The 70,981-nt window shown below is 44.3% G+C and overlaps 3 protein-coding genes across 5 annotated transcripts in view; all 3 read left to right on the plus strand.

Moving 5' to 3' along the window:
* The first annotated feature begins 8,998 nt into the window (after nt 1-8,998).
* LOC130513405 (uncharacterized) lies at nt 8,999-26,614 on the plus strand. 3 transcript variants are annotated; one of them, XM_057012114.1, is made up of 16 exons: nt 8,999-11,117; nt 12,151-12,252; nt 12,523-12,635; nt 12,736-14,560; nt 16,060-16,161; nt 16,432-16,544; nt 16,645-18,469; nt 20,144-20,311; nt 20,422-20,595; nt 20,726-20,899; nt 20,978-21,151; nt 22,915-23,088; nt 23,295-23,468; nt 23,912-24,085; nt 24,618-24,825; nt 25,074-26,614. In XM_057012114.1, the coding sequence occupies exons 1-15, from the start codon at nt 10,060-10,062 to the stop codon at nt 24,796-24,798; spliced, it is 6,531 nt and encodes a 2,176-aa protein (XP_056868094.1). In that variant the 5' UTR covers nt 8,999-10,059; the 3' UTR covers nt 24,799-24,825; nt 25,074-26,614. The 3 variants fall into 3 exon arrangements, with proteins under 3 accessions (XP_056868094.1, XP_056868093.1, XP_056868095.1); XM_057012113.1 differs by having other exon boundaries at nt 24,618-26,614; XM_057012115.1 differs by lacking the exons at nt 22,915-23,088; nt 23,295-23,468; nt 23,912-24,085; nt 24,618-24,825; nt 25,074-26,614 and adding an exon at nt 21,440-21,961.
* A 7,084-nt stretch (nt 26,615-33,698) lies between these two features.
* LOC130514264 (cyclic nucleotide-gated cation channel beta-3-like) lies at nt 33,699-35,769 on the plus strand. The gene is made up of 10 exons (XM_057013749.1): nt 33,699-33,902; nt 33,978-34,042; nt 34,111-34,233; nt 34,374-34,515; nt 34,584-34,743; nt 34,824-34,921; nt 34,998-35,081; nt 35,187-35,305; nt 35,407-35,559; nt 35,629-35,769. The coding sequence occupies exons 1-10, from the start codon at nt 33,699-33,701 to the stop codon at nt 35,765-35,767; spliced, it is 1,287 nt and encodes a 428-aa protein (XP_056869729.1). The 3' UTR covers nt 35,768-35,769.
* A 25,542-nt stretch (nt 35,770-61,311) lies between these two features.
* LOC130513406 (uncharacterized) overlaps nt 61,312-70,981 on the plus strand; it is a 328,720-nt gene continuing 319,050 nt past the window's right edge. The window contains exons 1-2 of the mRNA XM_057012116.1: nt 61,312-61,320; nt 64,237-64,338. Coding sequence (XP_056868096.1) covers nt 64,238-64,338 — 101 coding nt within the window. The 5' untranslated portion in view covers nt 61,312-61,320; nt 64,237. The remainder of the gene's footprint in view (nt 61,321-64,236; nt 64,339-70,981) is intronic.

Raw genomic sequence — 70,981 nt, forward strand, 5'->3', positions numbered from 1 at the left:
ATGCCCTCTGCAACCTCGAAGATATAGGGGACTTGCCAGCTGCAAGAGCTACTGTGAAGGTGATTCCACTGGTGGTGACTGCCACCACCAGCAGTACATCTGATGCCTCCTGTGCCTCCGATGACACAGAGATTCTGTCCTCACCAAGCTCAACTTCATCAATGAGACAAGAGCCACGGCCAGAGTTTTTTGATATTCCAAATTTCTCTGTTGATGTGGAATTTAGACTGAGACAAGCCAATCTTGCGTATCTACGAGACAAAACGCACTGGAATCCACCAAAAGACGCGAAGCATGGCATTCTGGAAAAGCTTGCTGAAACAATTTACAAGTTTGATACCTACCCAAGTGTTGAGCGGCTCCAATCTGGGGCACTTGCACTCATCAGTAAACATCTCTGTTGAGGGAGCCAGGTTCACCAGATGGGTGTTCTGGCTGGAAGCATAGTTTGAAATTCAAAATGGGGAACTATGGTGGTAAACTAAAAAGAGCAGGATGTATAGAGGTTGCGATAAATGCTGGGAAAGGAGGAAGACCACAATGGCTTCGAAAGGCTCAAAAGACCCAAAAGGTATGAGGTTAATTACCTACCGGACATTCCTGAGGGGCAGAGTGAGGATAGCCTGGAGGCTGAGAGAAAACTCCTGGTTGAAGAAATGAAAAAAACGGAACCCCAGTGGAGCTGTCATCGCCTCAGAGATGGACCAGACCTTCCCATTGCGGAGAAGAGAGATTGTAGAGGCCGGACCTCCAGTGAAAACTTTGAAGGAGCGGTGGCCCGCTCGGAGAGACAAGTAAGTACTGACATTATAATATCCTCAGAATTCTGACTTTTTCCCAGAACAGATTTTTTTTACGCCTGTATTATTGTTGTTTTTTTTTGTTCAGTGGCTCTAATACTCTTCCCATCTTCTGTAGTTCTGTCATTCTGCCTCGTGACTAAATACAAAATGGCAGTCTGCTAATTACTGTTGTAATAAAATGAAACTAACGGTTGTGAATGTATTTTCCCACACTGGCCCAACCCTATTTACTCACCATGCTTTTTTGCTGTGTGTTGCAGGTGTATCCAGAGTTCAACAGGGAAGTCACCAAGAACCTACAGGGGGACTTATTTGAGGCCCTGGACCGCCACACACCACGCTTGGTCGAGATCTTCAGGGCAAAGAAAGGAAGTGTGGGGCAGACCCTGGCAGGTTGGTGCAGCAAGTTCATGCCGGGGTAAGTCTATGAAAGGCTTTGTCTCTTTATTTCTCATGGTAAGGTGACTTCAAATAGTGATTGCTGTTTTGCTGCTTTATTTATTTTTTTCAAAAATTGTTTTGTGCTGTAGTGTTTGAATGCTGCATTATCTTGAGCTTAATTGTTCATCATCCACTTCTAGAATCCAGATGTGACGGCAATGCGCACCATGGTACTCCGAGGCCTCCCTGTTCTACTTGGTGATGATCCCAGTGACTTCTACAACACCTGCTTTGTAAGTTATATTATGAGCCTCCTAAAGGAGCACACACAGTTATGGGGGGAAGAGAAGAGAAAAAGGGGGAGAGGAAAAGACAAGGAGAGGGGCAGAGCAGAGTAGTAGTAGGAGATGGGGAGATGAGAAGGAGATGAGAAGAGGAGATGAAAGAGAGGAGAAGGAGAGGAGAGGAGAAAGAGATGAAAGAGAGGAGAAGGAGAGGAGAAAGAGAGGGCTGCCTGAACCAGCCCTGACTAAAAGCTCTGTCATAGAGGAAGGCTTTACGCCTCGACTTAAATGTAGAGCGTGTGTCTGCCTCTCTGACCCATGGAGAGAGCTGATTCCACAGTCACTAATCGTCCTAGTATTCCTTTACTGCACGAGGCTGGAAGGCAGTGTCGGCAGGACAGTTGAAATGGTGACAATTTTGAATTGACAATTTACAACATTTCCCTGTTGTAATGTAATGTTTTTGTTTGGTTCCATCACAGGATTGTGACAGTGATGAGACCTGGGCACAAGTATCTGTCGGGGTGCTGACTGTTGTCCCTGAAGATGAGCAACTGGTTCCAAATCAGCTCCACCTTCAGCCAATATCTACTGCCATCATTGTTGAGGGAGCTATTGTAATGGATGATGTCCAGAACCTACCTGAGGCACTTTGCCTTTTGTTTGGATTGTCATACGCTTTACATTTAGACTACCCAACCCCATGAAAAACACTTTCGGCTTCATTCAAAGAGTGATGCTCGGCCTGGGAGAGAGCGAGCTCCCGCCAAAATTGCACAGTCTTGAAACTCTCTTGTTGAGTTAGAATGCAAATGCACGAGTGGATTCAGTTTAAGACAGTCCACTAAATTGTCAGCCCACGGGTTCATCAGCAAGTTAGAGGCTGTAGATGTACGTACATTCATCCACAGGTGAGATCCATTGCCAGTCATTACCCTCTCAGGTTTTTGGACTCATTTAATGAAGCCACTTTGCACTTGATGGCGTTTTTTTTTTTAATACTTTTTATTAAGGAGAAGAATAATTTTCTAAATTACTTTAAAAAAATACTTTTTAGTGATTTTTGAGTAACATTAGTCAGGAATATAGAAGTGCACTTGTCAGCATGTTGGTTCTTGTGGTCTATAAACTGTTAGTTATTACAGTTTTAAAGCTGTGTTTACTGTATTATTGATGGTACAGTACTAAAGCTGTGTTTGTGGATGTCATTAAAGGCAATCTTTAAAAAATAAAAAAAAAACTTTGATATATTTGAACTTTCAACTGTGTTATTACCTTGATTTATTATGTAATTGTAATTCAGATTATTTTAGAAGAGATTGGAGCCTCTTTTTCATTCCTGTATAGATATTTTTGAAGTCTTAGATTGCTGAAGTCGAGTTTGCATGGTTTTAGCAAGTAAGTCAGATTGCTGTTCAAGTAAATATATAACTTAGAAATGCTAAGTCAGTCCAACTTAGATAAGTGTGTTATATGGACTGAAGTGAGTAAATTTAACATGCAATCATTTAGTAGATTAAAATTGTAACTCTAAGTAGTCTTTACTAAGTCAAGAGTATTCTAAACTAAGTTATCAAGTACACTCTACTTGATTGTTTTAGTTGCTTAAACTCATTTCTAAGTGTACTCAACGAAGGAAGTGCGAGTTAGTACACCTTAAAATAACTAGTTCTCTTTACTTGTTTTTTTAAGTGCAATTGGTTTGCATGCTTTTTTTAAGTAATGATAACTAATTGGATTTTACAGTGAGGGAAGGTTTCGAAGAATCTCAGATATTGATGAAGAATTCTGGAAATCATGATGGAGAGATATTTTTCTCATGGCTCAAATTCCACAGCTATTAAGTGATTAAATGGATTTAATGGTGATATTCTGGAGTCGACAATTTCAGGTGAAGTTACACTGGGGAACAATTTGAAAATATCCTGTTGAGGTTTTTATTTTAAATTATTCTGATTAAAAATAAAATTGGCACGCTGATTCCAAAATTACAGTCATTTTCCCCCCAGCCCGTCAAGTTTTGAAAGCTTCTCCTCCAGATAAGCAAATTTCCCCTAATGAGCTGTAGTCAGACTGGCCAGCTGATGACAACTGGATCAGCTCCGTTGGTGCAGTCACAATTAAGAGGTGTGTGCAGCCCCCAAAAGGTCAGAACTGTCAATATCCTATAGGGACACTTTGAACCAGAGGGGATCCTATAGATCAAAAAGTTGACACAGTTTGATTCCGCACCCAAAAACGAACATCTGTCAGACGAACTCCAGTTGTTTCCCAGTATTTCAGTTAAAACGGTGGACCAAATTGTTCTGAAGAGAGGCGCTTGTGCTGAATATGACGCAATCAAAACACAAACACGTGACGTGTCGAGGAAGAAGAAGCGAAAGTGAAAGTTCTCAACTTCGGGCTCCATCTTGACTGACCGAGCCCTGATGGAAAACCTCTAATATTCAGGTAGCATTTGGTTCTTTCACTGCTGTCGTCTCGAATCAATGTTCCGCTGCGAGATGCGGCTTAATAAGCTGCGTGTTCGCAATGAGCGTGCGCGTATTTCGGACGCACATTGCGGCTGGTCGACGGGAATGTTGTGACGGATGATCAAACTTTGTACCGTGTTTCCTCTAACTGCGTTTTCCGCTAACCCTGAGCCAACATTTTAGAGGTTGAGGAAGCACATTTTAATACTCACAATAAGTCGACAATATTATTTGCAGTTAGTGGAAAAATCCACGGAAAGAGGGACACAAACGCGGAAGTTTTAGCCTCAGAAGACAGAAGATGACAGAAGATGATGCTGCATTTGACCGACTTTGATGATGTGATGACGTATTTCTGTTTAGTTTTGAATGCATTCTCATCTTATTTGTTGAATTTAATGTTGAGAACTGACATCTTGAAAGAATTTAGGTTTTCTTGTAAACCATAACCAGATAAAAAAATGATTTCATTTGTATTTGTGTGCGTCCGTCTAATGCCACCACACCTTTTGAAACACCCAGGAGAAACATTTTTTCCACAACTATTTTATATTTAACATGGTGTAAACTTTTAAGATGTCCCAAAACGTTTTTCCAATATATATGTGGCCAGTATGATGTACAGCAGAGGTGTCAAACTCAAATGCCCAGTGGGCCAAAATTTAAACCTAGGACAAAGTCACGGGCCAGCATTGATATTTATTGAAAAAACTCTTCCTCCAGCTATAACAGGGAACTTTATGATATGGACCCAAACTAGTTTTGCTCAACAACTGAACATGGAACAAGCAAAGATTAACACAATACAATATATAATTTATTATTGCACACATGCAAAATTGAAATTCAAATAAAAAAACACATCACGGGCATTCATTGTTTCTCTTTTAAATTTCAACAGCAATATTTTGCTATTGTAAGTGAATGTAATGTAAATGTAAGGCCTTTTCATCTCTTCTACTTTCTGGCACCTTTGAGTCATTTCGAGGTGTTTGTGCTTGTCTTGGTGTTGCGTTTTATAGTGTCATCTGTTGTTGTTCTCCTTGTAATGAACATTGGCTCCACATACAGGACAGACAGGTCCGTCTTTTACACATCTAAACAGATATTCTGCCTCCTACATGTTCAGAAAGGTCCTATTTTCTGCCTCTCTTTTAATCATTTTTCAGAGGGATAGTGCCAGAATTAGCATTAGCATATACTGTATGGTCGCTATGATTACTTTCTCTTTCTTGGTGGTTGGCAAGCCACAAATTGGTGCATTACCACCACCAGCTGATGTGGAGTGTGGATTTTCACACCAAAACACCAGCAGAGCATTCTGGTATTTGTAGTATTAGCACATGCGCTTTAAGTGATAATACCGGCGGGCCAGCTCTAATAGTCAATTGGTATGGCTTACGGGCCAAATATAATTACATTACGGGCCAAATGTGGCCCACAGGCCAGAGTTTAACACCTATGATGTACAGGGTGACATCATATAATAGATTTTTATGTGAATGAGCCGACAATACGCAATTGGACAGACCTCTGCTTGTCTTCATACTGAAAATCATGTTCTTTAATCTTATTTTCTGTGTCAGCAGACTGTTCCTGCTTAACCATTTAGACTCACATTTAAAAATGGGCGAATGTGTGATGGAAGAGGAAGAGCGCGCAAAGTCCGTAGTGTCCATCTGTGTGTCCATGAAGAGTGACCAGTCCAAAGGCTACCCTGAAAACTTCGGTATTGGACCTCAAGGCTCACCTTTAAAGTAAGGTTTTCTGAACCACATAACTCTGCCTTAGAACATTTCACAACCACACAAAACATCATTTTGTAGGTATTAGCCTCTACTATCGTGAAAAATGAAATTCATCAGGTCCTTAAAATGAAACGGTGCACCAACATGTCAGGTGTTCGCTCCCATTAACTCCCATGTTAATTTTAGTGTGGTAAATCTTTTAAAACTGAAAATTGCTTCTGTTTTTAACTGGTCATTTCTCCTACATGGGTTAACATCATCTCACAAAAACTCAGAGGCATATATTTTAAAGTTTCCCAACAATATCCATCATTGCAGAGTGCTCCAGCTCTCCATTTAGATACAGATGGGTAAGACATGGCAGGTCTGTGCAGCTTGTTCTGCCACACTGTTCCACCACATGTCATGAAAATTCATTAAAAAGTCTATTTTTAAGGCTCCTGGTTCTAATAAACCCATAGACAACAATATCAGTCATTTCTAAATGGTTGAAATAAGCTTGAATACGTGTGACCTCTGTGCTATTTAATGATCAGTTTCAGAGACCAGACTACTGTATTTGGAGCATAAATGTAGAACTTTTGTTCTATTCTATGAGTTTATATTCCTGATTTGGTACTTTTATTTTTAACATAAATTCACAATGAAGAAAAGCCACTAAACACTTAGATCAAATACACTTTTCTCCAACTAAACGAGCTTGTTAGACTGTAAATAACTTTATATTTTTTGCTCAGTGTTCATTCAATCTTCAACTGTCAGAGCAAACTGAAAGTAGAAGTGAACGCAGCCTTTCTTAGGTGTTGCTAACGCCCAGTAGACATGTATAACCACTATTCCCATTTTTGACAGGTATCATGAACGGTCTGCTTCCATTGGAGATTCCTCCTGTCCCAAGGGTGAAAAGAAACGGAGAACTGAACTGCAGACCGCCGACCTGAACAACAGCGTCTCACGTAAGCTCGTACATTTGTATTTATAAGATACTTTTGGGTCGGAATAAAGGAACAACTTGTGTATTTACAATGTGCAAGAGAAGATCCAGAGAGCACTTGTTTGGTTCCACTGGAACCAAACCCTCTGAAGACCTTCCTAAATGCTTAGACAGTATTTAGCAACATTTAGTCATTTAGTTCTGGAAAGTGTTAAAGAGCTGAAGGCAGGTGACCTTTACAGGACAAGGGTCTGCTGAGTATGATGTGTTTGGAGAAGGTTTGATGTGTTTTTCTAAATATCATCCAGCTTTTACCAGCTGTTTAGTCCAAGCAAACTCTTGGAAGACATGGAAATGGTTGTTATAGACTAAATTACATTGAAACCCAATGAAATAAAAGAATAGGTCTACATAAGAAGACATAACATTTCAAACTGACAGTAAGATGGGTCATTACCCGACTGTTGCTTCTATCATTCAATCATGACAGAATATTTTCCAGTTGAGGACATCTGTGTTACTGCTGTAGATGACAATTGTAAAATGATTTAAAAGATGGTTTGTTTTAGAGGGTGGTGAACTGCAGGAGGTGATAGAAGGTCATAAGATCAGTCTGAAGAGAAGATGTGAACATGTGACTGAAGGAACTCATGAAGCAGGAAGTGGAACCCTGCTGAACAAGATCTACACTGAGCTCTACATCACTGAGGGACAAAGTGAGGAGGTGGACACACAACATGAGGTGAGACAGCTTGAGAGAACCTCCAAGAAGAACATCCAGGACACTCCAATCAAGTGCCAGGACCTCTTCAAAGTCTTATCTGAGCAACAGAGACACATCAGAGTGGTTCTGACCAACGGTGTCGCCGGCGTTGGAAAAACCTTCTCAGTGCAGAAGTTCTGTCTGGACTGGGCAGAAGGTTTGGAGAACCAAGACATCAGTCTGGTGCTTCCGCTCTCATGCAGGGAGCTGAACTTGATCAGAGATGAGCAGCACAGTCTTCTCTCACTGCTTCATGTTTTCCATCCAACATTACAGAAGATCAGAGCAGAAGATCTGACTGTCTGGAAACTTCTGTTCATCTTGATGGCCTGGATGAAAAAGCATTTTCACTGGATTTCAACAAGCATCAGCTCATCTCTGATGTCACACAAGTATCGTCAGTTGACGTGCTCCTGGTGAACCTCATCCAGGGGAACCTGCTTCCCTCAGCTCTCATCTGGATCACCTCCAGACCTGCAGCAGCCTATCAGATTCCTCCCTCGTGTGTTGACAGGATCACAGAAGTACGAGGCTTCACTGACTCCCAGAAGGAGGAGTACTTCAGGAGGAGGTTCAGTGATGAAGATCTGTCCAAGAGAATCATCTCACACATCAAGGCCTCCAGGAGCCTCCACATCATGTGTCTGATCCCAGTTTTCTGCTGGATCACTGCTATAGTTCTGGAGGACATGATGACCACAGACCAGAGAGGAGAGCTGCCCAAAACCCTGACTGACCTCTACTCACACTTCCTGAGGGTTCAGATAAAGAGGAAGAAGCAGAAGTATGGAGGAAAGCAGAGACCAGAGGAACTGACTGAGGCTGATAAAGAACTCCTTCTGAAGTTGGGTTGGCTGGCGTTTGAACATCTGGAGAAAGGAAACATCATGTTCTACTCAGAAGACCTGGAGCAATGTGGACTGGACGTCTCCGAGGTGTCGGTGTACTCAGGAGTTTGTACAGAGATCTTCAAAAGAGAGAGTGTGATCTTCCAGAAATCAGTCTACTGCTTTGTTCATCTGAGCATTCAGGAGTTTCTGGCTGCCGTCTACATGTTTCACCGTTACACCATCAATAAAAGGATTATGGATTCTTTCCTAAAATATTTGAAACCAAACCTTTTTCCTGGTTTGTGGGTTGTTAAATGACGATCCAGTCACATCTCTTGATGACTTCCTCAGGAGAGCACTAATGAAATCTCTTGAAAGTGAAAATGGCCACCTGGACTTGTTTGTTCGCTTCCTTCATGGTCTCTCTCTGGAGTCCAATCAGAGGATCTTGGGTGGACTGTTGGATCAGACGGACAGCCATCCAGAAACCATCCAGAAGGTCCTCAACAACCTGAAGGAGGAGAACAGTGATGAAATCTCCCCAGACAGAAGCATCAACATCTTCCACTGTCTGATGGAGATGAAGGATCAGTCAGTCCATCAGGAGATCCAAGAGTTCCTGAAGTCAGAGAAGAAATCAGAGAGGAAACTGTCAGAGATCCACTGTTCAGCTCTGGCCTACCTGCTGCAGATGTCAGAGGAGGTTCTGGATGAGCTGAACTGCAGCAGTACAACACCTCAGTGGAGGGACGACGTCGCCTGATTCCAGCTGTGAGGAACTGCAGGAGGCCGAGTAAGTCCAGATGTGATTAAGAACACAGGCTGTTAACAGCAGACATGAGTGACTCTGTCAGGAAAAGGCTCCATTGAGTGATCTCACCAGACACTTTGTTCTTCTAGTGTTGTCCAGTGTTAGAAGCTTTTAAATTCCATGTCTGAAGGTTAAAGGTCATCTTGTTCTCAGCTACAGCTGGGAATTTAACTTAAAAGCCATCTCTGTTCTGTTTTATACCTCCTAAAGAACATCTCCATTTCTGACCGATTATTTTTGGGTGACTATCTGAAACACCAGATGTTCTGTCGACTGTTTTCCTGTTCAGGTTTTCAGAAACGAGTGTGGACTCAACATATCTGCTCATATCTAACAGGTTGTATTTTGTCTTTATTCAGTTTGAGCAGCTGTGACTCTCTGGCCTCAGCGCTGAGGTCCAATCCCTCCCATCTGAGGGTTCTCTGGAGCTGAACTACAAGAATCTTTTTTCTTCCTTAATTGAGGAAAATAAGAGCAACCCCAGGTTTCGTTTTAGCACTGTGGCCAAATTAGCCAAGAGTCACAGTGTTTTAGATCCACGTTTCCCTTCTTCCCTTAGTGGTGAAGACTTCATGAGCTTCTTCACTGATAAAGTTCTAGCTATCAGAGAGAAAGCTAATCCAAACAACTGGACCATCACCAGATGTGCCGACTGTGGGAACATACAGGGTCTCCAACGAGCCCTTAAGCTCCTTCACCCCTATACATTTTTCTGAGGTGTCATCGCTAATTCAGAAATCCAAGACCACCACGTGTCTTTTAGATCCCATCCCAACACACCTGTTGAAGGATGTTTTACCATTGATAGGCAGTTCTATCCTGGACCAGATCAATGGTTCTTTAGTGTCAGGTTATGGACCCCGGTCCTACAAGGTGGCAGTGATTAAGCCGTGTTTAAAAAAACATCACTGGATCCTGATGTCTTAGCAAATTACAGGCCGATATCCAACCTTCCTTTTATCTCTAAAGTTCTTGAGAAGGTGGTGGTGACTCAGTTACTACAGCACCTGCAGAGGAACAGCCTGTTTGAGATGTTTCAGTCAGGCTTTAGAGCTCACCACAGCACAGACACAGCACTTCTTAAAGTCACTAATGATCTTCTCATAGCTTCAGATCATGGACTGGTCTCTATGCTGGTTCTGCTGGACCTCAGTGCTGCTTTTGATACAGTTGATCACAGCATCCTGTTACAGAGACTGGAACATGTGATTGGGATTAAAGGGACAGCACTAGACTGGTTTAGATCATATTTATCTGCTAGATACCAGTTTGCTCATGTCCATGGTGTTCCCTCCTCATACAGTAGGGTTAGCCATGGAGTTCCTCAAGGTTCTGGACTTGGACCAATCCTCTTCACCTTGTACATGCTTCCCTTAGGGAACATTATTCAGCAGCATGGGATAAATGTTCATTGTTATGCTGATGACACTCAGCTTTATTTATCCATGAAACCAGAGGAAACAGAGAAGTTAGTGAAGCTCCAGACCTGTCTTAAAGACATAAAGTCCTGGATGTCCTCAAATGTCCTCCTCCTTAACCCAGGAAAAACTGAGGTCATGGTGTTTGGTCCTGAACCTCTCAGGGATAGATTGGATCACATGATCACTCTAGATGGTATCTTATTAACATCTAGTCTCTCTGTGAGGAATCTAGGAGTAACTTTTGAACAAAATCTATCCTTCAACTCACACATTAAATTAGTCTCTAGAAGTGCCTTTTTTCACTTGAGGAACATCACAAAGATCAGGAAGCTGCTGACGCGGCATGATGCTGAAAAGTTAGTCCACCATTTCACAGTTCTGACAGGTATTGACCACAGAGATCACATGACTCCTGTACTGGCGTCTCTTCATTGGCTGCCCGTTAAATTTAGAATAATTTTTAAAACCCTTCTTTTGATCTACAAGGTCCTCAGAGGCCTAGCTCCATCCTACCAGGAGGAGCTAGTGATACCTTATCAGCCCAATAGACCGCTCCACTCTCAGAATGCTGGTCTACTTGTGGTCCCCAGAGTTTCTAGGAGTAGAATGGGGGGGGCCGAGCATTTAGCTACCAGGCCCCCCTGCTATGGAACCAGCTCCCTGTCCAGGTACGGGAGGTTGACTCCATCTCTTGTTTTAAAATTAGGCTTAAAACCTTCCTCTTTGAAAAAGCTTATTGTTACTAATTCAGTAGTTCCAGTTACTATCATAGACAGACAAATTATCATACTTAGGGGGTCGTCTAATCGTTAGGTCACATCTTAGCTATGCTGTTATAGGCCAAGGCTGCCGGGGTCCGGAAACATGATCACCTGACAGGCCTCTGTCACCCTACTGTGTCATGGTTTCCTCTCCCTCTCCCTCTCCCTCTCCCTCTCCCTCTCCCTCCCCTCTCCCTCTCCCTCTCCCTCTCCTCTCCTCTCCTCTCCTCTCCTCCTCTCCTCTCCTCTCCTCTCCTCTCCTCTCCTCTCTCTCTACCCAGCCTCCCCATCAGCAGGAGGGTCCCCCTACATGAGCCTGGTCCTGCTCAAGGTTTCTTCCTGTTAAAGGGGAGTTTTTCCTTGCCCCTGTTGCTTGTCTGGGGTTAGGCCCTGGGATTCTGGAAAGCGCCTTGAAACAATTTTGATTGTAAAAGACGCTATATAAATAAAGATTGATTTGATTTGAGATTGATTTGAGTCTAGAGGATTCAGGAGTGAAACTGCTCTGTTCTGGACTGGAGAGTCTAAACTGTAAGCTGGAGACTCTCAGGTCAGTTCAGCTGTGTCTAAAGTCCATATTTCATTCATCTACAAAGATTCCAAGCAGATTTTTTTGGAAGTAAGCAAAGCAAAATCTGAACACGTCTGACTGAAACAAATAGGATTTATTGTGGTTTTTAGATTGAATCACTGCAGGTTATCAAAAAAAGGTGCCAGTTATTTTCTCACTGCAGGGAAGAGCTCAAAAAAGCATCTTAAACTCTGAAAACATGAAAATTATACAGAGACATCATTGATTTATTGATTCAGTTGTTATCCAGAATGTATTAGAAATGATCCTGTTTGATAAAAATGCAGTGAATTGGGATTATTTAACTACAACCTCTACAGATTATTTACCTTCATCACAGTCTCATCACTATTTCTGATGTTTCCTCAGGATGGACGAGGACAGAGCAGAGTCCACAGTGTCCAGCTGTGTGTCCCTGAAGAGTGACCGGTCCAAAGATAGAGTGATAGACTTCAGAAGTTCAGAGAAAATGTAAGAAAACTAAAGCGTGATGATGTGTTTGTGTGACAGCTGTTAGTCACATTAACAGCAGCAGGTTGTGAGTTTATTATTGGAGATGTTTAACACTTAAACCTCAGACAGTCATATAGTTACAGACTTAATGTGAATATTGTTGATTAGAAACAATAATCATGTTTAATCTGAAAGATGAATTCAGACATAAATGCTGGAACAATATTGAGTCTTGATCAGGTTCTTTCATCCTATAAATCAAAGGACTAATAGAGATGTGTTTCATAGTGAGAGGGGGGAGCACATCCTATCAAACTGGGACCAGTCAGCTCCACCAGGAGAGTCCTCTTGTTCACAATCTGGAAGCAGATCTGGAGATGCTGAAATGAAGCCCAAACAAAGTAAAACTGTTCAATATAAAATTGAACTTGTGATGTCATGAATTTGTAGTTGTGTTGATGATTTATTATAGATGGAAATCATTGGTTTACTTATGTTCAGGAAGTGATCTGCAGGAGGTGATAGAAGGTCATAAGATCAGTCTGAAGAGAAGATGTGAACATGTGACTGAAGGAACTCATGAAGCAGGAAGTGGAACCCTGCTGAACAAGATCTACACTGAGCTCTACATCACTGAGGGACAAAGTGAGGAGGTGGACACACAACATGAGGTGAGACAGCTTGAGAGAACCTCCAAGAAGAACATCCAGGACACTCCAATCAAGTGCCAGGACCTCTTCAAAGTCTTATCTGAGCAACAGAGACACATCAGAGTGGTTCTGACCAACGGTGTCGCCGGCGTTGGAAAAACCTTCTCAGTGCAGAAGTTCAGTCTGGACTGGGCAGAAGGTTTGGAGAACCAAGACATCAGTCTGGTGCTTCCGCTCTCATGCAGGGAGCTGAACTTGATGAGAGATGAGCAGCACAGTCTTCTCTCACTGCTTCATGTTTTCCATCCAACATTACAGAAGATCAGAGCAGAAGATCTGACTGTCTGGAAACTTCTGTTCATCTTTGATGGCCTGGATGAAAGCAGATTTTCACTGGATTTCAACAAGCATCAGCTCATCTCTGATGTCACACAAGTATCGTCAGTTGACGTGCTCCTGGTGAACCTCATCCAGGGGAACCTGCTTCCCTCAGCTCTCATCTGGATCACCTCCAGACCTGCAGCAGCCTATCAGATTCCTCCCTGGTGTGTTGACAGGATCACAGAAGTACGAGGCTTCACTGACTCCCAGAAGGAGGAGTACTTCAGGAGGAGGTTCAGTGATGAAGATCTGTCCAAGAGAATCATCTCACACATCAAGGCCTCCAGGAGCCTCCACATCATGTGTCTGATCCCAGTTTTCTGCTGGATCACTGCTATAGTTCTGGAGGACATGATGACCACAGACCAGAGAGGAGAGCTGCCCAAAACCCTGACTGACCTCTACTCACACTTCCTGAGGGTTCAGATAAAGAGGAAGAAGCAGAAGTATGGAGGAAAGCAGAGACCAGAGGAACTGACTGAGGCTGATAAAGAACTCCTTCTGAAGTTGGGTCGGCTGGCGTTTGAACATCTGGAGAAAGGAAAGATCATGTTCTACTCTGAAGACCTGGGGCAATGTGGACTGGACGTCTCCGAGGTGTCGGTGTACTCAGGAGTTTGTACAGAGATCTTCAAAAGAGAGAGTGTGATCTTCCAGAAATCAGTCTACTGCTTTGTTCATCTGAGCATTCAGGAGTTTCTGGCTGCCGTCTACATGTTCCACCGTTACACCAGGAAAGACACAGTGGTTATAAATCAGTTCCTAAAATATTCGAAACCAAACAACTTTTCCTGGTTTGCTGGGTTGTTTACAAATTACGATCCAGCCACATTTCTTGATGACTTCCTCCGGAGAGCACTAATGAAATCTCTTGAAAGTAAAAATGGCCACCTGGACTTGTTTGTTCGCTTCCTTCATGGTCTCTCTCTGGAGTCCAATCAGAGGATCTTGGGTGGACTGTTGGATCAGATGGAGAACCGCCCAGAAACCATCCAGAAGGTCCTCAACAACCTGAAGGAGGAGAACAGTGATAAAATCTCCCCAGACAGAAGCATCAACATCTTCCACTGTCTGATGGAGATGAAGGATCAGTCAGTCCATCAGGAGATCCAAGAGTTCCTGAAGTCAGGGAAGAAATCAGAGAGGAGACTGTCAGAGATCCACTGTTCAGCTCTGGCCTACCTGCTGCAGATGTCAGAGGAGGTTCTGGATGAGCTGAACCTGCAGCAGTACAACACCTCAGTGGAGGGACGACGTCGCCTGATTCCAGCTGTGAGGAACTGCAGGAAGGCCGTGTAAGTAAAGATTTTTGGGGCCGGACATCGGCGTTTAAATCAAGCGAGTGGATCATGTCAGGTAACTAATGACACGTGACTATTTTGCTTCATTTGTTCAGCGTAAAAACAGCCGGCCTCGTTGGTTTAAATGGGTGTTTTAGGTCTTTGTGGCGGTTCCGTTTGGAGCCTTTATGTGACCCACAAAGTTGTTTGACCCTTTCGACACCCGTTAGGTGGCAACTTCATCACTAGCAACAAAAGGTGCAGTGAAAATGATTGGAAGGAAAACAGGCAGATATAACAGAAGCTGAGGGCAATCGATGCAACCAGAGACTCTGATGTCAACGATCGGATCGCTGAATTAAGACTTGACGCACGATCGTACAAATTGTATGAAATGCAAAATATCCAAAGAGCCGATAGACAGATAAAAAGATGCACGTTTCTTTAAACCATTTGCTATAATCATTTTAAATATTGAGTAATTATGAGCTGTTCTAAAATAAGACAAATGTTGAGAATAATTCAGTTGCATTTCAAATCTGATGGTCGTTCAAACTGTTGCTCTACGGCCGGGGTGGCCACCCAGTCAGAGCCCAAGAGCCACATTTTTTACTGTGTTACCACAACGAGCCACATCATACACATGGGCACACATGAACATCACCTCATCCCCTCCTCACACACACAGACCTCTGCTTAGCCAGATTTATTGTAAATGTCACACACCAACATGATAATGACAGAATTTGACCTCTACAGACCACGGGCCAGTCATTTTTAACAATGAACATTGTGTGCACTGTCTCACACACACAAACTCCACAAACAAAAATATAATAATTAAAATATCTTTTTTTCCTCTTACTATGCATGTTGCTTAGTGGGACTTCTGGCATTCCTTGCTTTGAACAATCCTCTTCAAATCTGCCTTGTATTCAGTTCTTTCCCACGGGTGTCAGTCAGAACAGATCGATGCTTTGGTTTCACGTGTTTCAGGATAGAAAACACAGACTCGCAGACGTATGTTGACCCAAATATTGACAGGATCTTAAGCGCAGCCCGTTTGACATTGGGGTATTTTTCCATTGGCACACTTTTCTAAACTGTAAGCTGGAGACTCTCAGGTCAGTTCAGCTGTGTCTAAAGTCCATATTTCATTCATCTACAAAGATTCCAAGCAGATTTTTTTGGAAGTAAGCAAAGCAAAATCTGAACACGTCTGACTGAAACAAATGGGATTTATTGTGGTTTTTAGATTGAATCACTGCAGGTTATCAAAAAAAGGTGCCAGTTATTTTCTCACTGCAGGGAAGAGCTCAAAAAAGCATCTTAAACTCTGAAAACATGAAAATTATACAGAGACATCATTGATTTATTGATTCCGTTGTTATCCAGAATGTATTAGAAATGTTCCTGTTTGATAAAAATGCAGTGAATTGGGATTATTTAACTACAACCTCTACAGATTATTTACCTTCATCACAGTCTCATCACTATTTCTGATGTTTCCTCAGGATGGACGAGGACAGAGCAGAGTCCACAGTGCCCAGCTGTGTGTCCCTGAAGAGTGACCGGTCCAAAGATAGAGTGATAGACTTCAGAAGTTCAGAGAAAATGTAAGAAAACTAAAGCGTGATGATGTGTTTGTGTGACAGCAGTTAGTCACATTAACAGCAGCAGGTTGTGAGTTTATTATTGGAGATGTTTAACACTTAAACCTCAGACAGTCATATAGTTACAGACTTAATGTGAATATTGTTGATTAGAAACAATAATCATGTTTAATCTGAAAGATGAATTCAGACATAAATGCTGGAACAATATTGAGTCTTGATCAGGTTCTTTCATCCTATAAATCAAAGGACTAATAGAGATGTGTTTCATAGTGAGAGGGGGGAGCACATCCTATCAAACTGGGACCAGTCAGCTCCACCAGGAGAGTCCTCTTGTTCACAATCTGGAAGCAGATCTGGAGATGCTGAAATGAAGCCCAAACAAAGTAAAACTGTTCAATATAAAATTGAACTTGTGATGTCATGAATTTGTAGTTGTGTTGATGATTTATTATAGATGGAAATCATTGGTTTACTTATGTTCAGGAAGTGATCTGCAGGAGGTGATAGAAGGTCATAAGATGAGTCTGAAGAGAAGATGTGAACATGTGACTGAAGGAACTCATGAAGCAGGAAGTGGAACCCTGCTGAACAAGATCTACACTGAGCTCTACATCACTGAGGGACAAAGTGAGGAGGTGGACACACAACATGAGGTGAGACAGCTTGAGAGAACCTCCAAGAAGAACATCCAGGACACTCCAATCAAGTGCCAGGACCTCTTCAAAGTCTTATCTGAGCAACAGAGACACATCAGAGTGGTTCTGACCAACGGTGTCGCCGGCGTTGGAAAAACCTTCTCAGTGCAGAAGTTCAGTCTGGACTGGGCAGAAGGTTTGGAGAACCAAGACATCAGTCTGGTGCTTCCGCTCTCATGCAGGGAGCTGAACTTGATGAGAGATGAGCAGCACAGTCTTCTCTCACTGCTTCATGTTTTCCATCCAACATTACAGAAGATCAGAGCAGAAGATCTGACTGTCTGGAAACTTCTGTTCATCTTTGATGGCCTGGATGAAAGCAGATTTTCACTGGATTTCAACAAGCATCAGCTCATCTCTGATGTCACACAAGTATCGTCAGTTGACGTGCTCCTGGTGAACCTCATCCAGGGGAACCTGCTTCCCTCAGCTCTCATCTGGATCACCTCCAGACCTGCAGCAGCCTATCAGATTCCTCCCTCGTGTGTTGACAGGATCACAGAAGTACGAGGCTTCACTGACTCCCAGAAGGAGGAGTACTTCAGGAGGAGGTTCAGTGATGAAGATCTGTCCAAGAGAATCATCTCACACATCAAGGCCTCCAGGAGCCTCCACATCATGTGTCTGATCCCAGTTTTCTGCTGGATCACTGCTATAGTTCTGGAGGACATGATGACCACAGACCAGAGAGGAGAGCTGCCCAAAACCCTGACTGACCTCTACTCACACTTCCTGAGGGTTCAGATAAAGAGGAAGAAGCAGAAGTATGGAGGAAAGCAGAGACCAGAGGAACTGACTGAGGCTGATAAAGAACTCCTTCTGAAGTTGGGTCGGCTGGCGTTTGAACATCTGGAGAAAGGAAAGATCATGTTCTACTCTGAAGACCTGGGGCAATGTGGACTGGACGTCTCCGAGGTGTCGGTGTACTCAGGAGTTTGTACAGAGATCTTCAAAAGAGAGAGTGTGATCTTCCAGAAATCAGTCTACTGCTTTGTTCATCTGAGCATTCAGGAGTTTCTGGCTGCCGTCTACATGTTCCACCGTTACACCAGGAAAGACACAGTGGTTATAAATCAGTTCCTAAAATATTCGAAACCAAACAACTTTTCCTGGTTTACTGGGTTGTTTACAAATTACGATCCAGCCACATCGCTTGATGACTTCCTCCGGAGAGCACTAATGAAATCTCTTGAAAGTAAAAATGGCCACCTGGACTTGTTTGTTCGCTTCCTTCATGGTCTCTCTCTGGAGTCCAATCAGAGGATCTTGGGTGGACTGTTGGATCAGATGGAGAACCGCCCAGAAACCATCCAGAAGGTCCTCAACAACCTGAAGGAGGAGAACAGTGATAAAATCTCCCCAGACAGAAGCATCAACATCTTCCACTGTCTGATGGAGATGAAGGATCAGTCAGTCCATCAGGAGATCCAAGAGTTCCTGAAGTCAGGGAAGAAATCAGAGAGGAGACTGTCAGAGATCCACTGTTCAGCTCTGGCCTACCTGCTGCAGATGTCAGAGGAGGTTCTGGATGAGCTGAACCTGCAGCAGTACAACACCTCAGTGGAGGGACGACGTCGCCTGATTCCAGCTGTGAGGAACTGCAGGAAGGCCGTGTAAGTAAAGATTTTTGGGGCCGGACATCGGCGTTTAAATCAAGCGAGTGGATCATGTCAGGTAACTAATGACACGTGACTATTTTGCTTCATTTGTTCAGCGTAAAAACAGCCGGCCTCGTTGGTTTAAATGGGTGTTTTAGGTCTTTGTGGCGGTTCCGTTTGGAGCCTTTATGTGACCCACAAAGTTGTTTGACCCTTTCGACACCCGTTAGGTGGCAACTTCATCACTAGCAACAAAAGGTGCAGTGAAAATGATTGGAAGGAAAACAGGCAGATATAACAGAAGCTGAGGGCAATCGATGCAACCAGAGACTCTGATGTCAACGATCGGATCGCTGAATTAAGACTTGACGCACGATCGTACAAATTGTATGAAATGCAAAATATCCAAAGAGCCGATAGACAGATAAAAAGATGCACGTTTCTTTAAACCATTTGCTATAATCATTTTAAATATTGAGTAATTATGAGCTGTTCTAAAATAAAACAAATGTTGAGAATAATTCAGTTGCATTTCAAATCTGATGGTCGTTCAAACTGTTGCTCTACGGCCGGGGTGGCCACCCAGTCAGAGCCCAAGAGCCACATTTTTTACTGTGTTACCACAACGAGCCACATCATACACATGGGCACACATGAACATCACCTCATCCCCTCCTCACACACACAGACCTCTGCTTAGCCAGATTTATTGTAAATGTCACACACCAACATGATAATGACAGAATTTGACCTCTACAGACCACGGGCCAGTCATTTTTAACAATGAACATTGTGTGCACTGTCTCACACACACAAACTCCACAAACAAAAATATAATAATTAAAATATCTTTTTTTCCTCTTACTATGCATGTTGCTTAGTGGGACTTCTGGCATTCCTTGCTTTGAACAATCCTCTTCAAATCTGCCTTGTATTCAGTTCTTTCCCACGGGTGTCAGTCAGAACAGATCGATGCTTTGGTTTCACGTGTTTCAGGATAGAAAACACAGACTCGCAGACGTATGTTGACCCAAATATTGACAGGATCTTAAGCGCAGCCCGTTTGACATTGGGGTATTTTTCCATTGGCACACTTTTCCAGAACTCAATGGCCCCTTCCCTTAAAGCAGGTTTCAGTTGGTGCTCCTCACAAAGATCGATAATCTCCAACTCAGCTGCAGCCTCATCTGTGACCAGCGGGGCTTTAAAACACTGCGTCTCCACATTAAATGGGGCAATGAGGAATGCAATCTGTGGCCTTTTAAATTGTAGATCACGGAACCGGGTCACGAAGCTTTTGTGCAGGTTTTCTCGTTTGGCTGTGCATTTTTCCTGCCATTTTGAAGGCGAACTTGACACTAATTGTTTACTCAAAAGATCTTGTCCCTACTGAGAAACTTTGCGATATTTTCATCTAACGCGCATGCGCCTTTGGCGAAAGTACCGTATTGAACTCAAGCGAAGCGAACACGCACATTAAAAAAAACACAAACCCAAACTTCGATATGAACGTTAGAGCCGCATGAAACCAGGCAAAGAGCCGCATGCGGCGGGTTGGCCAGGCCTGCTCTACGGTGTTGAATTTAGTTTTTCCAGGAAATGAGCTACATTTGTGTTGAGGTAGATTCTCAGATAAGTTGATTAGAAATCCCAAAGTTTGACTCACTATTTTTGTTTCATACACAACAGACTGCCTGGTAGTTTTCTTTCAAAGAGTCATTGGGAAGTTGTAGCCTCAGCAATGACGTCAAACCCTTCTCATCTACGGGAGCTGAGCTTAAGCGAGAACCAAAACCTGATAGTAAAGTTACTGTCTTCTGCAATGATGCATCCAAACTGCAGACTGGAGACGCTCAGGTCAGGAGGCCTCTGTTGGTCTTTCCTAAATTTCTTTACATTTTCTGCTTTTCTCTTCATTTTCATATTTAGAAATGTGTTTTTATTTGCCCCATTTATTGGTTTTCCAGGTTGTCGCACTGCAGTTTATCAGATCTTAGCTGTGACTCTCTGGCCTCGGCGCTGAGGTCCAATCCCTCCCATCTGAGGGTTCTGGAGCTGAACTCCAACATTCTAAAGGATTCAGGGGTGAAGCTGCTCTCTTCTGGACTGGAGAATCTAAACTGTAAGCTGGAGACTCTCAGGTCAGTTCAGCTGTGTCTAAAGTCCGTATTTCATTCATCTACAAAGATTCCAAGCAGATTTATTTGTAACTAAGCAAAGCAAAATCTGAACTCGTCTGACTAAAACAATGGGATTTACTGTGGTTTTTAGATTGAATTGTTGCAGTTTATCAGAGATCAGCTGTGACTCTCTGGCCTCGGCGCTGAGGTCCAATCCCTCCCATCTGAGAGAACTGGACCTGAGTGGGAACCAACTGCAGGATCCAGGAGTGAATCTGTTCTGTGACTTTCTCCAGGATCCTCTCTGTGAACTGGAGACTCTCAGGTCAGTCACCCTCCATTCAGTTCTGTAATTAAGATCATGTGAAAGTGCCAAATATAAAATTAAAATATTTTTGGTCAGGTTGTCTCTCTGCAGTTTATCAGAGATCAGCTGTGACTCTCTGTCCTCGGCGCTGAGGTCCAATCCCTCCCATCTGAGGGTTCTGGACCTGAGTCAAAACCAGCTGAATGATCCAGCAGTGAAGCTGCTCTGTGGTTTTCTCCAGGATCCTCTCTGTAAGCTGGAGACTCTCAGGTCAGTCAGAGATGATCCAGTACTTTCCCAGGTGTAACTAGTTAGACAATAAATGTTTACATGTTTGATCTTTGTTATAAACGTAGTGTTACAGTTCTCAGAAAAAAGACCACACAGGACAGATTTGCAGTATTAAATTGGTTGTGGAAATCTGTCCCATGTGAGGATGGTCATCAATGACTAGAAAGGAAGTATCAGTTGTAGATTTGTCTTGTTTTATTTTAGGCTGGCCACAAAACCGCCCAAACATTCAGACACATCAAAAATGGTTCTTCCTGTCTTTTAAAGATCAGAAGGAAAACTAGCAAACCCAAAAAGAAAGCTGCTGCAGTGTGCCATGCCCCTTCTCTACTGAGAAAAGCCATCCCAAAAAAGAGAAAAGCCCAAGTGTGAAGTGAGCACCCTGTTAAACCTTGGTACCGAAAGCCTGCAATCATTCTCATCTTAGGTGGCTTCATTCCAGCCAGAAGCCCAAACCTGCCTCCCTCTTAAAGGGGCAGCAGGTCAGTCCAACCACAGAAACCTTCATGAAGATCTGAAGCTTTCAGCATCCACAATTGTTGCACCTCACTTCGATTGGAGTCCAAATCAGAAGTCAACAAGTTGATTCTACACCAATTCTACACAATGCAACCATTTTAAAAAGGTTTCCATGCATAAGGTTTCACACATTTTTATAGAAATCTGTCTGTTCATCGCCTCCTTCTTTTGTAATGATCATCAAAGAAAATGACCTTATTTGAGTTTTTCTCCTCACAAATATGACTTTCTATGAACGATGCAATAAATGCAGCTTGCAATCTAAGACAATATGGAAGTATGTGTATATAATAGTAGTGGAAGTAGTTCATAAAATAATACATCAACCAAAAATCCTAATTTTATACAATCTAATATAAAACAGTAGAGAAGACTCTTTCTGCAGAGACACTGGTGGCAGGAATGCAGAAGTATCACCTGCTCAACTTGGAAGGTGGAGCAGAAACCACCAGCTGAGAAGGTCCTCAGCGAGAGGAAGTGGTGGAGAACCATGAAACTTGCTAAGCTCCACCTCAGCTCCAGACGGGAGACGGGCTGAGCTGGAGCTGTGGCACCAGGTATCGCCCAGAAGAGCCTCCAACAAACAAGCTCTTCTCTTGGGAGGAGAGGGCTTTGAATCTCAGCTCAGTGTGCTTGTCTCTAGTAGGTCGCAGCTGCACCTTTTCCTGAGGTCCTTGTTGATGCCCTGAGGGGAATTGATGCTCCTGCAATGTTTTCTGGCAGCATTGAGCTTGCAGTGGGGCAATCAAACACACTGTGGGGTGGCTCTCTTTCCTTTTCTCATCTGGAGAACAAGTGACACCAGCAGCCAATCATTGTTGGAGAAATGTGCGGTCAGGGGAACTATGCGTCCAGACTATAGCCACCCTTCCAGCATCCAGCAGTGTCTAAAACCTTTGATTTGGTTTCACCAGAGAGTGTAGGGATTGCAGGGTCGCTGCAGCATCGCCCACAAGCTGTCAGGAGTGGGTCGCTTTGTCCCAACTCCTGACAAGAGTTGAGTGCTATTGAGAAATGTGGTTTCACAAACCTGGAAGGTATTTTGACCTACACACACTTTACATACGGTGTAGATCTTGTCCAACCGCCCTGAAAGAACCCAAAATACGAACATACGGCAGATAAGCCAGTGCAGGACGAGAGGTTTGTTGCTTGTAAGCTGTGTTTTGCTCTGGTACATGTTGATTTTTATTTGTCTTCTCTCAAAATAATTGTTATTTTAGACTAAGTGACTGCAGGTTATCAGAGACCAGCTGTGATTCTGTGGCCTCAGCTCTGAAGTCCAACCTCTCCCATCTGAGGGTTCTGGACCTGAGTGAAAACACGTTGCAGGATTCAGGAGTGAAGCGGCTCTGTTCTGGACTGGAGAGTCCAAACTGTAAACTGGAGAGGCTCAGGTCAGTCTTCATTTTTCTACCTATATACCAGCTGCTAAGATGGTGAAGTGAGGCTGTTCTCAATACTGCTGTGATGCACGACATTAAAAAAATTCCTTGTAATATTGTGAATTCAGGTACGACCCAACTAAGAACTAACGTAGGTTTAGTACTGACGCAGATAACATGCAGACCTGCACCGTATAACCTTATCCTGCATTTTTCAGCTTGCTTTACTGCAGGTTATCAGAGATCAGCTGTGGCTCTCTGGCCTCGGCACTGAGGTCCAATCCCTCCCGTCTCAGAGAACTGGACCTCAGCCTCAACAAGCTGCAGAATTCAGGAGTGAAACTGCTTTGTGGTTTTCTCCACTTTCCAAACTGCCGACTGGAAACTCTGAGGTAAACACCATTCTCAAAAATTGATTTAAGATTGATTGATTTAAGGACAATGAAAAAGCCGACAGATGGTAACCAAAATTAGACAAAACTATGTGAGGGTGCCTGGTAGACACCAGCCAACGAGGAGGGAGATGGTGAGGGAGACAGGAAGTCATCTAAGACAGGTTGTGCCTTTAAAGATGAGCCACAGGTGAGATGGATCTCCATGATGAGATGGGAGGGAAAGAGGTGGGGAGAACCTGGGAAGAGTGAGGGCCAGAACAATATATATTCTCCTCTGGAACAGTGCAAACCTGAGAGGTTGGAATTGTGGTAATTACATATTACTATCATTTTTTAACCTGTAACTAAATTAAATATTTACAGATCATGTCTTTGATTAACATTTCAGATTAATACTGGTTTCACTTATAACCTTATAAAAGTTTCCCTTTTTTATTTAGATTAAGGGACTGCAGCTTATCAGAGATCAGCTGTGACTCTCTGGCCTCGGCGCTGAGGTCCAATCCCTCCCGTCTCAGAGAACTGGACCTCAGCCTCAACAATCTGCAGGATTCAGGAGTGAAGCTGCTCTGTGGTTTTTTCCACTTTCCAAACTGCCGACTGGAAACTCTGAGGTAAACACCATTCTCAAAAATGTCCATTATTCCATCCGAGGGTCCTCACACTTTCTGAGTGTGTGTGTTGTGCCCAGTTCCTTCAGGAGGGAGGGCCACGCGGTGACCACTTATTCATGATAAATTGATTTAAGGACAATGAAAAAGCCGACAGATGGTAACCAAAATTAGACAAAACTATGTGAGGGTGCCTGGTAGACACCAGCCAACGAGGAGGGAGATGGTGAGGGGGACAGGAAGTCATCTAAGACAGGTTGTGCCTTTAAAGATGAGCCACAGGTGAGATGGATCTCCATGATGAGATGGGAGGGAAAGAGGTCGGGAGAACCTGGGAAGAGTGAGGGCCAGAACAATATATATTCTCCTTTGGAACAGTGCAAACCTGAGAGGTTGGAACTGTGGTAATTACATATTACTATCATTTTTTAACCTGTAACTAAATTAAATATTTACAGATCATGCCTTTGATTAAACTTTCAGATTAATACTGGTTTCACTTATAACCTTATAAAAGTTTCCCTTCTTTATTTAGATTGAGGTACTGCAGTTTATCAGAGATCAGCTGTGACTCTCTGGCCTCGTCGCTGAGGTCCAATCCCTCCCGTCTCAGAGAACTGGACCTGAGTCAGAACCAGCTGCAGGATTCAGAGCTGAAGCTGCTGTCTGAGCTCGTAGAGAATCCAGACTATGGGCTGGAGACATTGAGTCAGTAGCTGGTTGAAGCCAGTCAACTCCCGCTCATCTGCTGCATCACTCACTGACCACTGGTGAAGAGCATCTGTGGAAACATCTGCCGTCTACTCCCTCCATAGATGAAAAATTCAGTTTTTAAAAAGCGGTGGTGGACTTTCAGGAGATCAGTCGATGGTCGACAAAGCAGAAGCAGCTTCGCCTTGAAGTTAAATTAGTTCCTGGTATCACACAATGCATCTTTATAAAGTTCTAAATGGATCCTCGACCACTCTTATAAGCATGAAAACATTCTCTTAATTGTCTCTTCAAATGTATTTATTATACGTTACTATTTACCGTTACTATTTACCGTTACTATTACTATTATACTATTACTGATTAGGTAGTAGTCGTTCTTGTTGCGCATGTGTTTAATGATGTAGTTGGCTCCATCCACAGCCGGCTTGATCTCTGCGTACAGCTGATCGCTCGCTCGCTCCTCCCTCTTCTTGTGGTTTCACAGCTACACACAGACACCAAAGCTCAGAACTCAAATGAAGCTACTGATGCTTCTATATCTCATGTGTTTAAATGTTTCTGGAAACGTACTCGCAGCGCTGAGCCTCCAGCGCACCTGCAGCTCGTTACGCCTAAATCAGGAAGACAATAGTTAACAGCAAACGAAATAATTAAAATAAAAAGAATAAGCTTAGAATAAGCAAGGGATTGCACAGTACACACAATTTAATTTTTATACTTTTTTGTGATTTTAGATTTGATATTTTCTTAATTTGAAACTTTACTGTGTTTACTTGTAACATGTGTTTATCTGCTTTGTGTTATGTGACTGAGGATCAAAACATTTTTACATGTATTTTTTGGCAAAAGGTAAAAAATACATTTGTGTAATTCTAATAGTTTAATATCATACAGTGTAAATATTTGCATGAGGAAGTTTATGTAATGACATTTTGGGTAGAAATAAAGTTGATGAGTCCTTATATTTTCTGTTAAGTTTAAATTTATTTTTTATTTTACTCTTTATTTGCATATTTGAATGAAATTTTAACGCAAAATTGTCTGCTCCTTTGTTTACTTCCGGTTCCTGTCGCTAATTTCCGGTCTCGTGAGCTAACTCTCGCTAGCTTGTCACTGACGGTGGTTGTCAGCGCAGCATCAGCGAGTCTCCAGCCCGGACGCGGCTCCTTCGTGCGTCCACAGAGGCTCCGTCTGTCTCCTACTGACTTGTATCTCTACATTTTGTCGTCGCTGCTGGTTGTCAAACGTTTGCTGGAACTTGTGGCGCTCGGCTGCCGGCGACGGCAACTATATCTGTTTTAAAGAAGCGGAGGAAACTGCGGAGGAGGTTCCGAGGATGAACCCTCAGTGCGCCCGCTGTGGGAAGATCGTCTACCCGACAGAGAAAGTGAGCTGCCTGGACACCGTGAGCTGGATGACCCGGAGAAGCGTCCTTTTAGTCCGTTTTAGCGAGGATGACAGAAACGGGAACCTTTGGGCAGGTCCTGTGAAGTTGGACACGTCGGTGACTGAGAAGTGGAAAGAAAACGACCCTTAAATAGCTTTTTAGGACTTAAATGGCAGATATCACAGAAAAAGAGCTCATCAATAACTGTAAATGAGCCAGACTTGCTGGTCAAACCAGGCTTTTGTCGGAAATCTGTTTTTTAAATGCATTTCTTTAAACTCTTAGAACACAGAGGAACTCTTTTATTGGGGGCAGAAAAGGTACATTTTTATCTGGTAAAATTCAGTCAAAAGAGCACTAAAAGCATGAATAAACTGAATCATGTAGATTCTAATGACATAAGCTGGAGCTCCTCCAGTTACAGCCCATAATGAGACTGCAACTGTTTCTGTGAAAGTGAACTTTTATACAGTTTACATTCTGCAGATTTCTGTCAAATTTCAATGCAAACATTCACGTTAATCGATATAATAGAAATCTGTTACACATCATGGATCAGTCAGTAATCTTGGACAACAGCAACGTTTAATCCTGGATCACTGCTCGATATATTTAAATGAACAAAGACGGCTGATACTGATTTAAGACAGAATTTGTGCATTTTGATGATCACATTCATCAGATTTTTAACCACTGATGGAAACATCCTGATTCATTTAAATCAGGGGGTCAAAGTCAAATGGACGGAGGGCCAAATAAAAATGTAGCTCCAAGCCGAGGGCCAGACTGATCCAATGTTCATTGAAACATTTTAAAATGACCGCATATAGTCTAGTGCAGGGGTCACCGACCTTTTTGAGACCGAGAGCTACTTCCTGGGTACTGAATAATGTGAAGGGCTACCAGTCTGATACACACTTCTGAAATAGCCAATTTGCTCAATTTACCTTTAACGAAATGTTATTATTAATAGTTAATGATATTCATCTCTGCAAAGACACTGATCATGTTAATGATTTCTCACAATCAATATCAACAATGATTTAACAAGATCGGGAACAGATAAATATCAATATGCAACACTTTATTTCTATATTTTGTCTTAGTGCAAGTGTTTTTCAAATTGAAATAAATGTTCAAAACCATTTTAAAATGATCACTTCTCCAACAGTCCTAGGAAATCACAATGTCCCATTTTTACCAGCCACTGACATTTTTTAACAAATCATGAATTACTTTGCACCACGTTTGTACAAATAATAAATCATGTAAAGTACAAAGATAAACTTTCAGATTTTAAAATAAATCTGATTACGTTTTGAACTTCACACTTCAGTCTGCAGATTTTTTCACATGAACATTTTAACATAAACAATTGTTACATTTTACAAACACATTTAACAAATTCTGAAGGAGACACCAAATCTGGTGTCCGTTTCTTTGTCCGTTGGGGGGAAGCCTGGCGTTGCTGCGGTTACCAGTGTGTTGTCCTCTGGTGGGGAACTTGACAGTGCAGCTCTGAGTGAGTCTGGCAGATGTGCATCAGTGAGGCGTCTTCTGTGTTGGTTCTTGATGAAGTTCATGTCAGAAAAGGCTGATTCACAAAGAGAGGTCGAACCAAAAAGGCTTGCAACCTCCATAGCTGCTGTACATACACCACTGTACTTTTCTGTGTCAACAAGGCACCAAAAGTTTGGTGCAGCCTGAGAGGCTTTGAGCTGCAGCTCATTTCACAATGTTCCAATTTCAATTTGCATCTGTGCAGCATCCAGGCTGAAGGTTGCACTGAACTGCTGAGCAATGCATGATATGTCCACGTTCATGAAAGGGTTAGAAATGAATGACACACATGGCTCAAGCTGATCCAGGTCACAAAACCTGTTCTCAAACTCTTGCCCAAGTCTTTTTATGAGCTGAGAGCACTTTTCTGCACAGAGGGGAAGTGCAGCACCTTTTGTCTGTAAATGCATCGAGAAAATGTTCATCTTGGCTTTAGATGCATTTACAGCACTGATCCTCTCAGCAACAGTCTCACCTTTGCCTTGCAGCTCCCAGTTCAAACTGTTCCGTTTCCCAGTAAAACGTTAAAAATGCAAGGTCCAGTGTCCAGTCAGTGTCCTCCAGCAGCGCGGCGTCTTCCCCTCTGGACTGCATGAACTCTTTTTCACTCAAAAGTGACAAAAAAGGAAGCAAAATCCGTCCCCTGCTGAGCCATCGGATTTCTGTGTGTAGGAGCAGGTCACCATATTCAGTTGGCAGCTCCTCCAACAGAACCTTGAATGTTCTGAGCTGTTTGGCTCTGGAGTGGATGCTGTTTCTGATCTTCACCACAGGAGTCATCACGTGCTCAAAGCCCATCACTCTGGCACATGAGGCCTACAGACAGCAGGAGCCCCGTCTGTAGTGGGCCGCTCATAGCGGGAGCCCCGTCTGTAGTGGGCCGCTCACAGGGGGAGCCCCGTCTGTAGCGGGCCGCTCACAGCGGGAGCCCCGTCTGTCGTCACTGATACCAGCTTTTCCAGCGGCACTTTTTTCTCCAGCAAAAACTCCTTCACCGCGTTATATGTGTCAACTCCCCTCGTTATATGTGTCAACTCCCCTCGTTATTTATGTGAACTCCCCTCGTTATATATGTCAACTCCCCTCGTTATATGTGTCAACTCCCCTCGTTATATGTGTCAACTCCCCTCGTTATATATGTCAACTCCCCTCGTAGTTGTCTTTAGGGGCAGTAGTGTGAGAAGTTCTTCTCTTGTGGAGAAAGAAACTTTTGTGTTGAAAATGATCTGTCTTCTTTCTTCTTTTCTGCCATCTTTTTATGGGTCAGTCATCTCCTCGTTCTGGCTGCGCCCGCTCGGCTGTTTGGTCGTAGCGATCTGCGTAGACGCTACGTTTTGGTCATGCGCATCATACTGACCTTTGAACTATACTAGGTCATAGTTCATTTATATTAAACATTTTTTTTAATATATTGTTATTTCCAGTTTGTAAGTGTGATTTAAACAAGAATCGCAAAAAAATAAATTAGATGCAGCTCATTGGTCAGTGGTGCTATTTGAGCTATTTTTAGAACAGGCCGGTGGGCGACTCAGGTGGTTCTGACGGGCGACCGGGTGCCCGCTGGCAACGTGTTGGTGACCCCTGGTCTAGTGAAGCAAACTGAACCAACTGAAAACCTAACAAATATTTTACAATATGATCAGATAAATAAAGCAATAGTTTCTTATGGCTCTGTCAGTCATTTTTAATTTTCAAGAGACACAAAAGACAAATTTGCTTTCTATAAAAATCCCCATAACATGAACATTAAATGAATGAAGCGGTATTATTCAAGGCACCATCAGTATATTTTCTCATTTAGCAAAAGTGGGCTAAATTTACTTCAAAGAAAAAAATTATAACAGCAATTTTCTATCATTCACTCAACTGAAATATTTTTAGAACATAATTGGATTGAAATACAATAACATAAAGTGCAAAAATCTATTAAGCAAAAACAAGACTTTCTTCAAGGAAAAGGCACATGTGCAGTGAAAAATATTTAACTTTTAAACTTGAGCTGAGTAATAATTGTAAATGTGTTATTGCAGCTTAATGTTCACTTGTTTGAGGCTGATACTTGGTGGTGTCTCATCTTTTGGACGAGTTCATCAATGTTGGGGGTCCGGCTCTGAGCTGAGGAACTCCTCACAATTGAGTGAAGGTGTTCAGCAGGAAGTCCACTTCTGTGTGATGTTTTGTTCAGCTTCATCAAAGAAAGCAGTTGTTCCCGCAGGTCTGTGCTGCCAAACACAGGCAACGTTGGAGCAGCCTGGATGTGTGTCGGGGAGGAAACGGGCAAACTCCGCAGCACCCACTGCCCCATGTGTTGCCTTCAGGGCATCACTGCATTGGAGCTCAATCACCTCCATTTGGAGCTTTGGTGCTGAGCTTTCCACCTCAACCTCAAATGGACGGCTGAGCAGTTCAAACCTGCTTTTTGGTGCTTTTAAGTCAGTGACTCGGCGTGGGAAGTCAGCGGCGAGAACACTCATTTAATCAGCAAACTGTGCGCTCGGGAACACACTGGTAGAGAGCTTCTCTTTCAGGGTCTGGCAGCTGGGAAAGTGGCTCAAGTTTCCTTTGTGCATCTGTGCCTCCCACAGAGTCCGTTTGGTTCTAAAGGCCTTCACTGTACTGTACATATCAGAGGGGACACCACCCCGACCCTGCAGCTGCAGCTTCATTGCATTCAGATGACTCGGAATGTCCCACAGAAAAGCCGTTTCACACAAGAACCTTTGGTCTGGGAGCTGAGTTGTGTCTTTCCCTTTGCTGTCCAAGAACATCCGATCTCCTCAGGAAGCTGGAAACATCTTTGCAGCACCTTTCCCTGGCTTAGCCATCGCACCTCAGTGTGATGGGGCAAATCACCATGCTGCGTTTCCCACTGGCTCAGAAACGCCTTGAACTGGCGCTGAATTAAACCTTTGGCTCTGATAAAGTTCCCTGCGTGCGTGATGGTGAACATTCCATGTTCCATGTTCAGGGCTTCAGCACACAACGATTCCAGGTGTATGATGCAATGATGAGCTGTCAGTTCAGCCGTAACGTTTTCCTCCTGCATCTTCTCCCGTATCTTGGCCACCAGTCCACTCCTGTGTCCACACATGGCAGGTGCTCCGTCTGTTGTCCAACCCACCAGTTTTTCCCGAGGCAGCTCCATCTCATTTCCACATCTTGACACCTCTTCATACAAATCATGTCCTGTGGTTGTGCCGTGCACAGGACGTAACGCCAGGAACTCCTCTGTCACGTTGAGGCTGGAGTCCCCTCTAATGTCGCTGCTCTCATCCACAGCCAGGGAAGATGCCATGAAATCTTTCCCCTTTTTCTCCAGCTGCTCTTTTAGATTGAGGGACAACAATGGTGTTTCTGCTCAGGCTCCCGTTTCAAAAGAGTTGCCTTTTGTCTGGGCAAACTTGCTCACAAACTTTAAGCATGCAGTGTTTGATGAAATCCCCCTCTGGAAATGGCCGGGCTGATTGAGCGATCTCTTCTGCCAGAATCAAACTGGCCTTGACAGCAGCCTCGCTTTGAGATTTGGCTTTTCTGAACAGAGCCTGTCCAGATTTGAGGCCTGGTTTTAACTCCTCAACCTTCTGTAGCTTTTGTTCCATGTCCATATTCTTGTCTTTGTCCACGTGTTTAGCTTCATGATGCCGTCTCAGATGATATTCTTTCATTACCGCCACCCTTTCTCCACACAGAAGACACCCAGGTTTCCCAGCTGCCTCCGTGAACATGTACTCCCACTCCCACCTTGTTTGAACCCCCGGTTCTCAGTGTCCACCTTCCGTTTTGCCATTTTATGGGTATCTGAAAGTTCACTTTTGCTGTTATGCTAATGACTACTGATAAATAATGAAATGAAGCCACCTCCCGCTCAGACTGTCACCGTTGCATTGTGGGAAATGTAGTATTGGCCTGTGTAAAACATCTGCAGCCTGTGGGCCGGTTCTAATAATAAATCAGTATCATCCCGGGGGCCATAGAAAACCCTCGACCTTGACTCTGACATATGAGCTTTAAATGATTTCTTTTGACTCCCATTTATTTGGCTGTTTGGATATCATCTTTGCTAGTGTGTGTGTGCGCGCGCACGCTCTATGGAACTGGCATAAAGGATGTTTTAAAATTAGTCTAAATTAAATAAAAATCCATCCATTCATCATTCCCAACAGGCGGTGTGTGATTAAAACTCTTTCTGAGCTCTGGTGCTCTGAAACATCTCCGCTTCCATTTTCAGCTGTTTTTATTCTCAATAACATCAAATCATCCATCCAAATCGTTGTCCTGTTGGACCACCAAAGGACAAACACTTTCCATTTAGCACGGACAAAAAAACCCAAATCCTGTTTAGCAATGAAGCTGTGGGGAGAGTTTGAGGAGTGTTTTTGAGGAACACGCTGCCATATTGGGTCCAAGCTGCTGGGGTTTTTGTTGTTTCCAGGTGAATCGGTGGGCAGCGGCGTTACCGCCTGTCTCTGCCCCCCCCCCTCCCCGTGGTTGTGGTCACACTGGGCATCTTTACTGGTCCCGTTTTAAACAGGTTCTGCTGGGAACAGGTGTTCTCCAGAACTGTATTTCAGGCTGCTGTGCTGAAGGGCTGTTTTCAGTAGCAATAGAGCCAGAGTGTGCCTGCTCCATATGAACCCCCCCCCAGCCGTGCTTTCCTCCTGGCTGAGCCATAATCAGGTCTGGATGGACTGGTTCACGCTTGGACTGAGTCAAGATTTGATAGCTTGACTGATTCTTACAGTTTTTGATCAAACCCCCATCTGCTGATTCCAGGAGATCTTTAAAGGATCTCAGAGCTTCAGATTTATGAAGCCTGCTCAGCCCCCGGCAGCGCTGATGAAACCATTTCATTCCTTCAAAAAAGCAGAACATGAAGCTCCAGAAAAGTTTTTTGTATCAAGTTTCCAACAGAACGAGGACAAGTGGGTAAAAGCGCCACTTTAAAGCCTCCAGGCCTCAGAAAACATCCACCTTTAGGATGCCTGACTTTAGAGGATCGTCGGTTCGCTCCGAGCACAAGAACAAACATTTTTAACCTCAGTCCAAGAACATCTGACCTGAAATGATCAAAAACCTTCAGCGTAAAAAGATGGTGGAGAGAAAGCTGCTGGGAGGTTCTCAGAAGAGAAGTGGCATTAAAGCCAGCTGGAAGAGTCCAGCCTGCTTCCTGCTCCTCCAAACAGGCGTCTCCACACCAACACTGAGGAACACGGGCTCCTGTTCTTCCTTCTTCTCTTCTGACTATTGTGTGTTTGATGAATGCAGCATCCACTCACTGCCCCCCCCCCCCCCCCCCTCATTTACACTGCTCCTGGTTTCACAATGGTCGTCAAACTGGTTTCACCAGCTTCACATCAGTCGCTCAGAAAGCTCATATTTGGAGATAGTTGCCTTTTTCGGATTGTCTCGCCCCGAATTTCAGATGGGAAGAATTTGTTTTCTTTTTCATTTGGAAGACAAAATGTTGAACTGATAATTTTTGAAGAGATGAAAATACGACACTAGAGGTCAGAAGGTTGGGCGGAAGTTTTCTGGTCTTGTGGAAGGATGAAACCTTTGAACTCTGACAGTTCAAAGCTGAAGAATGAGATGATCCTCCCCAAAGGATGGCGAGGTCCAGACAATAAACCTGAGTGTTTTTGTGTCCGGTTATTACATGTTCCATGCTTTTCCTTCGGACCCAGCACGTGCAGCTTCTTCAGCCTGGAGGGTGATGGGCTTTAAACTGGTCCCCTGCTGGTTCTCCAGCAGTGGTTGAGTAGATGGTTTGTGTAATGTGCTGCCGTGTCCAGCAGAGGGCGACACCGGCTCCAAAACTGCAGGTTCAACACTTCTGACGCTGCTTTGGAATAAGATTCGGCTAAGAGATGAGATGGAGTCGACTTCAGTGTTTTTGTTGATTTCCTCTTTTTGTAACATTTCTTTTCCGTGTGTCTGGAGCTCCGCCCACAGTGGATGGTCCAGTGTAGTATTAACCATAGTTTCAACCTTACAACTGTTTCATATGTTCCCATTTCATATGCAAATGATTGGAAATGCTTCTGTTTCTGCCCTGAATGTTTGTTTTGTCAGACTGATATTTTCAGCATCCTCCCATTCGACCTTCTCTGTCTGAACTTTGAGTTCTCCTCCATCTACAGACTCAACCGCATCGTCCGGGTAGGCAGCAGCCGCCCCACAGTCACCCGAGACACACGTGGAAACATTCCCCAACGTTCTCCTTGTCTGTTGCAGGTCGAGTCCTTCTTTGAGTTCAGCGATCGGCTGGAGAACGTCATGGCCAAAGCCTACATCTGGAGGTATTCTGAGTCCTCTGGAGGTTAAAATAAAGGCATTTCCAGACATCTGGGCTGTGTTTAACCCGCAGGGTGGCTCGGACTACAGGATACCTGCTCTTCATGCTTCACCTCACCGCCTGTGCTTATTTCGTGGCCTCGGAGCATCAGGGGATCGCCACCACCACCTGGGTGTACGACGGCAACGGCACAGCGTAGGTTTTCCATCTCCGATGATCATCCGTGGGCATGAGTGTAAAGATTTGAGCTTTAAGGCTTAAAGCCTCTCACATCAGGTGTGTTTGAGGGTGCTGAACCTCTGCCGTGATGTGTGAAAGGCCGTGTTCTTCCACAGGTACCTGCGCTGTTACTACTTTGCCGTGCGCAGTCTGATCAACATCGGGGGTCTCCCAGAGCCCACAACAACCTTTGAGATTACCTTTCAGATGTCCAACTTTTTCATCGGCGTCTTTGTGTTCTCCAGCTTGATCGGGCAGGTTGGTGTCACGTTCCAAATCTTTGAACTGCGTCTTCACGACGTTTCAATCGTCCCGTTTCCTCTCAGATGAGAGACGTCATAGGAGCGGCCACGGCGGGTCAGACTTACTTCAGGGCCTCCATGGACGGTTGTGTTGCCTACATGAACACCAACAGGATCCCCAAGATGGTCCAGAACAGGGTGAAGACGTGGTACAACTACACTTGGACGGCTCAAGGCATGCTGGGTGAGTCAGGAAGCCTCCAGGGTTTCCATCTCCAGGAATCAGAACACGTGATGACCCAAAGTCTGCTGCGCCCCGATCAGACGAGTCTGAGCTGCTGGATAAGATGCCTCTGGTGATGAGGACCGCCATCGCCGTGGACATCAACCTGGCCACCTTTCAGAAGATCGACCTGTTCAAGGTAGCTCCTCCGGGGCTCCCACACGCACCAGCAGTCCCAGTGCAGCTCAGACTCACATACCTGTGGTTTCCATCAGGGCTGTGACCAGCAGATGCTGGTGGACATGTTACTGAGGCTCAAGTCCATCATCTATTTACCAGGAGACTTTGTGGTGAAGAAAGTGAGTCACGTGGTCGATGTTCCTCAACGCCAGCAGAAGCTTTCCCCTCGTTCTACAACACAGGAGTCTCATCTACATGGAGGGTTTGCTTATTTTCCCCTGCAGGGGGACATCGGTAAAGAGATGTACATCATCAAGAGTGGAGCGGTGCAGGTGGTGGGAGGACCTGACAACAGCATCGTCTTCGTCACTCTGAAGGCGGGCTGCGTCTTTGGAGAAATCAGGTGTGTCCTGAGAGGCTTGAAGATTTGGATTCAGTCCACGTATCACCCACCCGTAGCTAACATCCTGTAGCGTGCACACGTGTCCTCTGGCTCCATCACAGCTTACTGCAGTCTGCCAAAGATGGAGGGAACAGGCGCACAGCTAATGTCAAAGCACACGGCTTTGCTAACCTGTTTGTCCTGGAGAAGAAAGACCTGTTTGACATCCTCATCCATTACCCAGAGTCCCAGAAGGTTCTGGCTCGGAAGGGAAGGTGAGTCGGTTTAAGTGCCAGAACAACCACACCCACTTTCAATGTGTAAATGTGTGTGTGTGTGTGTAGGAAACTGACCAAGGCCAAGGCTGCACCAGCTAAAACTGATGCAAAGAAAGAGGAAAAGCCCAAAGGTGCATTTCTGTTTGAAACAAAACCTCCAACACCAAAGTTGCTGAAGGTATTTGGACGACTCAAGAAAAACTGAAGGTACTTTGTGTTTTTTCTTTTCTTTGAGGTCGTTTGATGACCAAATATTCAAGCTCTTTCGGCAGGAAACACCATGCCTGTTTTTTCTTCTGTTCACAGAAAAGTGCAAAGGAGCAGAACCTACGTCATCTACATCCCACTTTTTAATCACATATCATCTTAAAAACTCTCATCACCAGAGGGGGAAAAGGGACGCCTGCAGCAAACTAATGTTTTAGACGCTAGTCGGGACAGAAAGGTCAGAGACTGTAGCCAAATCTGTTGTTCCTGTGTCCTGTTTCTGCTCTGAACTGTGTCCGATGGACTGAGAGTCCAACCTGGCAGGACTGACATGCCTGCAGAGAGACGGGGGGGACAACTTTTACATTTCAGTGTTATTTTATATTGATAACACCCGAGCAGCCTGAAGATTAAGCAGATCTTCCAATAAACGTCACACGTCACATCAAATCATCCATCCATCCAAATCGTGGTCCTGTTGGACCACCAAAGGACAAACACTTTCCATTTAGCACGGACAAAAAAACCCAAATCCTGTTTAGCAATAAAGCTGTGGGGAGAGTTTGAGGAGCGTTTCTGAGGAACACGCTGCCATATTGGGTCCAAGCTGCTGGGGTTTTTGTTGTTTCCAGGTGAATCGGTGGGCAGCGGCGTTACCGCCTATCTCTGCCCCCCCCCCTCTCCCCGTGGTCGTGGTCACGCCGGGCATCTCTTACTGGTCATGTTTTAAACAGGTTGCTGCTGGGAACAGGTTTCTCCAGAACTGTATTTCAGGCTGCTGTGCTGAAGGGCTGTTTTCAGTAGCAATAGAGCCAGAGTGTGCCTGCTCCATATGAACCCCCCCAGGCCGTGCTTTCCTCCTGCTGAGCCATAATCAGCTCTGGATGGACTGGTTCATGCTTGGACTGAGTCAAGATTTGATAGGTTGACTGATTCTTACAGTTTTTGATCAAAGCCCCATCTGCTGATTCCAGGAGATCTTTAAAGGATCTCAGAGCTTCAGATTTATGAAGCCTGCTCAGCCCCCGGCAGCGCTGATGAAACCATTTCATTCCTTCAAAAAAGCAGAACATGAAGCTCCAGAAAAGGTTTTTGGATCAAGTTTCCAACAGAACGAGGACAAGTGGGTAAAAGCGCCACTTTAAAGCCTCCACGCCTCAGAAAACATCCACCTTAGGATGCCTGACTTTAGAGGATCATCGGTTTGCTCCGAGCACAAGAACAAACATTTTTAACCTCAGTCCAAGAACATCTGACCTGAAATGATCAAAAACCTTCAGCGTAAAAAGATGGTGGAGAGAAAGCTGCTGGGAGGTTCTCAGAAGAGAAGTGGCATTAAAGCCAGCTGGAAGAGTCCAGCCTGCTTCCTGCTCCTCCAAACAGGCGTCTCCACACCAACACTGAGGAAAACGGGCTTCTGTTCTTCCTTCTTCTCTTCTGACTATTGTGTGTTTGATGAATGCAGCATCCACTCACTGCCCCCCCCCCCCCCCCCCTCATTTACACTCTCCTGGCTTCACAATGGTCGTCAAACTGGTTTCACCAGCTTCACATCAGTCGCTCAGAAAGCTCATATTTGGAGATAGTTGCCTTTTTCGGATTGTCTCGCCCTGAATTTCAGATGGGAAGATTTTTTTTTCTTTTTCATTTGGAAGACAAAATGTTGAACATGATAATTTTTGAAGAGATGAAAATACGACACTAGAGGTCAGAAGGTTGGGCGGAAGTTTTCTGGTCTTGTGGAAGGATGAAACCTTTTAACTCTGACAGTTCAAAGCTGAAGAATGAGATGATCCTCCCCAAAGGGATGGCGAGGTCCAGACAATAAACCTGAGTGTTTTTGTGTCCGATTATTAACATGTTCCATGCTTTTCCTTCTGCAACAGTTCATCACACCTGCTCAGTGAAACCTCGGTGTAAAGGAGGTGAAGCCGTGCCTCAGTGACTCTACTTTGGTGTTTTAGAAACTAACAGTTATTATATGAATATACAGTGTGCACGTACGCGCAAACGTGTGTATAAACACTTAATACACGCCTGTGCGTGTATGTAGACTTTTTAGTACTTTGCAGATACGTGTCTGTATATAAACCAGATCCTCCTGTAATAAAGAACTAAAGGCTGACTGTTGTCACGTGACCTGTCTCCGTCTGTGTCCAATGATGGAACCTGCCTGGAACATCTGGTCCAGAGAAAAAGCAAAACAGCTCACAGAACTGGTCCAGTTTAGACCCATAATGACAATAAATAATGAAAATGTGACACAGTAGAAAAATGGACGAACTTTCTGTTGGTCATTGACAGTTTCAGTCGTCATCTGAATTAATCAAAAATAGCTGAAGAAGTTCCAAAAAGGAGATATCATGTGATGCTTTACCGCCACCAGGTGGACACAAGTGGAACTGCAGACAATAGTTAAACGCGCTCCGACACATTCTGACCTCTGCTGCTCCTCCTGGACTCCAGGGCTGCAGAAATATGCTGCTTTTACAAGTCTTTCAAAATCTGTGAAGCATCATGAATCTTATTTATTTAACCAGGTTGAATAATGGTGGAGAATGGTGTCCGAAAAGCGTCTTTATTTTAAAGTGAACAAGAACAGTTCGGTCCGCGTTCACAGAGAGGCGGAGAGACCTCAAGAGAGCCCAAAACAAGTCCGCGAGGAAAACTCTCAAAATAGTCAAGCCACAGAAGTCAGGGTTTGGCGATGAGGACGAAAAACACTCCGCCGCTGGCAGACGGGAGTTCTGTCCTTAAATCTAACGGGAGATTGAAGAGAGACCGCAGGTGCGTGTGTCTGCGGGGCCAGCTGCGGCTGATGAGCGGCTCCTCCACGCCCCCTGCAGGTAGACACCAGCAACAACGGTCCCAGAAACTGGGAACCCAACAAACGAGTTTTTCAAAGTATTCCTTTCAGACTAAGCAGGAAGACTGAAGACCGACCAGGTGAGTGGAAACGAAGAGTATTATTGAAAAGAATTGACAGTTGTGTTTGGAGATAAAATCAAGATTTGAATCAACTAGACTTCATATTTAGTTTTAGCACAAAACATCAGTATGCATCATAAATGAATAGTTCTTATTTAACTTTCTTATAGTCTGACTTTAGTTATAGTTGAAAAGTCTTTCTAAGTGAAGTTTAGTTTATTTTTCTGCTCTTTGCTACTGATCCTAAAAGAACTTTAAACCTTCCCAGAATGCTTTAATGGTAGTAATATATACGCTATAAAGCTGTTGATTAGGTTTTAAAAGTGAGAGTGAAAGTATTCTCTTCAGACGAAGCAGGAAGAGCGACATTTTGTGACAGTTTAAAAGCTGAGCTGAAGACAGTCCTTTCACCATGTTGGCCTGTGGAAAACCAGTGTTTGTCGGCCCGATGGACCAGCGTCCCCGTCGTTGCCGGACCACCGTTGGCCACCATTGGGTTTTTGGGATCAAAGTCAGGGCGTTTCCTGTATCCGGTTCTTCTCACGGATCCATGACTACAACATGTTGCTGCACGTTCAGAGACGTTTGCTCTGGAAAGAACTTTAGAGCACATTCAGTGCTGCAGGATGAGGGGCTGGAAAAGGTGCCAGTTCTTTTCTCACTGCAGGAAACAGTTAAAAAAAAGCAGCTTAAAACTCTGAAAACATGAAAAATTATACAGAGACATCATTGATTTATTGATTCAGTTGTTATTCAGAATGTATTAGAAATGTTCCTGTTTGATAAAAATGCAGTGAATTGGATTATTATTAACTCTTGATCAGGTTTTTTTCATCCTATAAATCAAAGGACTAATAGAGATGTGTTTCATAGTGAGAGGGGGAGCACCTCCTATCAAACTGGGCCCAGTCAGCTCCACCAGGAGAGTCCTCTTGTTCACAATCTGGAAGCAGATCTGGAGATGCTGAAATGAAGCCCAAACAAAGTAAAATTGTTCAATATGAAATTGAACTTGTGATGTCATGAATTTGTAGTTGTGTTGATGATTTATTATAGATGGAAATCATGGTTTACTTATTTTCAGGAAGTGATCTGCAGGAGGTGATAGAAGGTCATAAGATCAGTCTGAAGAGAAGATGTGAACATGTGACTGAAGGAACTAATGAAGCAGGAAGTGGAACCCTGCTGAACAAGATCTACACTGAGCTCTACATCACTGAGGGACAAAGTGAGGAGGTGGACACACAACATGAGGTGAGACAGCTTGAGAGAACCTCCAAGAAGAACATCCAGGACACTCCAATCAAGTGCCAGGACATCTTCAAAGTCTTATCTGAGCAACAGAGACACATCAGAGTGGTTCTGACCAACGGTGTCGCCGGCGTTGGAAAACCTTCTCAGTGCAGAAGTTCAGCTGGACTGGGCAGAAGGTTTGGAGAACCAAGACATCAGTCTGGTGCTTCCGCTCTCATGCAGGGAGCTGAACTTGATCAGAGATGAGCAGCACAGTCTTCTCTCACTGCTTCATGTTTTCCATCCAACATTACAGAAGATCAGAGCAGAAGATCTGACTGTCTGGAAACTTCTGTTCATCTTTGATGGCCTGGATGAAAGCAGATTTTCACTGGGTTTCAACAAGCATCAGGTCATCTCTGATGTCACACAAGTATCGTCCGTTGACGTGCTCCTGGTGAACCTCATCCAGGGGAACCTGCTTCCCTCAGCTCTCATCTGGATCACCTCCAGACCTGCAGCAGCCTATCAGATTCCTCCCTCGTGTGTTGACAGGATCACAGAAGTACGAGGCTTCACTGACTCCCAGAAGGAGGAGTACTTCAGGAGGAGGTTCAGTGATGAAGATCTGTCCAAGAGAATCATCTCACACATCAAGGCCTCCAGGAGCCTCCACATCATGTGTCTGATCCCAGTTTTCTGCTGGATCACTGCTATAGTTCTGGAGGACATGATGACCAGAGACCAGAGAGGAGAGCTGCCCAAAACCCTGACTGACCTCTACTCACACTTCCTGAGGGTTCAGATAAAGAGGAAGAAGCAGAAGTATGGAAGAAGTATGGAGGAAAGCAGAGACCAGAGGAACTGACTGAGGCTGATAAAGAACTCCTTCTGAAGTTGGGGTGGCTGGCGTTTGAACATCTGGAGAAAGGAAACATCATGTTCTACTCAGAAGACCTGGAGCAATGTGGACTGGACGTCCCCGAGGTGTCGGTGTACTCAGGAGTTTGTACAGAGATCTTCAAAAGAGAGAGAGTGTGATCTTCCAGAAATCAGTCTACTGCTTTGTTCATCTGAGCATTCAGGAGTTTCTGGCTGCCGTCTTCATGTTCCACCTCTACACCATCAAGAATAAAAGGATTATTGAGTCTGTCCTAAAATATTTGAAACCAAACGACTTTTTCCGGTTTGCTGGGTTGTTAAATAACGATCCAGCCACATCTCTTGATGACTTCCTCAGGAGAGCACTAATGGAATCTCTTGAAAGTAAAAATGGCCACCTGGACTTGTTTGTTCGCTTCCTTCATGGTCTCTCTCTGGAATCCAATCAGAGGATCCTGGGTGGACTGTTGGATCAAATGGAGAACCATCCAGAAACCATCCAGAAGGTCCTCAACAACCTGAAGGAGGTGAACAGTGATGAAATCTCCCTAGACAGAAGCATCAACATCTTCCACTGTCTGATGGAGATGAAGGATCAGTCAGTCCATCAGGAGATCCAAGAGTTCCTGAAGTCAGAGAAGAAATCAGAGAGGAGACTGTCAGAGATCCACTGTTCAGCTCTGGCCTACCTGCTGCAGATGTCAGAGGAGGTTCTGGATGAGCTGAACCTGCAGCAGTACAACACCTCAGAGGAGGGACGACGTCGCCTGATTCCAGCTGTGAGGAACTGCAGGAAGGTCGAGTAAGTAAAGATTTTTGGGGCCGGACATCGGCGTTTAAATCAACCAAGTCGATCATGTCAGGTAGCAATACCCCCTCCAGTGGTCATTCCTTCAATTCTTTATTTCCATTGCAGCGTCCATAAATTAAAAAAACAAAAATTAATTCAGAAATGTTCAACACTGGCTGGATATAAGTTCAAAGTTCAATCCAGACAAACCAACATAAGGCAGGAATAATAGGAGCCACAAGTTAACTTACTATCATGAAATTACTGTCATGTAATTAAATAACTTTTGTTGTTTGTATACATCGTATTCAAACGACAGAAAAACACATTTTAACTAATGACACGTGACTATTTTGCTTCATTTGTTCAGCGTAAAAACAGCCGGCCTCGTTGGTTTAAATGGGTGTTTTAGGTCTTTGTGGCGGTTACGTTTGGAGCCTTTATATGACCCACAAAGTTGTTTGACCCTTTCCACACCCGTTAGGTGGCAACTTCATCACTAGCAACAAAAGGTGCAGTGAAAATGATTTGAAGGAAAACAGGCAGATATAACAGAAGCTGAGGGCAATCGATGCAACCAGAGACTCTGATGTCATCGATCGATCGCTGAATTAAGACTTGACGCACGATCGTACAAATTGTGAAATTTATGAAATGCAAAATATCCAAAGAGCCGATAGACAGATAAAAAGATGCACGTTTCTTTAAACCATTTGCTGTAATCATTTTAAATATTGAGTAATTATGAGCTGTTCTAAAATAAGACAAATGTTAAGAATAATTCAGTTGCATTTCAGATCTGATGGTCGTTCAAACTGTTGCTCTACGGTGTTGAATTTAGCTTTTCCAGGAAATGAGCTACATTTGTGTTGAGGTCGATTCTCAGATAAGTTGATGAGAAATCCCAAAGTTTGACTCACTATTTTTGTTTCATACACAACAGACTGTCTGATAGTTGTCTTTCAAAGAGTCATTGGGAAGTTGTGGCCTCAGCAATGACGTCAAACCCTTCTCATCTACGGGAGCTGAGCTTAAGCGAGAACAAAAGCCTGACAGATGCCGTAGTAAAGTTACTGTCTTCTGCAATGATGCATCCAAACTGCAGACTGGAGACGCTCAGGTCAGGAGGCCTCTGTTGGTCTTTTCTAAATTTCTTTACATTTTCTGCTTTTCTCTTCATTTTCATATTTAGAAATGTGTTTTTATTTGCCCCATTTATTGCTTTTCCAGGTTGTCGCGCTGCAGGTTATCAGAGATCAGCTGTGACTCTCTGGCCTCGGCGCTGAGGTCCAATCCCTCCCATCTGAGGGTTCTGGAGCTGAGTGAGACCAATCTGCAGGATCCAGCAGTGAAGCTGCTCTGTGGTTTTCTCCAGGATCCTCTCTGTAAGCTGGAGACTCTCAGGTCAGCTTTCAGAATCAGAATCAGAATCAGAATCAGAAGAGGGTTTATTGCCATTGTACATGTAATACACAGTATTACACAAACTAGGAATTTGTCGTGGTGTGCCGCTGCGACATTCAACATAACATTAGACATCAACACCACACTAGAATAAGATAAATAAAATAAAATAAAATAAGACTTATATACAGTATTTACATAAATAGTGAGTGTGAGAAATAGTGCAGGTCCATGAGGAGTAGTGTATTGTTCGTGAGTCCGGCTGGCTGCTGTACATGGTGCTTAAGTGATAAGTCACTTGGTGTTCAGCAGCCTGATGGCAGAGGGGAAGAAGCTGTTAGTGTAGCGGGAGGTTCTGGTCCGAATGGACCGTAGTCTCCTGCCTGAGGGGAGGGGGGAAAACAGTCCGTGACCAGGGTGGGAAGGGTCGGCCGTGATCCGACCTGCACACCTCCGGGTCCTGGAGATATACAGGTCCTGGATGGATGGGAGCCTGCAGCCGATCACCTTCTCGGCAGCGCGCACGACGCGCTGCAGCCTCAGTCTGTCCCTGACGGTGGCACCAGCATACCACACGGTGATGGAGGAGGTGAGGATGGACTCGATGATGGCCGTATAAAACTGCGCCAACATCCTGGGAGGCAGATTGAGCTTCCTCAGCTTCCGTAGGAAGAACATCCTTTGCTGGGCCTTCTTGATGAGGGAGCTGATGGTTGGCTCCCACTTAAGGTCCCGGGTGATGGTGGTGCCCAGGAAGCGTCATTATCAACAATGAAAGGCTTCAAGATAAATTCCATTGACTTTTGCAGAAGAGAAGTGTAGTATGAATTTAAATGAGCCATTGAAAGTCAATTTTATCGATACTTTTTAACTATGGTGTTGCTGTAATATCCCAGTTTATCAGTGGGGGGCCAGAGCTCTCCTGACTCCAAGGGCCCTGATTAAATAATGAAATAAAATGAAATAATGATTTTGAGCAAGTGTAATATGACTTTTCCTCCAATAAGAGATCATTTCTTGCCATGATTCCTTATCCAGGCTGTGGGACTGCTGTTTATCAAAGAACAGCTGTGACTCTCTGGCCTCGGCGCTGAGGTCCAATCCCTCCCATCTGAGGGTTCTGGAGCTGAGTGGGGCCAAGCTGAAGGATCCAGCAGTGAAGCTGCTCTGTGGTTTTCTCCAGGATCCTCTCTGTAAGCTGGAGACTCTCAGGTCAGTCAGAGATGATCCAGTACTTTCCCAGGTGTAACTAGTTAGACAATAAATGTTTACATGTTTGATCTTTGTTATAAACGTAGTGTTACAGTTCTCGGAAAAAAGACCACACAGGACAGATTTGCAGTATTAAATTGGTTGTGGAAATCTGTCCCATGTGAGGATGGTCATCAATGACTAGAAAGGAAGTATCAGTTGTAGATTTGTCTTGTTTTATTTTAGGCTGGCCGCAAAACCGCCCAAACATTCAGACCAATCAAAAATGGTTCTTCCTGTCTTTTAAAGATCAGAAGGAAAACTAGAAAACCCAAAAAGAAAGTTGCTGCAGTGTGCCATGCCCCTTCTCTACTGAGAAAATCCATCCCAAAAAAGAGAAAAGCCCAAGTGTGAAGTGAGCACCCTGTTAAACCTTGGTACCTAAAGCCTGCAGTCATTCTCATCTTAGGTGGCTTCATTCCAGCCAGAAGCCCAAACCTGCCTCCCTCTTAAAGGGGCAGCAGGTCAGTCCAACCACAGAAACCTTCATGAAGATCTGAAGCTTTCAGCATCCACAATTGTTGCACCTCACTTCGATTGGAGTCCAAATCAGAAGTCAACAAGTTGATTCTACACCGATTCTACACAATGCAACCATTTTAAAAATGTTTCCATGCAGACGTTTTCACAATTTTTTATATAAATCTGTTTGTTCATCACCTCCTTCTTTTGTAATGATCATTAAAGAAAATGACCTTATTTGAGTTTTTCTCCTCACAAATATGACATTCTATGAACGATGCAATAAATGCAGCTTGCAATCTAAGACAATATGGAAGTATGTGTATATAATAGTAGTGGAAGTAGTTCATAAAATGATACATTTGCTCTTCTAATCGAATCTTTCTATGTTATTAAAGAAAAACCTGCAATTAGTCAACAAAATCTAAGACATCAAACAAAAATCCTAATTTTCTATAATATAATATAAAACAGTAGAGAAGACTCTTTCTGCAGAGACACTGGTGGCAGGAATGCAGAAGTATCACTTGCTCAACTTGGAAGGTGGAGCAGAAACCACCAGCTGAGAAGGTCCTCAGCGAGAGGAAGTGGTGGAGAACCATGAAACTTGCTAAGCTCCACCTCAGCTCCAGAGACGGGCTGAGCTGGAGCTGTGGCACCAGGTATTGCCCAGAAGAGCCTCCAACAAACAAGCTTTTCTCGTGGGAGGAGAGGGCTTTGAATCTCAGCTCAGTGTGCTTGTCTCTAGTAGGTGGCAGCTGCACCTTTTCCTGAGGTCCTTGTTGATGCCCTGAGGGGAATTGATGCTCCTGCAATGTTTTCTGGCAGCATTGAGCTTGCAGTGGGGCAATCAAACACACTGTGGGGTGGCTCTCTTTCCTTCTCTCATCTGGAGAACAAGTGACACCAGCTGCCAATCACTGTTGGAGAAATGTGCAGTCAGGGGAACTATGCGTCCAGACTATAGCCACCCTTCCAGCATCCAGCAGTGTCTAAAACCTTTGATTTGGTTTCACCAGAGAGTGTAGGGATTGCAGGGCTGCTGCAGCATCGCCCACAAGCTATCAGGAGTGGGTCGCTTCATCCCAACTCCTGACAAGAGTTGAGTGCTATTGAGAAATGTGGTCTCACAAACCTGGAAGGTATTTTGACCTACACACACTTTACATACGGTGTAGATCTTGTCCAAGCGCCCTGCAAGAACCCAAAATACGAACATACGGCAGATAAGCCGGTGCAGGACGAGAGGTTTGTTGCTTGTAAGCTGTGTTTTGCTCTGGTACATGTTGATTTTTATTTGTCTTCTCTCAAAATAATTGTTATTTTAGCCTAAGTAGCTGCAGTTTATCCAAGACCAGAGGTGATTCTGTGGCCTCAGCTCTGAAGTCCAACCTCTCCCATCTGAGGGTTCTGGACCTGAGCTTCAACACGTTGCAGGATTCAGGAGTGAAGCGGCTCTGTTCTGGACTGGAGAGTCCAAACTGTAAACTGGAGAGGCTCAGGTCAGTCTTCATTTTTCTACCTATATACCAGCTGCTAAGATGGTGAAGTGAGGCTGTTCTCAACACTGCTGTGATGCACCACATTAAAAAAATTCCTTGTAATATCGTGAATTCAGGTCTGACCCAACTAAGAACTAACGTAGGTTTAGTACTGACGCAGATAACATGCAGACCTGCACCGTATAACCTTATCCTGCATTTTTCAGATTAGACTACTGCAGGTTATCAGAGATCAGCTGTGACTCTCTGGCCTCGGCGCTGAGGTCCAATCCCTCCCATCTCAGAGAACTGGACCTGAGTTTTAACCAGCTGCAGGATCCAGCAGTGAAGCTGCTCTGTGGTTTTCTCCAGGATCCTCTCTGTAAGCTGGAGACTCTCAGGTCAGCTTTCTTTTATCTTCGACATAACAACTAAACAATAAAGGCTTCAAGATAAACTCCATTGACTTTTGGAGAAGAGAAGTTTAGTATGAATTTAAATGAGCCATTGAAAGTCAATTTTATCGATACTTTTTAACTATGGTGTTGCTGTAATATCCCAGTTATCAGTGGGGGGCCAGAGCTCTCCTGACTCCAAGGGCCCTGATTAAATAATGAAATAAAATGAAATAATGATTTTGAGCAAGTGTAATATGACTTTTCCTCCAATAAGAGATCATTTCTTGCCATGATTCCTTATCCAGGCTGTGGGACTGCAGGTTATCAGAGATCAGCTGTGACTCTCTGGCCTCGGCGCTGAGGTCCAATCCCTCCCATCTGAGGGTTCTGGACCTGAGTTGGAACCAGCTGCAGGATCCAGCAGTGAAGCTGCTCTGTGGTTTTCTCCAGGATCCTCTCTGTAAGCTGGAGACTCTCAGGTCAGTCAGAGATGATCCAGTACTTTCCCAGGTGTAACTAGTTAGACAATAAATGTTTACATGTTTGATCTTTGTTATAAACGTAGTGTTACAGTTCTCAGAAAAAAGACCACACAGGATAGATTTGCAGTATTAAATTGGTTGTGGAAATCTGTCCCATGTGAGGATGGTCATCAATGACTAGAAAGGAAGTATCAGTTGTAGATTTGTCTTGTTTTATTTTAGGCTGGCCACAAAACCGCCAAACATTCAGACAAATCAAAAATGGTTCTTCCTGTCTTTTAAAGATCAGAAGGAAAACTAGAAAACCCAAAAAGAAAGCTGCTGCAGTGTGCCATGCCCCTTCTCTACTGAGAAAACCCATCCCAAAAAAGAGAAAAGCCCAAGTGTGAAGTGAGCACCCTGTTAAACCTTGGTACCGAAAGCCTGCAGTCATTCTCATCTGAGGTGGCTTCATTCCAGCCAGAAGCCCAAACCTGCCTCCCTCTTAAAGGGGCAGCAGGTCAGTCCAACCACAGAAACCTTCATGAAGATCTGAAGCTTTCAGCATCCACAATTGTTGCACCTCACTTCCATTGGAGTCCAAATCAGAAGTCAACAAGTTGATTCTACACCGATTCTACACAATGCAACCATTTTTAAAAGGTTTCCATCCATAAGTTTTTACAAATTTTTATATAAATCTGTTTGTTCATCGCCTCCTTCTTTTGTAATGATCATGAAAGAAAATGACCTTATTTGAGTTTTTCTCCTCACAAATATGACTTTCTATGAACGATGCAATAAATGCAGCTTGCAATCTAAGACAATATGGAAGTATGTGTATATAATAGTAGTGGAAGTAGTTCATAAAATGATACATTTGCTCTTCTAATCGAATCTTTCTATGTTATTAAAGAAAAACCTGCAATTAGTCAACAAAATCTAAGACATCAACCAAAAATCCTAATTTTCTATAATATAATATAAAACAGTAGAGAAGACTCTTTCTGCAGACACACTGGTGGCAGGAATGCAGAAGTATCACTTGCTCAACTTGGAAGGTGGAGCAGAAACCACCAGCTGAGAAGGTCCTCAGCGAGAGGAAGTGGTGGAGAACCATGAAACTTGCTAAGCTCCACCTCAGCTCCAGAGACGGGCTAAGCTGGAGCTGTGGCACCAGGTATCGCCCAGAAGAGCCTCCAACAAACAAGCTCTTCTCTTGGGAGGAGAGGGCTTTGAATCTCAGCTCAGTGTGCTTGTCTCTAGTAGGTCGCAGCTGCACCTTTTCCTGAGGTCCTTGTTGATGCCCTGAGGGGAATTGATGCTCCTGCAATGTTTTCTGGCAGCATTGAGCTTGAAGTGGGGCAATCAAACACACTGTGGGGGGGCTCTCTTTCCTTCTCTCATCTGGAGTACAAGTGACACCAGCTGCCAATCACTGTTGGAGAAATGTGCAGTCAGGGGAACTCTGCGTCCAGACTATAGCCACCCTTCCAGCATCCAGCAGTGTCTAAAACCTTTGATTTGGTTTCACCAGAGAGTGTAGGGATTGCAGGGTCGCTGCAGCATCGCCCACAAGCTGTCAGGAGTGGGTCGCTTTGTCCCAACTCCTGACAAGAGTTGAGTGCTATTGAGAAATGTGGTCTCACAAACCTGGAAGGTATTTTGACCTACACACACTTTACATACGGTGTAGATCTTGTCCAACCGCCCTGAAAGAACCCAAAATACTAACATACGGCAGATAAGCCGGTGCAGGACGAGAGGTTTGTTGCTTGTAAGCTGTGTTTTGCTCTGGTACATGTTGATTTTTATTTGTCTTCTCTCAAAATAATTGTTATTTTAGCCTAAGTAGCTGCAGTTTATCCGAGACCAGCTGTGATTCTGTGGCCTCAGCTCTGAAGTCCAACCTCTCCATCTGAGGGTTCTGGACCTGAGCTACAACACGTTGCAGGATTCAGGAGTGAAGCGGCTCTGTTCTGGACTGGAGAGTCCAAACTGTGAACTGGAGACGCTCAGGTCAGTCTTCATTTTTCTACCTATATACCAGCTGCTAAGATGGCTAAGTGAGGCTGTTCTCAACACTGCTGTGATGCACGACATTAAAAAAATTCCTTGTAATATCGTGAATTCAGGTCTGACCCAACTAAGAACTAACGTAGGTTTAGTACTGACGCAGATAACATGCAGACCTGCACCGTATAACCTTATCCTGCATTTTTCAGATTAGACTACTGCAGGTTATCAGAGATCAGCTGTGGCTCTCTGGCCTCGGCGCTGAGGTCCAATCCCTCCCATCTCAGAGAACTGGACCTGAGTCGGAACCAGCTGCAGGATTCAGGAGTGAAGCTGCTCTGTGGTTTTCTCCACTTTCCAAACTGCCGACTGGAAACTCTGGGGTAAACACCATTCTCAAAAATGTCCATTATTCCATCCGAGGGTCCTCACACTTTCTGAGTGTGTGTGTTGTGCCCAGTTCCTTCAGGAGGGAGGGCCACACGGTGACCACTTATTCATGATAAATTGATTTAAGGACAATGAAAAAGCCGATAGATGGTAACCAAAATTAGACAAAACTACGTGAGGGTGCCTGGTAGACACCAGCCAACGAGGAGGTAGATGGTGAGGGAGACAGGAAGTCATCTAAGACAGGTTGTGCCTTTAAAGATGAGCCACAGGTGAGATGGATCTCCATGATGAGATGGGGGGAAAGAGGTGGGGAGAACCTGGGATGAGTGAGGGCCATAACAAAATATATTCTCCTTTGGAACAGTGCAAACCTGAGAGGTTGGAATTGTGGTAATTACATATTACTATCATTTTTTATCCTGTAACTAAATTAAATATTTACAGATCATGCCTTTGATTAACCTTTCAGATTAATACTGGTTTCACTTATAACCTTATAAAAGTTTCCCTTCTTTATTTAGATTAAGGTGCTGCAGCTTATCAGAGATCAGCTGTGACTCTCTGGCCTCGGTGCTGAGGTCCAATCCCTCCCATCTCAGAGAACTGGACCTGAGTGAGAACAAGCTGCAGGATTCAGGAGCGAAGCTGCTGTCTGATCTCGTAGAGAATCCACACTATGGGCTGGAGACATTGAGACAGTAGCTGGTAGAAGCCAGTCAACTCCCGCTCATCTGCTGCATCACTCACTGACCACTGGTGAAGAGCATCTGTGGAAACATCTGCCGTCTACTCCGTCCATAGATGAAAAATTCTGTTTTTACTTTCAGGAGATCAGTCGATGGTCGACAAAGCAGAAGCAGCTTCGCCTTGAAGTTAAATTAGTTCCTGGTATCACACAATGCATCTTTATAAAGTTCTAAATGGCTCCTCGGCCACTCTTATAAGCATGAAAACATTCTCTTAATTGTCTCTTCAAATGTCTGTATTATACGTTACTATTTTACAGAATGCCTTCAGAATCTTTAGGGTTTAGTATTTACTGTATCTGTGACATGGAGCATTGGAATATTTCAGCTGCAACCAGCAAAAACCCATCAGAATGACGGCTATCGGTGGGAACCGCAGGTCATTTGACTTTTGTTCAATGTTATATGATTTATTGCAATCTAATAAAAACAAATAATAAATGTGGGAAATAGTAAATAAAAAGAAGCAAAATGACCAAATAAAGCTCCCATGAATACTGTAAATTTAAAGATGTCAAGAATGGAATATCAGCTTAAATGCAATCAAACATAAAGTGAAAAGGCCTCCTTTAAGTTTACTGCAAAAATAAACACAAAATCAAGAGCGACACGCGCCAAAAACGTCTCATTCTCTCTTCTGTCTCCACTCATTCTTTTATATTCTCTTAAGATAATGGGGACGGGGTTGTGTGATAACAAAACAACCTAATTGGGGACTATATTTTTGTTGCAAGAACTTTGGCTCTTCAGAAGTTTCTATGTTGGCTTCCACAGATTGTGCATCCACTAGAAACTCAGTGTTTTTGAGGAACTACCAGGAGTGGCTGGAGTGGAGGCCAATGACGCTATAGCTACATATAGGTACATATAGATCACCGTTTGTCACAGCTCCATTTCCCCAGTTCCCTCCTGTCCCCCTGCCTCTGCTCCACTCACCTGCAGCACAGCTGCAGCTCATTCCCAATCAGCCCTGCTATCAGCCTCCCCTGCACTCTCACTCTTTGCCAGATTGTTCTTCTGCTTTGATGTGAGACTTTCCAGCGTTATTTCCCTGCTGGATTCCCCGTTACCGACCCTGCCTGCCTTCGTTCTGCCTGCCTTGCCTGTTCCCTGGACAACCCACCTGCTTTCTGCCCCTGACTACGACTTCTGCCTCAGCGTTTCTGGTTCCTGTCTGCTCGCCTGGTTTTGACTTCTCCACCTGGCCCCGACTTCGCTGCTGCTCGTCCCCAGTCTGCTCCGCTACATCGTCAGCCTCCTCTCCTGTAAGCCCCTTTCTGTCACTCCTGCCCACTGTCAGCGGAACTGCACAGTTCCGAGGATTTACGTCCTTCCCCCTTGGTTCCGCATTCCATCTCTGCTTGACCCACTCCCCGAGCCTGCAACCCATAGACTTTGTGTGGGCCCTGAGCCTGAAGAACGGACTATTTCCTGTGTTTCCTTGTCTGCCTGAGTTCCTGTTTGCCCGTGTGCTAATAAAAGTCAGAACACAGAGGAACTCTTTTATTGGGGGCAGAAAAGGTACATTTTTACCTGGTAAAATTCAGTCAAAAGAGCACTAAAAGCATGAATAAACTGAATCATGTAGATTCTAATGACATAAGCTGGAGCTCCAACAGTTACAGCCCATAATGAGACTGCAACTGTTTCTGTGAAAGTGAACTTTTATACAGTTTACATTCTGCAGATTTCTGTCAAATTTCAATGCAAACATTCACGTTAATCGATATAATAGAAATCTGTTACACATCATGGATCAGTCAGTAATCTTGGACAACAGCAACGTTTAATCCTGGATCACTGCTCCATATATTTAAATGAACAAAGACGGCTGATACTGATTTAAGACAGAATTTGTGCATTTTGATGATCACATTCATCAGATTTTTAACCACTGATGGAAACATCCTGATTCATTTAAATCAGGGGTGTCAAAGTCAAATGGACGGAGGGCCAAATAAAAAATGTGGCTCCAAGCCGAGGGCCAGACTGATCCAATGTTCATTGAAAAATGTTAAAATGACCTCATATAGTCTAGTGCAGGGGTCACCGACCTTTCTGAGACGGAGAGCTACTTCCTGGGTGCTGAATAATGTGAAGGGCTACCAGTCTGATACACACTTCTGAAATAGCCAATTTGCTCAATTTACCTTGAACTAAATGTCATTATTAATAGTTAATGATATTCATCTCTGCAAAGACACTGATCATGTTAAATAAATATCAATATGCAACACTTTATTTCTATATTTTGTCTTAGTGCAAGTGTTTTTCAAATTGCAAAAAAAAGTTCAAAACCATTTTAAAATGATCACTTCTACAACAGTCCTAGGAAATCACAATGTCCCATTTTTACCAGCCACTGACATTTTTTAACAAATCATGAATTACTTTGCACCACGTTTGTACAAATAATAAATCGTGTAAAATACAAAAATAAACTTTCAGATTTTAAAATAAATCTGATTATGTTTTGAACTTCACACTTCAGTCTGCAGATTGTTTCACATGAACATTTTAACATAAACAATTGTTCCATTTTACAAACACATTTAACAAATTCTGAAGGAGACACCAAATCTGGTGTCCGTTTCTTTGTCCGTTGGGGGGAAGCCTGGCGTTGCTGCTGTTACCAGTGTGTTGTCCTCTGGTGGGGAACTTGACAGTGCAGCTCTGAGTGAGTCTGGCAGATGTGCATCAGTGAGGCCTGTTCTGTGTTGGTTCTTGATGAAGTTCATGTCAGAAAAGGCTGATTCACAAAGAGAGGTCGAACCAAAAAGGCTTGCAACCTTCATAGCTGCTGTACATACACCACTGTACTTTTCTGTGTCAACAAGGCACCAAAAGTTTGGTGCAGCCTGAGAGGCTTTGAGCTGCAGCTCATTTCACAATGTTCCAATTTCAATTTGCATCTGTGCAGCATCCAGGCTGAAGGTTGCACTGAACTGCTGAGCAATGCATGATATGTCCACGTTCATGAAAGGGTTAGAAATGAATGACACACATGGCTCAAGCTGATCCAGGTCACAAAACCTGTTCTCAAACTCTTGCCCAGGTCTTTTTATGAGCTGAGAGCACTTTTCTGCGCTTTAGTCCAAAGCCTCACATGCAGAAGCGTTGTCTCTCAGCACCATCTGCACAGAGGGGAAGTGCAGCACCTTTTTTGTCTGTAAATGCATCGAGAAAATGTTCATCTTGGCTTTAAATGCATTTACAGCACTGATCCTCTCAGCAACAGTCTCACCTTTGCCTTGCAGCTCCCAGTTCAAACTGTTCCGTTTCCCAGTAATGTCCGCTAAAAATGCAAGGTCCAGTGTCCAGCCAGTGTCCTCCAGCAGTGCGGCGTCTTCCCCTCTGGACTGCATGAACTCTTTTATTTCACTCAAAAGGGACAAAAAAGGAAGCAAAATCCGTCCCCTGCTGAGCCATCGGATTTCTGTGTGTAGGAGCAGGTCACCATATTCAGTTGGCAGCTCCTCCAACAGAACCTTGAATGTTCTGAGCTGTTTGGCTCTGGAGCGGATGCTGTTTCTGATCTTCACCACAGGAGTCATCACGTGCTCAAAGCCCATCACTCTGGCACATGAGGCCTACAGACAGCAGGAGCCCCGTCTGTAGTGGGCCGCTCACAGCGGGAGCCCCGTCTGTAGTGGGCCGCTCACAGCGGGAGCCCCGTCTGTAGTGGGCCGCTCACAGCGGGAGCCCCGTCTGTAGTGGGCCGCGCATAGCGGGAGCCCCGTCTGTATGGGCCGCTCACAGCGGGAGCCCCGTCTGTAGTGGGCCGCTCACAGCGGGAGCCCCGTCTGTAGTGGCCGCGCATAGCGGGAGCCCCGTCTGTAGTGGGCCGCTCATATCGGGAGCCCCGTCTGTAGTGGGCCGCTCATATCGGGAGCCCCGTCTGTAGTGGGCCGCGCATAGCGGGAGCCCCGTCTGTAGTGGGCCGCTCATATCAGGAGCCCCGTCTGTAGTGGGCCGCTCATATCAGGAGCCCCGTCTGTAGTGGGCCGCTCACAGCGGGAGCCCCGTCTGTAGTGGGCCGCGCATAGCGGGAGCCCCGTCTGTAGTGGGCTGCTCATATCAGGAGCCCCGTCTGTAGTGGGCCGCTCATATCGGGAGCCCCGTCTGTAGTGGGCCGCGCATAGCGGGAGCCCCGTCTGTAGTGGGCCGCTCATATCAGGAGCCCCGTCTGTAGTGGGCTGCTCATATCAGGAGCCCCGTCTGTAGTGGGCCGCTCATATCAGGAGCCCCGTCTGTAGTGGGCCGCTCACAGCGGGAGCCCCGTCTGTAGTGGGCCGCTCATAGCAGGAGCCCCGTCTGTAGTGGGCCGCTCATAGCAGGAGCCCCGTCTGTCGTCACTGATACCAGCTTTTCCAGCGGCACTTTTTTCTCCACCAAAAACTCCTTCACCGCGTTATATGTGTCAACTCCCCTCGTTATATATGTCAACTCCCCTCGTTATATATGTCAACTCCCCTCGTTATATATGTCAACTCCCCTCGTTATATATGTAAACTCCCCTCGTTATATGTGTCAACTCCCCTCGTAGTTGTCTTTAGGGGCAGTAGTGTGAGAAGTTCTTCTCTTGTGGAGAAAGAAACTCTCGTTGTGAAAATGATCTGTCTTCTTTCTTTTTTCTGCCATCTTTTTATGGGTCAGTCGTCTCCTAGTTTTGGCTGCGCCCGCTCGGCTGTTTGGTCGTAGCGATCTGCGTAGACGCTACGTTTTGGTCATGCGCATCATACTGACCTTTGAACTATACTAGGTCATAGTTCACTTATATTAAACATTTTTTTTTAATATGTTGTTATTTCCAGTTTATGTGTAAGTGGGATTTAAACAAGAATCGCAAACAAAATAAATTAGATGCAGCTCATTGGTCAGTGGTGCTATTTGAGCTATTTTTAGAACAGGCCGGTGGGCGACTCATGTGGTTCTGACGGGCGACCGGGTGCCCGCGGGCAACGTGTTGGTGACCCCTGGTCTAGTGAACCAAACTGAACCAACTGAAAACCTAACAAATATTTTACAAGATGATCAGATAAATAAAGCAATAGTTTCTTATGGCTCTGTCAGTCATTTTTAATTTTCAAGAGGCACAAAAGACAAATTTGCTTTCTATAAAAATCCCGATAACATGAACATTAAATGAATGAAGCGGTATTATTCAAGGCACCATTAGTAGATTTTCTCATTTAGCAAAAGTGGGCTAAATTTACTTCAAAGAAAAAAATTATAACAGCAATTTTCTATCATTCACTCAACTGAAATATTTTTAGAACATAATTGGATTGAAATACAATAACATAAAGTGCAAAAATCTATTCACCAAAAACAACACTTTCTTCAAGGAAAAGGCACATGTGCAGTGAAAAATATTGAACTTTAACTTTTAAACTTGAGCTGAGTAATAATTGTAAATGTGTTATTGTACCTTAATGTTCACTTGTTTGAGGCTGATACTTGGGGGTGTCTCATCTTTTGGACGAGTTCATCAATGTTGGGGGTCCGGCTCTGAGCTGAGGAACTCCTCACAATTGAGTGAAGGTGTTCAGCAGGAAGTCCACTTCTGTGTGATGTTTTGTTCAGCTTCATCAAAGAAAGCAGTTGTTCCCGCAGGTCTGTGCTGCCAAACACAGGCAACGTTGGAGCAGCCTGGATGTGTGTCGGGGAGGAAACGGGCAAACTCCGCAGCACCCACTGCCCCATGTGTTGCCTTCAGGGCATCACTGCATTGGAGCTCAATCACCTCCATTTGGAGCTTTGGTGCTGAGCTTTCCACCTCAACCTCAAACGGACGGCTGAGCAGTTCAAACCTGCTTTTTGGTGCTTTTAAGTCAGTGACTCGGCGTGGGAAGTCAGCGGCGAGAACACTCATTTAATCAGCAAACTGTGCGCTCGGGAACACACTGGTAGAGAGCTTCTCTATCAGGGTCTGGCAGCTGGGAAAGTGGCTCAAGTTTCCTCTGTGCATCTGTGCCTCCCACAGAGTCCGTTTGGTTCTAAAGGCCTTCACTGTACTGTACATATCAGAGGGGACACCACCCCGACCCTGCAGCTGCTGCTTCATTGCATTCAGATGACTCGGAATGTCCCACAGAAAAGCCGTTTCACACAAGAACCTTTGGTCTGGGAGTTGAGTTGTGTCTTTCCCTTTGCTGTCCAAGAACATCCGATCTCCTCAGGAAGCTGGAAACATCTTTGCAGCACCTTTCCCTGGCTTAGCCATCGCACCTCAGTGTGATGGGGCAAATCACCCTGCTGCGATTGCCACTGGCTCAGAAACGCCTTGAACTGGCGCTGAATTAAACCTTTGGCTCTGATAAAGTTCCCTGCGTGCGTGATGGTGAACATTCCATGTTCCATGTTCAGGGCTTCAGCACACAACGATTCCAGGTGTATGATGCAATGATGAGCTGTCAGTTCAGCCGTAACGTTTTCCTCCTGCATCTTCTCCCCTATCTTGGCCACCAGTCCACTCCTGTGTCCACACATGGCAGGTGCTCCGTCTTGTCCAACCCACCAGTTTTTCCCGAGGCAGCTCCATCTCATTTCCACATCTTGACACCTCTTCGTACAAATCCTGTCCTGTGGTTGTGCCGTGCACAGGACGTAACGCCAGAAACTCCTCTGTCACGTTGAGGCTGGAGTCCCCTCTAATGTCGCTGCTCTCATCCACAGCCAGGGAAGATGCCATGAAATCTTTCCCCTTTTTCTCCAGCTGCTCTTTTAGATTGAGGGACAACAATGGTGTTTCTGCTCAGGCTCCCGTTTAAAAAGAGTTGCCTTTTGTCTGGGCAAACTTGCTCACAAACTTTAAGCATGCAGTGTTTGATGAAATCCCCCTCTGGAAATGGCCGGGCTGATTGAGCGATCTCTTCTGCCAGAATCAAACTGGCCTTGACAGCAGCCTGGCTTTGAGATTTGGCTTTTCTGAACAGAGCCTGTCCAGATTTGAGGCCTGGTTTTAATTCCTCAACCTTCTGTAGCTTTTGTTCCATGTCCATATTCTTGTCTTTGTCCGCGTGTTTAGCTTCATGATGCCGTCTCAGATGATATTCTTTCATTACCGCCACACTTTCTCCACACAGAAGACACCCAGGTTTCCCAGCTGCCTCCGTGAACATGTACTCCCACTCCCACCTTGTTTGAACCCCCGGTTCTCAGTGTCCACCTTCCGTTTTGCCATTTTATGGGTATCTGAAAGTTAACTTTTGCTGTTATGCTAATGACTACTGATAAATAATGAAATGAAGCCACCTCCCGCTCAGACTGTCACCGTTGCATTGTGGGAAATGTAGTATTGGCCTGTGTAAAAGGCGGCCTGTGGGCCGGTTCTAATAATAAATCAATATCATCCTGGGGGCCATAGAAAACCCTCGACCTTGACTCTGACATATGAGCTTTAAATGATTTCTTTCGACTCCATTTATTTGGCTGTTTGGATATCATCTTTGCTAGTGTGTGTGCACGCGTACGCTCTATGGAACTGGCATAAAGGATGTTAAAATTAGTCTAAATTAAATAAAAATTCATCCATTCATCATTCCCAACAGGCGGTGTTTGATTAGAAACTCTTTCTGAACTCTGGTGCTCTGAAACATCTCCGCTTCCATTTTCAGCTGTTTTTATTCTCAATAACATCAAATCATCCATCCATCCAAATCGTGGTCCTGTTGGACCACCAAAGGACAAACACTTTCCATTTAGCACGGGAAAAAAACCCAAATCCTGTTTAGCAATGAAGCTGTGGGGAGAGTTTGAGGAGCGTTTTTGAGGAACACGCTGCCATATTGGGTCCAAGCTGCTGGGTTTTTTGTTGTTTCCAGGTGAATCGGTGGGCAGCGGAGTTACCGCCTGTCTCCGCCCCCCCCCCCCCCCCCCATGGTCGTGGTCACGCCAGGCATCTTTACTGGTCCCGTTTTAAACAGGTTCTGTTGGGAACAGGTGTTCTCCAGAACTGTATTTCAGGCTGCTGTGCTGAAGGGCTGTTTTCAGTAGCAATAGAGCCAGAGTGTGCCTGCTCCATATGAACCCCCCCAGGCCGTGCTTTCCTCCTGGCTGAGCCATAATCAGCTCTGGATGGACTGGTTCACGCTTGGACTGAGTCAAGATTTGATAGCTTGACTGATTCTTCCAGTTTTTGATCAAACCCCCATCTGCTGATTCCAGGAGATCTTTAAAGGATCTCAGAGCTTCAGATTTATGAAGCCTGCTCAGCCCCCGGCAGCGCTGATGAAACCATTTCATTCAAATGTGTGTATAAACACTTAATACACGCGTGTGCGTGGATGTAGACTTTTTAGTACTTTGGGTTCATAGACTTTTTAGTATTTTGCAGATACGTGTCTGTATATAAACCAGATCCTCCTGTAATAAAGAACTAAAGGCTGACTGTTGTCACGTGACCTGTCTCCGTCTGTGTCCGATGATGGAACCTGCCTGGAACATCTGGTCCACAGAAAAAGCAAAACAGCTCACAGAACTGGTCCATTTCAGACCCAAAAATGACAATAAATAATGAAAATGTGTGACACAGTGGAAAAATGGACGAACTTTCTATTGGTCATTGACAGTTTCAGTCAAATCCATCAGAATTCATCAAAAATATTTAAACCAACAAACTACACACAGAACCGCAAAGTTTAGAGCTTAAAGGGAGCGACAGGTGAAGATTTAAAGCTCAACGCAGCTGAAGAAGTTCCAAAAAGGAGAAATATCATGTGGTGCTTTACCGCCACCCGGTGGACACTCGTGGAACTGCAGACACTAGTTAAACGCGCTCCGACACATTCTGACCTCTGCTGCTCCTCCTGGACTCCAGGGCTGCAGAAATATGCTGCTTTTACAAGTCTTTCAAATCTGTGACGCATCATAAATCTTATTTATTTAACCAGGTTGAATAATGGTGGAGAATGGTGTCCGAAAAGCGTCTTTATTTTAAAGTGAACAAGAACAGTTCGGTCCGCGTTCACAGAGGCGGAGAGACCTCGACTGAGTCCACAACAAGTCCGCTAGGAAAACTCTCAAAAATAGTCAAGCCACAGAAGTCAGGGTTTGGCGATGAGGACGAAAACACTCCGTCGCTGGCAGACGGGAGTTCTGTCCTTAAATCTAACGGGAGATTGAAGAGAGACCGCAGGTGCGTGTGTCTGCGGGGCCAGCTGCGGCTGATGAGCGGCTCCTCCACGTCCCCTGCAGTAACTGGGAACCCAACGAACCAGTTTTTCAAAGTATTCCTTTCAGACTAAGCAGGAAGACTGAAGACCGACAAGGTGAGTGTAAACGAAGAGCATTATTGAAAAGAATTGACAGTTGTGTTTGGAGATAAAATCAAGATTTGAATCAACTAGACGTTATATTTAGTTTTAGCACAAAACATCATTATGCATTATAAATTAATAGGTCTTATTTAACTTTCTTATAGTCTGGCTTTAGTTATAGTTGAATAGTCTTTCTAAGTGAAGTTTAGTTTATTTTTCTGCTCTTTGCTACTGATTCTAAAAGAACTTTAAACCCTCCCAGAATGCTTTAATGGTAGTAATATATACGCCATAAAGCTGTTGATTAGGTTTTAAAAGTGAAAGTATTCTGTTCAGACGAAGCAGGAAGAGCGACATTTTGGGTCAAAAGCTCTGAGAGTTATTACAGTTGTTCAACAGTCCAGGTTACAGCTGGATATTTTGGTATTACCTGTCAAACAACATCTAATCGTGTGCAAGTTAACATCTCTCAGCCGGACCAATTTAAGACAATGAAGTTTAAAAAATAAATAACTAAATAAATCCACACAGGATCACAGGACACCAACAGGATTTTTGGTTCATGTTGCACGTTTTCTCACAGTGGTATATTGTTCTATGTTGTGGAACCACAGTGAAAGAAATGCAGGAGTGGGTGTTATTTCTGGCCACCAGTTGGGTTTTGGGATCAAAGTCGGGGCGTTTCCTGTATCCGGTTCTCCTCATGGATACATGACTACAACATGTTGCTGCAAGTGCAGAGACGTTTGCTCTGGAAAGAACTTTAGAGCTTCAGATTTATGAAGCCTGCTCAGCCCCCGGCAGCGCTGATGAAACCATTTCATTCAAACGTGTGTATAAACACTTAATACACGCGGGTGCGTGGATGTAGACTTTTTAGTACTTTGGGTTCATAGACTTTTTAGTATTTTGCAGATACGTGTCTGTATATAAACCAGATCCTCCTGTAATAAAGAACTAAAGGCTGACTGTTGTCACGTGACCTGTCTCCGTCTGTGTCCGTGATGGAACCTGCCTGGAACATCTGGTCCACAGAAAAAGCAAAACAGCTCACAGAACTGGTCCATTTCAGACCCCAAAATGACAATAAATAATGAAATGTGTGACACAGTGAAAAATGGACGACCACTTTCTATTGGTCATTGACAGTTTCAGTCAAATCCATCAGAATTCATCAAAAATATTTAAACCAACAAACTACACACAGAACCGCAAAGTTTAGAGCTAAAGGGAGCGACAGGTGAAGATTTAAAGCTCAACGCAGCTGAAGAAGTTCCAAAAAGGAGAAATATCATGTGGTGCTTTACCGCCACTCGGTGGACACTCGTGGAACTGCAGACACTAGTTTAAACGCGCTCCGACACATTCTGACCTCTGCTGCTCCTCCTGGACCCAGGGCTGCAGAATATGCTGCTTTTACAAGTCTTTCAAATCTGTGACGCATCATAAATCTTATTTATTTAACCAGGTTGAATAATGGTGGAGAATGGTGTCCGAAAAAGCGTCTTTATTTAAAGTGAACAAGAACAGTTCGGTCCGCGTTCACAGAGGCGGAGAGACCTCGACTGAGTCCACAACAAGTCCGCTAGGAAAACTCTCAAAAATAGTCAAGCCACAGAAGTCAGGGTTTGGCGATGAGGACGAAAACACTCCGTCGCTGGCAGACGGGAGTTCTGTCCTTAAATCTAACGGGAGATTGAAGAGAGACCGCAGGTGCGTGTGTCTGCGGGGCCAGCTGCGGCTGATGAGCGGCTCCTCCACGTCCCCTGCAGTAACTGGGAAACCCAACGAACCAGTTTTTCAAAGTATCCTTTCAGACTAAGCAGGAAGACTGAAGACCGACAAGGTGAGTGTAAACGAAGAGCATTATTGAAAAGAATTGACAGTTGTGTTTGGAGATAAAATCAAGATTTGAATCAACTAGACGTTATATTTAGTTTTAGCACAAAACATCATTATACATTATAAATTAATAGGTCTTATTTAACTTTCTATAGTCTGGCTTTAGTTATAGTTGAATAGTCTTCTAAGTGAAGTTTAGTTTATTTTCTGCTCTTTGCTACTGATTCTAAAAGAACTTTAAACCCTCCCAGAATGCTTTAATGGTAGTAATATATACGCCATAAAGCTGTTGATTAGGTTTTAAAGTGAAAGTATTCTGTTCAGACGAAGCAGGAAGAAGAGCGACATTTTGGGTCAAAAGCTCTGAGAGTTATTACAGTTGTTCAACAGTCCAGGTTACAGCTGGATATTTTGGTATTACCTGTCAAACAACATCTAATCGTGTTTGAAAGTAACATCTCTCAGCCGGACCAATTAAGACAATGAAGTTTAAAAAATAAATAACTAAATAAATCCACACGGATCACAGGACACCAACAGGATTTTTGGTTTCATGTTGCACGTTTTCTCACAGTGGTATATTGTTCTATGTTGTGGAACCACAGTGAAAGAAATGCAGGAGTGGGTGTTATTTCTGGCCACCAGTTGGGTTTTGGGATCAAAGTCGGGGCGTTTCCTGTATCCGGTTCTCCTCATGGATACATGACTACAACATGTTGCTGCAAGTGCAGAGACGTTTGCTCTGGAAAGAACTTTAGAGCACATTCAGTGCTGCAGGATAAGGGGCTGGAAAAGGTGCCAGTTCTTTTCTCACTGCAGGGAACAGTTAAAAAGCAGCAGCTTAAACTCTGAAAACGTGAAAATTATACATATACATCATTGATTTATTAATTCAGTTGTTATCCAGAAGTATTAGAAATGTTCCTGTTTGATAAAAATGCAGTGAATTGGGATTATTTAACTACAACCTCTACAGATTATTTACCTTCATCACAGTCTCATCACTATTTCTGATGTTTCCTCAGGATGGACGAGGACAGAGCAGAGTCCACAGTGCCCAGCTGGGTGTCCCTGAAGAGTGACCGGTCCAAACATGAATGATAGACTTCAGAAGTTCAGACAAAATGTAAGAAAACTAAAGTGTGATGACGTGTTTGTGTGACACCCTTTAAAGTTCGGTATCGGACCTCAAATCTCACCTTTAAAGTAAGGTTTTCTGAACCACATAACTCTGCCTTAGAACATTTCACAACCATACAAAACATCATTTTGTAGGTATTAGCCTCTACTATCGTAAAAAATGAAATTCATCAGGTCCTTAAAATGAAACGGTGCACCAACATGTCAGGCGTTCGCTCCCATTAACTCCCATGTTAATTTTAGTGTGGTAAATCTTTTAAAACTGAAAATTGCTTCTGTTTTTAACTGGTCATTTCTCCTACATGGGTTAACATCATCTCACAAAAATTCCTAGGCATATATTTTAAAGTTTCCCAACAATATCCATCATTGCAGAGTGCTCCAGCTCTCCATTTAGATACGGATGTCCCCCGCCTCCCCCGGGACATGGTCAAAGCTCTCCCGGAGGTGTGAGTTGAAGCTCCTTCTGACAGGAGATTCCGCCAGGCGTTCCCAGCAGACCCTCACAATACGTTTGGGTCTGCGGGTCTATCCGGCATCCTTCCCCACCATCGGAGCCAACTCACCACCAGGTGGTGATCAGTTGACAGCTCCGCCCCCCTCTTCACCCGAGTGTCCAGAACATGCGGCCGCAAATCCGATGACGCGACCACAAAGTCGATCATTGATCTGCGGCCTAAGGCGTCCTGGTGCCAAGTGCACATGGGACGCCTTATGCCTGAACAAGATGTTTGTTATGGACAATCTGAGACAAGCACAGAAGTCCAATACCCTCCTGGGCTACCACCTTATCGTGGTGGAGGGGTTTGCCTGTCCCAATGATCCTAGGAGCTCCGTTGTCTGGGGCTATATGCCCCTGGTAGGGCCACCCATGGCAAACAGGTCCTAGGTGAGGGACCAGACAAAGCGTAGCCCAGGACCCCCTAATGATGCTGAACAACATTGGTGCCAAGTTTCCCTTGCCCGGATGCGGGTCACCGGGGCCCCTCCTGGAGCCAGGCCTGGGGCCGGGACACGTTGGTAAGCGCCTGGTGGCCGGACCTCTGCCCATGGAGTCCGGCTGGGCACAGCCCGAAGAGGCAACATGGGACCCCCTTCCCGTGGGCTCACCACCTGCAGGAGGGGCCCGGGGGGGGTCGGGTGCATTGTTGTGGGTAGCGGCGAAGGCAGGGACCTTGGCGGTCTGATCCCCGGCTGCATAAACTGGGCTAGGGACATGGAATGTCACCTCTCTGGTGGAAAGGAGCCTGAGCTGGTGCGCGAGGTTGAGAAGTTCCGACTAGATATAGTCGGGCCTCACCTCGACGCACAGCAAGGGCTCTGGAACCAGTCTTCTAGAGAGGGGTTGGATTCTCTACCACCCTGGAGTTGCCGATGGTGAGAGGCGACGGGCAGGGGTGGCAATTCTGGTTGCTCCCCGGCTCAGTGCCTGGATATTGGAGTTTACCCCGGTGGATGAGAGGGTAGCCTCCCTTCGCCTTCGGGTGGGGGGACGGATCCTATGACCCAAACAGCAGTTCAGCGTATCCACCCTTTTTGGAGTCCTTAGAGGGAGTTCTGGAGAGTGCTCCTCCTGGGGGCTCCTCGTCCTCCTGGGTAACTTCAATGCTCACGTCGGCAGCAACAGTGAGACCTGGAGAGGTGTGATTGGGAAGAACGGCCCCCTGATCTGAAATGTTCCTGTTTGATAAAAATGCAGTGAATTGGGATTATTTAACTACAACCTCTACAGATTATTTACCTTCATCACAGTCTCATGATATTTCTGATGTTTCCTCAGGATGGACGAGGACAGAGCAGAGTCCACAGTGCCCAGCTGGGTGTCCCTGAAGAGTGACCGGTCCAAAGATGATACAATAAACTTCAGAAGTTCAGACAAAATGTAAGAAAACTAAAGCGTGATGATGTGTTTGTGTGACAGCTGTTAGTCACATTAACAGCAGCAGGTTGTGAGTTTATTATTGGAGATGTTTAACACTTAAACCTCAGACAGTCATATAGTTACAGACTTAATGTGAATATTGTTGATTAGAAACAAGAATCATGTTTAAACTGAAAGATGAATTCAGACATAAATGCTGGAACAATATTGAGTCTTGATCAGGTTCTTTCATCCTATAAATCAAAGGACAAATAGAGATGTGTTTCACAGTGAGAGGGGGGAGCACATCCTATCAAACTGGGACCAGTCAGCTCCACCAGGAGAGTCCTCTTGTTCACAATCTGGAAGCAGATCTGGAGATGCTGAAATGAAGCCCAAACAAAGTAAAGTTGTTCAAATTAAAATTGAACTTGTGATGTCATGAATTTGTAGTTGTGTTGATGATTTATTATAGATGGAAATCATTGGTTTGCTTATTTTCAGGAAGTGATCTGCAGGAGGTGATAGAAGGTCATAAGATCAGTCTGAAGAGAAGATGTGAACATGTGACTGAAGGAACTAATGAAGCAGGAAGTGGAACCCTGCTGAACAAGATCTACACTGAGCTCTACATCACTGAGGGACAAAGTGAGGAGGTGGACACACAACATGAGGTGAGACAGCTTGAGATAACCTCCAAGAAGAACATCCAGGACACTCCAATCAAGTGCCAGGACATCTTCAAAGTCTTATCTGAGCAACAGAGACACATCAGAGTGGTTCTGACCAACGGTGTCGCCGGCATTGGAAAAACCTTCTCAGTGCAGAAGTTCAGTCTGGACTGGGCAGAAGGTTCGGAGAACCAAGACATCAGTCTGGTGCTTCCGCTCTCATGGAGGGAGCTGAACTTGATCAGAGATGAGCAGCACAGTCTTCTCTCAGTGCTTCATGTTTTCCATCCAACATTACAGAAGATCAGAGCAGAAGATCTGACTGTCTGGAAACTTCTGTTCATCTTTGATGGCCTGGATGAAAGCAGATTTTCACTGGATTTCAACAACCATCAGGTCATCTCTGATGTCACACAAGTATCGTCAGTTGACTGCTCCTGGTGAACCTCATCCAGGGGAACCTGCTTCCCTCAGCTCTCATCTGGATCACCTCCAGACCTGCAGCAGCCTATCAGATTCCTCCCTCGTGTGTTGACAGGATCACAGAAGTACGAGGCTTCACTGACTCCCAGAAGGAGGAGTACTTCAGGAGGAGGTTCAGTGATGAAGATCTGTCCAAGAGAATCATCTCACACATCAAGGCCTCCAGGAGCCTCCACATCATGTGTCTGATCCCAGTTTTCTGCTGGATCACTGCTATCGTTCTGGAGGACATGATGACCAGAGACCAGAGAGGAGAGCTGCCCAAAACCCTGACTGACCTCTACTCACACTTCCTGATGGGTCAGATAGAAAGAGGAAGAAGCAGAAGTATAAAGGAAAGCAGAGACCAGAGGAACTGACTAAGGCTGATGAAGAACTCCTTCTGAAGTTGGGTCAGCTGGCGTTTGAACATCTGGAGAAAGGAAACATCATGTTCTACTCAGAAGACCTGGAGCAATGTGGACTGGACGTCTCCGAGGTGTCGGTGTACTCAGGAGTTTGTACAGAGATCTTCAAAAGAGAGAGTGTGATCTTCCAGAAATCAGTCTACTGCTTTGTTCATCTGAGCATTCAGGAGTTTCTGGCTGCCGTCTACATGTTCCACCGTTACACCATCAATAAAAGGATTATGGAGTCTTTCCTAAAATATTTGAAACCAAACCCTTTTTCCTGTTTGTTGGGTTGCTAAATGACGATCCAGTCACATCTGTTGATGACTTCCTCAGGAGAGCACTAATGAAATCTCTTGAAAGTGAAAAATGGCCACCTGGACTTGTTTGTTCGCTTCCTTCATGGTCTCTCTCTGGAGTCCAATCAGAGGATCTTGGGTGGACTGTTGGATCAGAGGAACAGCCGCCCAGAACCATCCAGAAGGTCCTCAACAACCTGAAGGAGGTGAACAGTGATGAAATCTCCCCAGACAGAAGCATCAACATCTTCCACTGTCTGATGGAGATGAAGGATCAGTCAGTTCATCAGGAGATCCAAGAGATCCTGAAGTCAGGGAAGAAATCAGAGAGGAGACTGTCAGTGATCCACTGTTCAGCTCTGGCCTACCTGCTGCAGATGTCAGAGGAGGTTCTGGATGAGCTGAACCTGCAGCAGTACAACACCTCAGATGAGGGACGACGTCGCCTGATTCCAGCTGTGAGGAACTGCAGGAAGGTCGAGTAAGTAAAGATTTTTGGGGCCGGACATCGGCGTTTAAATCAACCGAGTCGATCATGTCAGGTAGCAATACCCCCTCCAGTGGTCATTCCTTCAATTCTTTATTTCCATTTCAGGGTCCATAAATTTAAAAAAAACAACAACAGTTCATTCAGAAATGTTCAACACTGGCTGGATATAAGTTCAAAGGTCAATCCAGACAAACCAACATAAGGCAGGAATAATAGGAGCCACAAGTTAACTTACTATCATGAAATTACTGTCATGTCATTAAATAACTTTTGTTTGTTTGTATACATCGTATTCAAACAACAGAAAAACACATTTTAACTAATGACACGTGACTATTTTGCTTCATTTGTTTAACGTAAAAACAGCCGGCCTCGTTGGTTTAAATGGGTGTTTTAGGTCTTTGTGGCGGTTCCGTTTGGAGCCTTTATGTGACCCACAAAGTTGTTTGACCCTTTCCACACCCGTTAGGTGGCAACTTCATCACTAGCAACAAAAGGTGCAGTGAAAATGATTTGAAGGAAAACAGGCAGATATAACAGAAGCTGAGGGCAATCGATGCAACCAGAGACACTGATGTCATCGATCGGATCGCTGAATTAAGACTTGACGCACGATCGTACAAATTGGATGAAATGCAAAATATCCAAAGAGCCGATAGACAGATAAAAAGATGCACGTTTCTTTAAACCATTTGCTATAATCATTTTAAATATTGAGTAATTATGAGCTGTTCTAAAATAAGACAAATGTTGAGAATAATTCAGTTGCATTTCAGATCTGATGGTTGTTCAAACTGTTGCTCTACGGTGTTGAATTTAGCTTTTCCAGGAAATGAGCTACATTTGTGTTGAGGTAGATTCTCAGATAAGTTGATTAGAAATCCCAAAGTTTGACTCATTATTTTTGTTTCATACACAACAGACTGTCTGGTAGTTTTCTTTCAAAGAGTCATTGGGAAGTTGTGGCCTCAGCAATGACGTCAAACCCTTCTCATCTACGGGAGCTGAGCTTAAGCAAGAACAAAAACCTGACAGATGCCGTAAAGTTACTGTCTTCTGCAATGATGCATCCAAACTGCAGACTGGAGACGCTCAGGTCAGGAGGCCTCTGTTGGTCTTTTCTAAATTTCTTTACATTTTCTGCTTTTCTCTTCCTTTTCAGATTTAGAAAGTGTTTTTATTTGCCCCACTTATTGGTTTTCCAGGTTGTCACACTGCAGTTTATCAGAGATCAGCTGTGACTCTCTGGCCTCGGCGCTGAGGTCCAATCCCTCCCATCTGAGGGTCTGGAGCTGAGCTACAACAATCTAGAGGATTCTGGGATGAAGCTGCTCTGTTCTGGACTGGAGAGTCTAAACTGTAAGCTGGAGACTCTCAGGTCAGCTTTCTTTTATCTTCGACATAACAACTAAACAATAAAGGCTTCAAGATAAACTCCATTGACTTTTGGAGAAGAGAAGTTTAGTATGAATTTAAATGAGCCATTGAAAGTCAATTTTATCGATACTTTTTAACTATGGTGTTGCTGTAATATCCCAGTTTATCAGGGGGGCCAGAGCTCTCCTGACTCCAAGGGCCTGATTAAATAATGAAATAAAATGAAATAATGATTTTGAGCAAGTGTAATATGACTTTTCCTCCAATAAGAGATCATTTCTTGCCATGATTTCTTATCCAGACTGAGTGGCTGCAGGTTATCAGAGATCAGCTGTGACTCTCTGGCCTCGGCGCTGAGGTCCAATCCCTCCCATCTGAGGGTTCTGGAGCTGAGCTACAACCAGCTGAAGGATCCAGCAGTGAAGCAGCTCTGTGGTTTTCTGCAGGATCCTCTCTGTAAGCTGGAGACTCTCAGGTCAGTCAGAGATGATCCAGTACTTTCCCAGGTGCTAGTTAGACAATAAATGTTTACATGTTTGATCTTTGTTATAAACGTAGTGTTACAGTTCTCAGAAAAAAAGACCACACAGGACAGATTTGCAGTATTAAATTGGTTGTGGAAATCTGTCCCATGTGAGGATGGTCATCAATGACTAGAAAGGAAGTATCAGTTGTAGATTTTCTTGTTTTATTTTAGGCTGGCCACAAAACGCCCAAACATTCAGACAAATCAAAAATGGTTCTTCCTGTCTTTTAAAGATCAGAAGGAAAACTAGAAAACCCAAAAAGAAAGTTGCTGCAGTGTGCCATGCCCCTTCTCTACTGAGAAAAGCCATCCCAAAAAAGAGAAAAGCCCAAGTGTGAAGTGGCACCCTGTTAAACCTTGGTACCGAAAGCCTGCAGTCATTCTCATCTTAGGTGGCTTCATTCCAGCCAGAAGCCCAAACCTGCCTCCCTCTTAAAGGGGCAGCAGGTCAGTCCAACCACAGAAACCTTCATGAAGATCTGAAGCTTTCAGCATCCACAATTGTTGCACCTCACTTCCATTGGAGTCCAAATCAGAAGTCAACAAGTTGATTCTGCACCGATTCTACACAATGCAACCATTTTAAAAATGTTTCCATGCATAAGTTTTCACGAATATTTAGATAAATCTGTTTGTTCATCGCTTCCTTCTTTTGTAATGATCATTAAAGTTAAATTAAATACCTTATTTGAGTTTTCTCCTCACAAATATGACTTTCTATGAATGATGCAATAAATGCAGCTTGCAATCTAAGACAATATGGAAGTATGTGTATATAATAGTAGTGGAAGTAGCTCATAAAATAATACATTTTCTCTTCTATTCGAATCTTTCTATGTTATTAAAGAAAAAACCTGCTCTTAGTCAACAACATCTAAGAGCTCAACCAACCAAAAATCCTAATTTTATACAATCTAATATAAAACAGTAGAGAAGACTCTTTCTGCAGAGACACTGGTGGCAGGAATGCAGAAGTATCACTTGCTCAACTTGGAAGGTGGAGCATAAACCACCAGCTGAGAAGGTCCTCAGCGAGAGGAGAAGTGGTGGAGAACCATGAAACTTGCTAAGCTCCACCTCAGCTCCAGAGACGGGCTGAGCTGGAGCTGTGGCACCAGGTATCGCCCAGAAGAGCCTCCAACAAACAAGCTCTTCTCTTGGGAGGAGAGGGCTTTGAATCTCAGCTCAGTGTGCTTGTCTCTAGTAGGTCGCAGCTGCACCTTTCCTAGGTCCTTGTTGATGCCCTGAGGGGAATTGATGCTCCTGCAATGTTTTCTGGCAGCATTGAGCTTGCAGTGGGGCAATCAAACACACTGTGGGGGGGCTCTCTTTCCTTTCTCATCTGGAGAACAAGTGACACCAGCTGCCAATCATTGTTGGAGAAATGTGCAGTCAGGGGAACTATGCGTCCAGACTATAGCCACCCTTCCAGCATCCAGCAGTGTCTAAAACCTTTGATTTGGTTTCACCAGAGAGTGTAGGGATTGCAGGGCCGCTGCAGCATCGCCACAAGCTATCAGGAGTGGGTCGCTTTGTCCCAACTCCTGACAAGAGTTGAGTGCTATTGAGAAATGTGGTTTCACAAACTTGGAAGGTATTTTGACCCGCACACACTTACATACGGTGTAGATCTTGTCCAACCGACCTCAAAAAGACCCCAAAATACGAACATACGGCAGATAAGCCGGTGCAGGACGAGAGGTTTGTTGCTTGTAAGCTGTGTTTCGCTCTGGTACATGTTGATTTTTATTTGTCTTCTCTCAAAATAATTGTTATTTTAGTCTAAGTGGCTGCAGTTTATCCGAGACCAGCTGTGATTCTGTGGCCTCAGCTCTGAAGTCCAACCTCTCCCATCTGAGGGTTCTGGACCTGAGCTCCAACACGTTGCAGGATTCAGGAGTGAAGCGGCTCTGTTCTGGACTGGAGAGTCCAAACTGTAAACTGGAGAGGCTCAGGTCAGTCTTCATTTTTCTACCTATATACCAGCTGCTAAGATGGTGAAGTGAGGCTGTTCTCAATACTGCTGTGATGCACCACATTAAAAAAAATTCCTTGTAATATCGTGAATTCAGGTCTGACCCAACTAAGAACTAACGTAGGTTTAGTACTGACGCAGATAACATGCAGACCTGCACCGTATAACCTTAACCTGCATTTTTCAGATTGATTAAGTGCAGTTTATCAGAGATCAGCTGTGGCTCTCTGGCCTCGGCGCTGAGGTCCAATCCCTCCCATCTCAGAGAACTGGACCTGAGTAAGAACCAGCTGCAGGATTCAGGGGTGAAGCTGCTTGTGGTTTTCTCCACTTTCCAAACTGCCGACTGGAAACTCTGAGGTAAACACCATTCTCAAAAATGTCCATTATTCCATCCGAGGGTCCTCACACTTTCTGAGTGTGTGTGTTGTGCCCAGTTCCTTCAGGAGGGAGG

This window comes from Takifugu flavidus, chromosome 17, assembly GCF_003711565.1.
Source record: "Takifugu flavidus isolate HTHZ2018 chromosome 17, ASM371156v2, whole genome shotgun sequence".
NCBI lineage: Eukaryota > Metazoa > Chordata > Actinopteri > Tetraodontiformes > Tetraodontidae > Takifugu > Takifugu flavidus.

What these genes read in the sequence shown, in the direction of transcription:
- LOC130513405 (XM_057012113.1), top strand. Translation starts at nt 10,060, where the DNA reads ATGTTTCAGTCAGGCTTTAGAGCTCACCACAGCACAGACACAGCACTT. An exon ending in AGGAACTGCAGGAAGGCCGT is followed by an intron (nt 14,561 to 16,059) that starts GTAAGTAAAGAT and finishes ATGTTTCCTCAG; the next exon opens with GATGGACGAGGACAGAGCAG. An exon ending in TGAAATGAAGCCCAAACAAA is followed by an intron (nt 16,545 to 16,644) that starts GTAAAACTGTTC and finishes ACTTATGTTCAG; the next exon opens with GAAGTGATCTGCAGGAGGTG.
- LOC130514264 (XM_057013749.1), top strand. Translation starts at nt 33,699, where the DNA reads ATGGTCCAGTGTAGTATTAACCATAGTTTCAACCTTACAACTGTTTCA. An exon ending in TCTCCAGCTTGATCGGGCAG is followed by an intron (nt 34,516 to 34,583) that starts GTTGGTGTCACG and finishes GTTTCCTCTCAG; the next exon opens with ATGAGAGACGTCATAGGAGC. An exon ending in GACGGCTCAAGGCATGCTGG is followed by an intron (nt 34,744 to 34,823) that starts GTGAGTCAGGAA and finishes CGCCCCGATCAG; the next exon opens with ACGAGTCTGAGCTGCTGGAT.